This window comes from Ipomoea nil, unplaced genomic scaffold (assembly GCF_001879475.1).
Source record: "Ipomoea nil cultivar Tokyo-kokei standard unplaced genomic scaffold, Asagao_1.1 scaffold2144, whole genome shotgun sequence".
NCBI classification, from domain to species: Eukaryota; Viridiplantae; Streptophyta; class Magnoliopsida; order Solanales; family Convolvulaceae; genus Ipomoea; species Ipomoea nil.
Window position 1 is genome coordinate 2,285,445 of NW_017618572.1, and position 72,089 is coordinate 2,357,533.

Genomic DNA, 72,089 nt, shown 5'->3' on the forward strand with positions numbered 1-72,089 from the left:
CGTATATAGCTCTCTGAAGAATTGAGTAATATGATCCGAAATGTCCTCATCTGAGTCCAGCCAATCACCTTGACAGTTTTTTAACCTGGTGATTTTCGAATATGCCTTTCTGACAGTTGTGGCAGCATGATAAAAGCCTGTATTCCGGTCCCCGGTTGCTATCCAGTCTTCCCGTGACCTCTGAAACCAATAGAGTTCTTCTTGATTAAGGATTTCATCTAGCTCCTTATGCAGTTTGTTATTCAGCTTGATCAAGCCAGTCCTTGGGTGACTATCAAGAGCTCTTTGTGTTCCTTTGATTCTTGCTAGGACTCTTCTTTTCCTTTGGAATATATTCCCAAAAGAGCTGCGATTCCAACTTTGAAGCTTTGCTGCTAGTGCCTTTTTGGCTTGTTCAAGTGATTGGTCTGAGTTCCAATTATTCTTGATGAAGTTAGAGAACTCCGGGTGTGACGCCCAGGCTGCACTGTACTTAAACTCCTTCGGACCAAAATGCTTATGGCTTAGCATCGTGCTGATAAGGATGGGGGCATGATCAGAGTTGATTATGGGAAAATGGTATACCCTTGCATCCGGGAAGCGTAATCTCCATTCAAGGTTGCTCAGAGCACGGTCCAGCCTGGCTGCCCTAAAAGAGGTTGTACTAAGACCTCTGCGCCATGTAAATTGGGGTCCCTCATAGCCTAGATCAATTAATCCTTCCTCGAAAATCCATCTCCTAAACCCTGCACATCGTGTAGAAGATAGATTAGTACTAGAAACCTCATTAATAGAAAGGACAGAATTGTAGTCACCAACTGAGAGCCACGGTCCCTGCAAGTTAAGGCCTACTTGAGATAATTCCTCAAATAGGTATTGTCTGAGGGCGTGATCCGGGCTGCCATATACAAAGGAGAGATTCCAAGGTTGTGAATTTTCCTCTTTAATACTCAGTAAAATGAATTGAGGGTTGGTCTTATGGGTCGCTACTTGGAGGACATCTTTCCAAAGGACCCATATACCACCCGAGAAGCCAAGGGCTTCGACTCTAAGCCATTGGTCGAAACCAAGATCAAAGCAAATATCATTAGCTTGTTCTCCAGAAACTTTTGGTTCCAGGAAGCACAAAATGCTGGGTTTATGCTCATGCAAGAAAAGTTTGAGGGTACGGCGAAATGTTCTTGATGCCGCCCCATGGCAATTCCAAACTAAAACATTCATTAAAAACAAATGGGGGAAGAGGAACAAGCTAAATTGAGCGTAGGGGAACCCAAAGCCGAGCTATGCCGACTTTCTGACAGATTAGCAACATCCAAAGCCTCATTTGGCGTATCACAGTCAAAGAAATCAGCTCCCTCATCAGGAGCCATTTCGACATCAGGGCTTGGTGTGTGGTGATCAGAGTTTATTCCGAGGTCAATCTGACGGTGGTTGACAGTAGTTCTTGATATTGGTTGTCCTCTCACCGACCCCCTCACAAGTGTGTGCTCATCAACCGCTGCTGCCCTTCGAGGGATAGACGACCTTTCCCTTCTGTCCTGTTGGGAGGGTCCCGCCGTCCTAATTCCCGGTAACCGGTTGGTAGGAGAGAGGAGATTGTTAGGATCCTCACTTCTCTGCTCAACTGGTCTTGAAGATCCATTTGTCGGGTGCCTGGTAGGACCTCTGTCGACTGGGGAAGTAGTGTTCATAGTGGGACTTGGTGGATTCCTTCATCCTTGATGAATGTGAGAGCTAGGCTGCTTAGTCCTCGTTCTTTGTTGGGAGGTGGAGGAATGGGTTGGATTCTGGGCAGCGGCCGGCGGCTCATCCATAGGTGCTTTACCCAGGTTCCTCTGAGTTATGATCTCTTCTTCCAACACTTCCTCTCCCAAGTTGTCGTCTTCCATGTTACTCAGTGGACCAAATCTGGTCGCGTGATTGTGCTGGTTGGAATTATTTGGGTTAATAGGGGCTTGAGTTCTTTCCTTCGTGTACTGCCTCTGACTAGATCCTTGGTTGCCAAGTTTTTTTGTTGCTCGTCGATCTTTCCTTGTTACTAGCATCCAAGGACCAAATCTCTCTTTGAGGTGGTTTTTGGATGGTTGTTCCTGGTGTCTCTCGTCCGGTACCTGGGGTGGAACACTATCCTTACCATTGCATGCTTCTTCGCTCATAGAATCTGGAATGGGGTCAGGTCGTGTAGGCATATTCAGGCCACAAACTTCCGATTTATGTCCATACTTCCACATTTGAAACAGATGAGATGAATCCCTTCATACTCTATCGGATATTCCTCATCTTTGATTGTGAATTTCGCAAGAAGTTGCTTCGTGATATCGATTTCTACATAGATACGCGCGAACTTTCCTCGGGATGCTAGGCAAGTGGTATCGTCGATCTTGACCGTCTTCCCAATCTTATCCCCCAGTTTAATCAGTGTGTCCTCATCAAAATACTCAACTGGGATGTCAGGAAGTCGCACCCACACACAGGTCTAAAATTAGGCTTCCATTGCTGGACAACCAAGTAGTGATCCTGAATTACCCACGGGCCCTCGCATCTTGCGATGTCATAGTCTCTCTGGAGCTCAAATCTGGCCAAGAAATAGTCATGTTCAAGATCTATTAGTTCCATCTGCCCTTCAGGTTTCCATAGCGAGCAAAGCCGGCGGACTAAGAAGTTGTAGCCAATCAATCTACCCATGAGCTGGATGATAAGGGTTCTCCTCCAGGGTTTCCTAATTCTGAGTTTCTCCTCCTTTGATAGTCTGATTCTTGGGCATTCTGGGTCATCTTGTTCCTCTGAACCTTCATCATCCGAAGTGTCGTCCTCGCAGCCCTCAAGGTCATCCTTCTTGTAAGTTATGAACTTCCGTAGACTTAACTTGTAGCTAGCTGGTAAGGGTGGGGGTATGGGGGTCGATCGATTTCCTTCGGTCCCTGTATCCATAGATTCCGAGAATGCCTCTGTTGTTGAATTCACGTTCGTCGAGAATGGGTCCTCTGTTGCACTGTCCATCGGTGGTGAAGTCATCGGCGAATCCACCTGGTCTCGGGTTCTCTTGGACTTCTTAGATGATCTCTCGCGTAGAAGTGGTTCCTCCGGTGACCGATTGGTCGCCGCCAGTTCCGTCTCTTCAGAAGGTGTGTCCGTATTCATATCGCATTTCTTAAACATAGTATCTTTTACAATTTATTAAAATACTAAATTTTGATTATCAAATTTGAAAAATATCAAAAAATATTTATGTTATTGTATAATAATTCTAATAATAATAAACCTTTTTTATATAAATTTAACATTTATTTTTTAGAAAATAACTAATTAAAACGTAAATTAAATCAATTTATTTATTTCTTCACAACTGTACTCAATCATGATCCGATTTACAAAAATGCATGTAATAATTAATTTTTTGGACTTTTCATTATATATCTACAACGTAAGCAACCTTCACTGTTTCTTTTATTGAACATACATTATATTTTTCCAACTAATTAATTCAACGTTACATTAGTTATTTGAAACAAAGTTAAAACATTGTAAAGGGATTGCTTATAAATACATTGGTTGTATTAGGCCTAAGATTTTTGTCATGGCATTATTAACGGAGTGTTTATCGTTTCCTTCATCCATGTGCAATTTCATGCTACAAAAGATATTGTTGAGTTTGTCTCATATAGCAGGAATTAGGAATATGAGTTTTTATGAATAGAACTGAAGTGGTTTGACCCATAGTATAGGGATGGCTTATAAATACATTGGTTGAATCCCTGAGATGTTGTATCACCCTATCACTATCACTATGAATTAAAGAATATCCCTAAAGTGTTGTATCACTCTATCACAATTACTAATCACATTGCCTAACCACGTAAATCTTGCATTCTCTACATTTCTGTCATTATTATTGTTTCTTGATCTTGTTAATCTCAATACACATATTGTAGGCAAGACAATATAATTCATATGAAAGTGATAAATATCAATGTTGCAAAACACGTTAGGCGCCCCCTAGGCGGCAAGGGGGCGCCTAGGCGCCGATTTTTTTTTTTTCATTTTTTTAATTAAAAATAAAATTTAAAATTAAAAATTTTTAAAATTTAGTAATAAAACATAAGATTTCCATAATTATTTCTTAGAAACTATTTACGAAAATGTTTGTAAAAGTGTTCAAAAGATTGTTTAAACCATCTAAATACATAAAAAAACTAAAATTAATAGCTAAAGAAGCATTTGAAAAAAAATTGTCCAAATCGGACAACCGAGTCAAAAGTTATGCCTTCCCGAACTTTTCACAATTTAAAACGCAAAAAAAAAAAAAAATTATTTAAAGCACCGGTTCAGCCGGCTAGGCGGCCGTCTAGACCGCCTAGCCGGCCGGCCGCGGAGGAGGCCGATTCCAGCCTTCTTCGCGGCGGTGGCCGGGTGCCTAGCGCCTAGGCGCGATTTTTGCAACCTTGATAAATATCTAGTCTTATGAGGTAATCTATTGTAAAAAAAATAAAAATAAAAATAAAATAAAATAAAATAAAAACCAATACGTTACACATTAGAAAGTAAACATTTAAAATCTAGTGTCTAATTCGCAATAGGTTGGATTATATAAAGGGAAAATAGCACTTTTTTCCCCTGAGTTATATATTTATAGCATTTTTTCTCCCTAAATTATTGAAGTGGCTGTTTTTCCCCCTGAAATGTTAAATGGACATATTTACCCTTAAACTAAATATTTAATTTATTTTTTTCTCCAACAAATTATGACCATAATTTGATTCAAACCAAACAAACACTATAGCAACCAAACCGAAATATTCCAATTACAATTTAGAATCGAAATTCGATATTTAGAGTTTATTAAAATCGTGAACTGGAACGGACGGTTAATGTTCCGAACTGAAAAAATAAAATACATTTATTGTTGAATTTAGACTATTTTAAAATAAAGATGGTTCAAAATCACGAATCAGATCCGGAACCGCCGATTCACGGTTCAAGATTCAATTTTTTTGATACATAATTTAAATAAATTGACATTTAAATATTGGGTTCTAGATCTGAATTATAACCGGAAACTATTAATTCGATTGCTGTAGTATCCGGTTCAATTCAAACCGAACCGTGGTCATCCCTACGTATACGCAATAATTTGTTGGAGTAGTAAAATAAATAAAATGTTTACTTTAAGGGTATAAATGTCAATTTAATATATCAGGGGGAAAAAGTACCACTTTTAGAATAATTGAGGGGACTGATATGCTTACCTAAATAATTGAGGGGAGAAAATTGCTATAAGTATATAACTCTGGGGTAAAAAGTGACATTTTCCCTTATATAAATTTTTCTAACAAACAATTATCATGTTTCTAGTATTTAATTATAAAAATGTTTCTTCAACTTTTGCGATTTTATAATTATGTTCCAGACCTACCTTTTTATTTGAAAATAATTTGTCCTCTAAATATTAATTTTTTACTTTTCGTTTGATCGTTCTTTCAAAAGGTTGAATTCACAATCACAAAATTGTTATTCTTTATTTTCTTTTAAGATAGCTATGTAATTTTGGTTCATAGAATATGTTGAAAATGAAATAACATTCATGTGAATATAATAGATCTATTGTAAGGAAAATAACTATTCTTATGATTATGTTGATATTATTATGCTATTCCTTTAGGACAAGTGATTGTGTGCCCCAACACAGAGAGAAAAACGAAGGAAAAGTAAGACACGTACGTGTTTTGCGCATTTACTGGGTGAGTAAATATACTTTTTTTTCTTAATTTTTTTTTTAAATCTAACAAAACAATGAATGCATCCGATACCATCATCACAAGCCAACATACCAAAATCACCAAAATAATGGACCAAATTAATTAACTAATATTTCAATTACAAAAATTGTCTTCGTCATACACAAATCAAAGATCAAAGAAGAATGAGTAAAAGTGATGAGACAAGATCCCAGATGACAGTTTTTGCAAGGAGAGAAATGCAATCGTGAAGAGAGCAAACGAGATATTCACTTTTTGCATCACAAATGTTGTTATCATATGTTTCTCCGATTGCAGTCAAATATTTATACATATTTTTGTGTGGCTCATAAGAGAGAGAAAAACAAAAGAAAAGTAAGACATGTGCGCGATTCGCCATCTACTAGACGAGTAAATCTAGTTTTTTTTCTTGAACTTTTTAAAATCTAACAAACCAGTTAATGCATCTGATACCATCATCACTAGCCAACATACAAAAATCACCTAAATAATGGACCAATACATGCACAATAAGCGCCTACTTGATTTAATTTTATTTTTCTTTTTTTCTTAAAAAAAAATCCCCAATAAGTTACACATTAGAGAGTAAACATTTAAAATCTAGTTTCCAATTCACAATAGGTTGGATTATATAAATTTTTCTAACAAACAATTATCATGTTTCTATTATTTAATTATAAAAATGTTCCATCAACTTTTGCGATTTTATAATTATGTTCCAGGCTCCAGGCCTTTTTATTTGACATTATTTAGTCCACTAAATATTAATTTTTTCTTTTCTAACAAGAGTCAAATATATTACTTGAATTCTACCATGTTTCTAGTATTTAATTATAAAAAGAATTTTTCTCATTTTTGGTCCCACGACTATAGTGGCACTCATGGACGGAGCTACTGTGGACAAATTATGCTGTGCAATCGTGTGCACCACTGTTCTATGTTCATAATTACTAAACTATATGTTCATAATTATAAAGCCACATGTTCATAATTTTTGAACTTCATATTCATAATTGTTGAACTCTATATTCACAATTACAGAACTCTATGTTCATAATTTTTTATGTTCATATTCCCAATTGTTGAACTCTATATTCACAAATCACATAACTATATGTTCATAATTTGATAACTATACAGTTTAGAAATTATGAATCTATATTACGGAAATTATGAATCTACAGTACAGATATTATGAATCTGCAGTACTGTTGGTCCCGGTAGGGTCGAAAGGAGAGTCTAGAGGGGGGGGGGGGTGAATAGACTCAATTCGTTTTTCACCAATAACAACTCCTTTCGGGGTTATTATGCAGCGGATATGTAAGGTAAATTTTAAGTTTCTTTGCACTATTTGATCTTATGGGGAATTTTCAGTTAGGGCTAATGAAATGCGATGCACGAAAGTAAAATGCTGAAATGTAAAGAGACAGAGACAAGAGAGTTTTTATAGTGGTTCAGCCAACTATGCCTACTCCACTTTTCTTTCAAAACTCATGAAAGGTTTGCACTATCACTCCTAGTACAAATTACACCAAGATAGCTTCCTTGATCACTAAGCCGGACAGCTACTTGAAGGTTTTTCAACTCCTCGAGTTTACTCCGCCTCTATCAACTTCTTCTTCAGAGTTGTGGGTTGGGTTGAATAATATTTGAGTTTCTCCAACACGTTGAAGTCTTGATTGGCTGGTGGCTAGATGGTTAATCAGCGTGTACAAAGTTGCAAGACTTCTTCAAGGATGTGTGAATGAATTCAGATGCGTCTTCTTCAAATTTCACACCTTGAATTCGCTGGTTTTCAAAAGCTTGAGAGAGTGAACTTGTATAAGGAGCTTTCGAGAGAATGAATTCAATTGTTCTAAAAACAAGCACCTTCTAACATGGAGAAGATGGGTATTTATAGGTGAGAAGAAATCCATCCGTTGGAGGGAGATGGCATTTCAAACTTATGATCCAGTGGTTAATAACCGGAGAGCCTTGTGCATTTATTGCTTCATTAAATGCAGTTGTACTATAGAGACGTTGGAGATAAGCACTTTTGCTTATTTTGTCTTCTAGCTCTGAAAAGTAGTACTGTGGCATTTAATGCACCTTGATAAGTGTGCACTCAATCTTAGGAGAGTTTATTCCCAGGATGATGACAACATTCTTCTTGAGTTGAGAGAAGATGAGTTATCTTGACAGTCATAAAGGTCTCTTGATCAAAGGGCTTCTTTCGGCTTCTGCTTTCTGTAGTAGATGATCATCTCATCTTTCGTTGTCCAGTAGAGATGAGACTGTGCTTCATCGAACTGCTCTTCTTTCGTTGAGAGAGACCTAACTAAAAATAAACTTAACTCGGTTTCGTGTGTTTGTCTAGCTTAACACGAATTACATGATGAGTTAAGGTACCTTTCGTCTAGAACGTAGGTAACAAGACAAGTGACAAAAAGTTAGGGGTCTACTTCTAAATTATATTGGTATCATCAAAATCCTAATACATATGTTCCTAACAATTTCCCCCTTTTTGATGATGCCAAAATCTATACTCTCCTTATAAGGCCGATAATTATCCCATAAAGGATTTTTCATTTCAAAACAGCCAATCAGAAGAGTTTACATATGAATTCTAAAAGAATGTAAGACAGTACAAGTATTCAAAGCGGATAACTTAGATAAAGACAAGATAGATTGAGATAAAAGTGACTTTTATAGAGATCAAAAACACTTACAAAGAATTGTCACTGGTGTTGAGGAAAAGAAGCCTTTACATATCTAAAAGTTTCGCCTTCTGAATCTGAGCTTCTTCTCTTTCCTTGTCCTCTCTCTTTTTGTTTCTTGAGAATCCTCTTCATGTCGATGTCTCGGTTGATATGCTCTCTGTACTTTTGAATTGAGCTTTCTCTGACAATGTCTTCATATTCACCTTTGATGTTGCTGCTCACGTAATTGTTGTATGCTTCGAGGATGTTTTCTCCTTCAATTATGCCGAGATTCCACCATGTTATGAGTTCAAATGAGTGCATTCCTTCGGTGTAGCTCTTTCCAGATTCTTTGTGAATTTTGAAGGCAGCATTATATTTAACTCCAGTCTCAGCATTTTTCTTGACTTTCGTGACATCTCTTATTGCTTCTTTGATTCGTTCTCTTTCAACCAGCTCCTTTTCTCTAGCAAGTCTCGCTTCTTCTTGCTTGTTCCAGAGTTCACGATTTCCTTTCTTGATCTCTTCATTTCTTTGAGTCTGATGCACTTGCCGAAAGTAATTATCTCTTTTCTTCATCCACACAGCTATGGTGTACCCTTCAAATCGTTTTCCACTTCCTTCTTCATATGGTTGGTACGTGTGGAAATTTCCTACAGCATCCATGGTTATAGTATCCTTGCGCATCAGCCTTTGGCGAAAGTTCATTTTCTCTCTGCTCGTTTTCCCGGAAAATGAGAACTCAGAGGTGGATCCGAAGTATTGGCGAGGCTTGATGGAATGTTGTCTGAGTCTAGAAGAGTGTTGTTGACGAGATCTGGATCTTGAAGGTGATTGTAACACCCCGTGTTACGACCCCTAAACCCAAATTAATTAATTAATTACTCAGCCCAAAAAGGAAGTTAAAATCCACTAATTAGCTAAAAAGGGGTCCACCATAGTCCATGGACCCTTATCCCTAAAGCCAATCCATTAGTCCAATAGGAAATAGAACTAGCAAATCCATACCACTTAGACCCTAATTGGGACTCTTAGATATATATATATAGGGACATAAGAGGCACCTACAACTCACACCACAATAACTTTCACCACACAAGAATTCCCCAAGAATTCTCATAGGAGAAATCAAGAAAGAAGAAATCTTAAAGAAAGACCCTTCATAGCCAAGGAAATTAATTAAGGCAAGAGGTAACCCATGTCTCAACAAAATCTATTTTCTTTGCTATGATCTCCCTCTTTGGCTCCCTCTATATAAATCTGCCTTGATGATTTCTCTATGATATTTGTGATATAATCTTGATTGATTGATGTGATGATTTTATGAGTAATCTTGATGATCTTGATGTTAAAAAGAGGTTCTTGATATTTATGTGATAAATCTTGATAAATCTTGATGATTCTTGATGATGAAGATAAAATATGATTTTGACAATTTTGGTGGGATTAGAGCCCTAGGTTGGCTTGGGAATTTGTATTGTGATGTTCTTGTTATATAATTGGGTGGGAATTCACATGTTCGGGTGTTGTTCATGTTTAGAAGTCATAATAGGATAAGTTCTACTTAATTCTTGCTTTTGATCCATTAATTGTCTACGTGGTGTCGTTATTTGCGTTTGAAAGTGTCTAAGCATGGTTTCGGGTTCCATAAAGGATCCCGGGACGTATTTTTTGATAAAAGAGTCAGGGGGGGGGGTAGGTGGGGGTAGGGGTAACCGCCACCTACCCGCTGCCCGAAAATCACCGCCAGGCAGCGGGCAGCCGTCGGGCAGGCGTTCGCCCGCCGGCAACCCGCTGCCCGGACGATGATCTCCGGCGGGTGACCCTCCACCCACCGGCTACCCGCTGGTTTGTCACCCACCCCGGGTCTTTGGCTTCCCCGTTTGATGTTCCCCATTCCCCGTGGTGTCCCAACGGACCCCGTTTGTCGTGCTTGAGTCTAGTTTGATGTTTCGGGTACCATTCGTAGGATAAAAGAGTCTCAGGAATTGCATGCTAGTTGAATCGGTAACCCGTTGACCTAGGTGGAAGTCGTATGAACCCCTTAGGACTATTCTTAGTATGTGAATGATCACACGTATGCTTATTTATGTGTCTCCCCCTTCCCAATGTGCTATTATGTGTTATGTGATGCATGATTCCCCAATTTGGTTGCGATAAAATTGGCTATACGGGCAGTTGGATGGGTTGAGAACCATCCCAACTGTTAACCAGGCCGGTTGCGATCGGTCAGGTATATAAATATTATATAGGGCTGCGGTCCACTGATTGGTTACTTATGAGCTGCGGTCCATCCTCCTGGCTACGGTCAATGATTCACTTCTTGGGCTGCGGTCCACATGGGCCTGTGTGCTATGACCCACTGACCTGGACGCGCCAGGCGGTGTGTAGGGCCAATAAGTCCGAGGAAGGTTGTAGTCCACCGACCTGAGTAATCAGGCGGTGTGTAGGGCTACGGTTGGCTGCGATCCACCGAGTGATGGGCCAGCGGTGTGTAGGGTCGTAGTCTCCGAGGATCATCGCCCACCGACTGAGTCCCTCAGCAGTGTGTAGGGCCTGATTCGCTGCGGTCCACCGACTGTGCTCGTCAACGGTGTGTAGGATCGTAAGTTCCCCCTTGTAAAGTGGATCACGGTCCACCGACTGAGCGCGTCAGCGGTGTGTAGGACTGTGATCCGCCGCTGAGTTCGTTAGCGGTCTATAGGGTTTGTTGCAATCAACTCCCTTCATGCTGCGGTATGAGGTAGGGTGCTGCAGGGCCGTGTTAGTGCTATATGCACTAACCCTCATGTTCGGGGCATGCGATTGGTCTCGTGGCGCCATCACAGTGTGATTGTGTGTTACAAATGATGATTGGATGATGATATGATTGATTTGGAAGTAGTCTGTGACCTTAGTTGCGTATTCTTTATGATGATTGTTTCTACTTAACTGTTATCATTGATTATTGTGCTTGCCCCTATCTGCTGAGTCTATTCCTGGTTTTAAAAGCTAGAGTCTCTTAAGTATATATCTTCCTGCTTCAAAATGGTTTTCATATATATATATATATATATATATATATATATATATATATATATATATATATATATATATATATATCTATAATATATTTCAACGCGTTGGAGTGGGTTACCGGCATCATTCGCTGAACAGATATATTTGGCTTTCAGGCACAGATGATTAGCTCCCAGAGCGCGCTAGAAGAACTTGGATTAGATAGATAGTTTTCCTTTCGGCCTGCGTGCCATGATGACGTGTTGAGGATATTTAGTTAGTGTAGTCTGTGCATCTGAGTTCTCCAGCTTAGATGTCGCATAGCACCCCGCACTCATATGTTTAGTAATACCCTGTTTTGGGATTTAATGAGAATTTACCTTTATTATATAATTTTTAAAAGTTTCAAAATTTCGGGGTGTTACAGTGATGATCTCGTGTTTCTTCTCTCTTCGTGTCTTGTTGAGCTTCTTCTTTCTTCTTGTCTTTTTTGTTCTTCATTGCTTCTTCTGGGGGGAGATCTGTTTTTGTCTTCGTCCTTGTCATCATCCTTTCTGTCCTCTTCCCCCTTTTTGGCATCATCACATGGGGTGGCAGAAAATCTGGTCAGGCTTTGAACTGCAAGAAGAACATCCTTGAGGTACTCAAACATAGTGAGTTGATATTCAGCCATCTGAAACATGTTGTCATGCCCGAGATCTATTTTTGTACAAGCAAGATCCACTCGTTCTTTGAGACCGAAGTGAGCATGTTTAAGAGCATGTTGTTCCTTAGAAATTTTATCAAGGATAGCTCGTTGTTGACTGAGTCGTGTGCAAGCCTATCTTGAGTATCTGGATTTGATGTGTTGGGTTGTGGACGAGACATTGTTTCCATCATGCGGTCGACTTTGGCCGATAGATCTGCTATGTTCCGGCTATCTTTTTCTCTGTGATGCAGATATTGCTTATGAATGAGTTCAGCATTGAAGACTGTATTAAGCATTTGGTGCATGATGTGCTCAGGACTAAGGTAATCCATGCCAGGTGCCTGGTCATGCGCATGAGTTGATGCTTCCCGATTTTCATCACGTGGTGATGCATCCATGTTGTCATCACGAGCTGTATTTGCATGAGGCGGTAGCATGGCGAGAGGTAGCTCACGAGTTATGCCTTCTTTTGATGGGGATGAGCTAGAGGCAGGTGATTGTTCAGGTATAACTTCGGTGTTACGTATGATAGGAGAGTCACTATCATAATCCGAATTGCCATCATTACCAAGATTATTGCTATCAGCTTTTCCTTCATCATCATCATCATCTCCACCATCGTCATGAGAGTTATCCTGCTCATCACTTGATTTGTCATCTTCATCTTTGTCTTCATCATCTTCTTCATTTTCAGGACTTTCATCATTGTCTTTGTCTGAATCAGAGTTCGCCTCTCTGCTCTCGTTTTCAGATGTTCTTTCGTCGTCATGTTCAACCTCCTTTCCTTCGTCATCTTTAAGTCCGCTGACATTGCATGCTGGATCGTTCTGATGAGTTCGTTCTAGCTCTGTCTTGACTTTTGAGAGAAGGAGAGCATACCGAAATTCTTTCATCTCTTCGACGAAGGTTGGGTCCAATGGCGGCTTGTTGAGCTCAATGCAGATAGGTGCCTTTTCTTTCCCGAGAGTGCGATGGGTCACTTTGTAGGAGTACACGCGTTTCATAGTTTTAAGACGCGATGCTTCATAAATGTCTTGTGTGTCGATCCACTCTAAAGAAAACTCCTCTTCATCCTTCATTTCCTCAAACGTTTCAAGAAACGTTCGTAATTGAGAAGTGCGCCATTTCTGCCATTGCATTACCCTGTTGAAGTCGTTCTCAATAGATTCTCGAAGCAATTGATCCCTTGATGGGGGAATTGGGACAACTTCGGGTATTGATATAATTTATTGAGAGCTTTCGGGTATGACTGATTTGTGCAAGACTTCAGGCTTGGTTTGAGCTTCTTTCGGATTGGATTCAATCGGAGGAGTCACTTCTCTCGTCTCAGCTGGTTGACCAAGTTCTTGTGGGATACTTAAGTGACTCGAAAGATGTGGTGCAATTTCATCCTCTTCTACCCTGACAGGTTCTTGTGTCAGAATGGGAGCCATCTGCTCTGTTCGGTGGGAGGATTGGTTCAGCAACTGTTGTGATTTGATCAGCGATCACTTCTCTCGTCTCTTCTGGCATGCCAGGTTCTTGTGGGAGACTTAAGTAATCGTTCAGAACTTGAGTTGAGCTTCCTTGTCCATCACGGCAGGTTCTTGTGTCAAGCTCGTGTTGAGTTGCTCTGCCTGGATGGGTTCTTGTGGTAAGGAGGATTTTTTCGAGCTTTCTGTGCTCCTTGATCTCTTCTTTCTCTTCTTTGATTCCTTTCTTTTCATTTCTTCCCCCCTGAGAAGATGCAAACTTCTTCTTCAGTTTGGATGGTAATATTGACTCAGGAGGGGGAGCCAGTTTCGCCATGATCTCGTTTGCTTTGGCAATGGTAGGCCGAAAGTGGCTTTTTGATGCTTTCACAGGAGTAGAGTGTGCAGCCTCTTCTTCTTCAGAGGAATCAACAATTATGACAGGTTCAGTTGAAGACATTTGTGGAGTCTTTTGAGAGACTTCTTTCGTGACTGCTTCTGGTTGAGTTGATGTGGGGGTTTTCATCTGAAGGACTGGCTGAGCGGTATCAGTAACTTTCGGCGATGCTTTGGGTTGATCCGTGGATGGTTCTTTTGTTTTGGGTGCAGAAGAGCTTTTGTCCTTTCGTGATCTTTTGGCCTTAGGCATGTCATTATCACTTCCTTTAGATCGTTTGGACTTTCTCACTTTCTTCACTGAGTCCAACGGCAAGCCAAGCACTAAAGCTTTCTGTTTGTCATAGCCAGTGGGTTTTGACTTCATGTGACACACCTTTCGTCCTGGCGAGACTCCTGCTCGTAGAGGGATTTTCTTCATGGTGAGAAGATGACTGACTAAAAAGCCAAAACCTATCTTCTTAGTAATATCCCCTGGTGTAGAACGGCCAGGTGAAGAACGACCATTCGTGATGACGTGACGAAGTTGGTTAAAGACAACTTTCGACCAATCTACTTTGTATCCCCCAAGAAAAGCATGCAGCATCTTCAGTTTGTCCTTTGTAACATCGTCTGTTCCCGAGGTTTTGTGTTCTACTATCTTGTTGAAAATGTCAACTGTAAACTCGTAGTCCATTCGTAACCATTTCTTCTTTAGAGGCCAAGTAATCTCGGCACTTGTTGGTCCCTGCTTGTTCTTGATCGTCTCATAGAAGGCATTCTGCTCGTAGTAATAGAAAGCCACGGTTAGAGCCACGGCGGTGCGATTTACCTCGGACGTAATTTCCGATCCATCGGCAGAGACACTTGCGTTCAGGTAAAACTGAGTGACATCCACTGGAAACCAGTATGTATATAGATGAGTGACAAAAGTATACAAGCCACTGTCCTTAAGAAGATTGATCACTTTTTCTCTGAAGGTGCGGTCAAGAACGTATTACAGAAATCCATGAGCATCCCACACGCTTCCACCAACAATAAATGGTACTCTAGATTCGATGATGTTGATGTCGGATGTTGGAAAGCTTGGTACCACCATTGTGGAGGGTGCTTCCTGTTCAGCATCGGAAAATGGTATTTTGGCTGACTTTGCCATGACTTCAAAAATATGATTATGAGAAAACTGGGTTTCAAAGTCTGAGAGGTTTTTGAGGTTTTTGAGGTTTTTGAGATTTTTGAGAGATTCTCAAAACTTGGAGTGCTGAGGAAGTTTTGAAAAAGTGGGAGGGAAGGTGATGATTTAGGTTTTATATGAATGAATGCCATAGAGATTTTCTAATGGGCCAAGAAGTTTTTCTTGAAGATGAATGGGTTTGTCTTCTCTTTAATCGACCAATCAGGAAAACTGATACGGTGGGTATATCTGATAAGTCCAGTATCAGATCAATTTTGATCATTCCGCATTAAATAAGAGAGAGAAAGGTACTCAAGTACTAAACATCTCCATTAAATGCGCGTCGCATCCTCTGACATAGGAGCATGGGTTAGTGGACCGAAATTTGTGGCCACATGATTCCCATTATCAATGCAATCGAATGGTTAGGATGAAATTCCTCAATCTCAAGCAACCGCCAAGACGTGTAGTCTGGCTTAAATACATATCATGACCAACATACTTAACTCTCGGTTGAGATAGAGTTTTAAGAAGTCGAGATTTCTATTCATAGATGCATTAAAAACACAAAGGGGGCAGACAAGATACAGAGAGATGAGTTATTACACGAATGAACATGGATGAAATACCATAGATATCATCTATTGGTTTACACGAGATAAAGATACCCTTAAGATCTTTTCACCCTCTTTCTCAGCTGCTCCTCAAGTTCTTGGATCTGTTCCTCACAGAAGTCCTTCCACATTAAATAAGATGGATCATTTTTGAAAGAGCTCATCGTAGGAGATGATAGTCCAAGTGGAGGTGACACATTCTGGAGAAGAGTTGAGGGGAGCTTCTTGGCAACCAAACCATGAGAGCTTTCTCTATGTTCGGATGATAAATTGAGAGATTTGAACATCTCTTGGACTTCTTTCAGATCCTTTTTCGGCAAGGAGACAATGGAGGAAACTTTTTTCTTTCCTTTATCCATTGTGGGAGCTTGAGTAATTATAGAAGCATATGGTGTGCTTATTTATAGCCAGAATGGGTGTTCATACCGAGGTATGACACATTTTCATTTGAGAGACTAATCACTGTAAATTTGCCAAGTTCCAATGTTTAGAAAGATTCCTGACTGGAGACCATAGATATGACATTCCATGCTTGAAAAGATAAAGTAAATCAAATAAAGATCTACTTCTCTCGTGTTGTCATAGTGTTATCATTCGTATTGAGATAATAGGAAACAAATAAAGTTTCGTTATTACTTAATAAAAGATGTTTATTTCGGGTAGGCATAGTAAAACATCAGATCGGGGTACACTTAGGATAACAGAAATATTCATTTCTTTCCTTTTCCCTTGGCATCCTTGCTTGCCATTCCCTTCATTGACATCATTTTTCCCAATTCTTTGTGAAACCATTTCGCAGTTTTGACAGTCTTGGATCCAGAGGGAAGGTTTGTTGTGTTGTCTTCATCATCAGATTCAGATTCACTGGGATTAGTGCTCAGGTACATGAGATAATCATGATTAGCAAGCGGATTTTTCCAATCTTCAGCAGTGGGAAAGTCTCGTCCTCCTTCAATGGGTGGAGGAGCTTCATGAAGATCAGCGATTGGATTTTCTTCGTCTTCAGAGACAAGAGGGGCAGCGACCTTTTCAGGCTGATCATCATCAGAGGAGAGATCTAGAGGAGTATGCTCAATGTTTCCTGGATAGAGATCTCCTTGTTCCTCTCTCAGCTTTCGAGCTGCTTCTTTCTCCAATTTGGTCATGGATCGAGTGAAAGGCTTGTGAGATGCCATGATCTTGCTGGTTGTGAGATATAGAGATTGTGTGAATTCAGAGTGCATAAATCCATCCCTTTTATAGCATAAAATGAATGATTCTCCTCATTGAATGTAGTGAGCATTGAATGACCATTCAATAGCTTTTGCGTTATTTGTCGAGCCATTTATTTCGGCTTTGACTAAGTAAAGCATAGAAAAGATGCTAAGAATATATTCCATGGAGAACTGTGCACCTTTCGTTAGCCATAGCAACACAACAAAAGATTTATTTTATTTGTAATGACCGCTTTGAGGACAAAGAGTCATTAATCATACATGATAGGAAACCGAAAGATGATTTTAGGACATAGATAAATTATAGCAAGAAATTATTATTTCTTCTCTTTTCCCTTCTTCTTCTTGCTGGTTTCACCCTTGTGCTCCTTAGAGACCTTCTTTGTTGCAGATAGATTTGGATAGGATGATCCAACAGAGGATTTCATTTCTTCATCAGATTCACCTTCGATGTATCCTACAAGCTCGGTTTTGCAATCATAAGTTCGAAAGAAAGCTCGGAGATCCTTGTCCATGTTAGGATTATTCCAGACATCCAAGGGCATAAATCCCTTTTTAACTATAAGAGGGGTTGCTCATTAGGATCAAATGATCTGGCATCTTCATCGGATTTAATCTTGATGAGTTTATCATAGTCATCAAGATCTGAGTCAAAGGAGACATCCAGGGGAGCATGCAGGCTATTGCCAGGATAAGGGTCGCCTTGTTCTTCTCTAACAAGACGAGCTCTTTCTCTGATCCCCCTTGTTACATCCCTAGTGATTGGTGCCTTAGGAGCCATTGTTGAAGAGCTTGACTGATGTTGAAGTGGAGCAAATGGCCCCCTTTTATAGCCATATATGTGATATAGGTAATCAATGTGTGCACATTGATTTTAACCAGGTGCGAATTGCTAGGAATGATGGCATCGATTTCCGTGATTTTTGAAACTGATGTGAGTTTGTGCATTTATGAACATCAAATTCCGCACAGCTTTCAAATACAAGTTTGAAACTTTTGTGAGATGGTACATTAGCAATTAATTCATCTTTGACCAAAATAGCAACGTTCTGATATTTTAATATCATGGTCAAGATAATAATCATTGCTGACATCAAGAATAGTAGATTTTATTAAGCGAGACCAGAGGGCAGGTGACCATGCCTTACATACAAAACAAACATTAGTGATTCAAAGGAAACGATAAGGCATGTGAAGCTCCAGACGAGTTGACTCATCAGTCACATCAGGCAAGCTAGCCATCTTTGCATATTCGTCCAGTTCCTCTAAGGAGAGGGTGGGTTCAGGCGATTTGTTTGATGACTGAGAGTAAACATGAGTGAAATCTTAATAAGATTTTTCAATCTTTTGAGGAGCTTCAAGAATGGGATACCAACGAAAGGTGGGTGGATTGGATGAGTGCTTGTGTGCATTTTTCGTTATCCTTTCGTGTGCCAACTTTTTGGCTTGTTCCTGATGGAAGGCTCTCTTGGTCTGAGATTCTTTGACATTGTTGTCTAGAATTTCTTTGTCTTTCATGCTAGCTGAGCTTGGCATAGAGTATGTGACATTCACCCTTTCACCATCCTCTTCTAATTTTATAATTGTGGCATTGGTGAGTTTTCTTGCTTCCAAGAGATGGTGATCTCGCCGAATTGCTCGCTTTTCTGCTTCATCCATCTTCTCTTTGTTGTTGTCCCGATTCATACCTGCAAATAATACTTACTAAAGCACAAAAAATTTGAGTAGATTTCGTTGAAAAAGGCAATAATTTATAGGTGCAAGGGTTGCGTGTAGGTGTGTTCAAGAGATTTTGGATGGAAGTGCCAAATCTCTTTTTGGGAATCTTTCATAAACTTTGTGGCAGATCTTTTCATACGAGGCAAATATCGAATATTATCGTAAACAAAGAAACAAGAATCTTTATTCATGAGATTTGCAACATGATCACAGTTTAATGTCATGACTTAAGATGATCTTTTAGGTCTTTTTCTTCTTGCTGCTAGCTGTAGATTTGAGTGGGGAGGGCATTTTTGGAGGAGTGCTCGATGGTGAGTAGTCGAGACTATCACTCCTTTCTAGCACGCTATCCATAACAGCGTATACTATGGTATTGCCAACAGAGTGAAAAGATTCATGTGATTCGTGTTCCGTTGGATCACGAAGAAGATTTTGCAAGTATTGCGAATTTGCGATCACTTTGTTCATGGCACCCTCATTTTCTTCCTTTACGAGAGGATCATAAAATATTTCAGTTTCATCTCGTTCCTTATTTTCTGTGATTGTCGTCTTCTCTTCGTGTTCTGTACTCATACCTGTAAACACAAATCACTCAAACGAAATTTATTAGAATAAGTAGTTAGTGTGAGCTCTTTGAACCACATGTTTGTCCTTTTATAGCCTGAAAGTATGTGCTCTTGCGTGTTATAGTAGATAATATGCTTCCTTTTTTATTTCCCGAGATCTGCTTTATGGAATCATTTCAGGAATCTCTAAATCATGATCTTATTAACACGCCAACATCCAAGAGATCTTATTAACATGTCAATTCAATCATTCCAATTTCGTGGCGAAGTGTGGCAAATCTATTTTCACATAATGGTTTAGTGAGAATATCTGTCAATTGATCCTCAGTATTAATATACTCAAGAGATATGTTCTTTCTTTCAACATGATCACGAATAAAGTGATACTTGATATCAATATGCTTTGTGCGAGAGTGTAATACAGGATTGTGCGTAATTGCAATTGCACTTGTGTTGTCACACTTTATTTGCACTTCTCGAGCTGTTACACCATAATCTTTTAATTGGTGAGTCATCCATAAGATTTGTGCACAACAACTGCAAGCCGCAATGTATTCGGCTTCAGCGGTACTGGTTGCAATAGAATTTTGCTTCTTACTAAACCAAGATACGAGTCTTCCCCCTAGGAACTGGCAGGTTCCTGAGGTGCTCTTGCGATCAATTCTACACCCAGCAAAATCAGCATCTGAATAGCCAACAAGATCAAAAGAGTTTCCTTTTGGGTACCAAAGTCCAACACTTTGGGTTCCCTTAAGGTATCTTAAAATCTTCTTAGCAGCACTTAGGTGAATTTCTTTCGGTTTGGATTGAAACCGTGCACATACACCAACGGCAAAAGAGATATCGGGCCTACTGTTGTGAGGTAGAGAAGAGATCCGATGATTCCACGAAAGTTCTTTAGATCAACATCTTTCCCTTCATTATCAACATCCATTCTTAATGATGTACTCGTGGGAATTTTGACTGAGGACTTTCCATCAATTCCGAATTTGCGAATCAAGTCCTTTGTGTATTTTTCTTGGTTAATGAATATCCCTTCCAGACATTGTTTAACTTGCAAGCCAAGAAAGTAGTTCAATTCTCCCATCATGCTCATTTCGAATTTACCTTGCATAAGGTTTGAGAATTTCTCACATAAATCTGGATTTGTACTTCCAAAAATGATGTCATCAACATAGATTTGAACTAGCAAAACATGATCATCATCTTTTATCCGAAAGAGCGGTTTATCAACAGTTCCTTTCATGAAACCACAATTGATAAGGAAATATGAAAGCGTATCATACCAAGCTCATGGAGCTTGTTTTAATCCATATAAGGCCTTTTTGAGATGATAGGCTTTTTCTTGTCCGCAATCAATGGCGAAACCAAGTGGTTGTTCAACATACACTTCTTCTTCAAGAAGTCCATTTAAGAACGCACTTTTGTCATCCATCTGGTAGACTTTCAAATCTTTATATGCCGCATAGGCAAGAAACATTCGTATCGCTTCAAGCCTGGCTACAGGGGCGAAGGTTTCATCAAAATCAATATCTTCTTCTTGACAGTAGCCTTTAGCAACAAGACGAGCTTTGTTCCTAACAATGAGACCATCTTCACTCATTTTGTTCCTGAATACCCATTTGGTTCCAATGACATTTTGATGTGTAGGTCTCCGAACTAGTTCCCATACATTGTTTCATTCAAATTGGTGAAGTTCCTCTTGCGTGGCTATAACCCAATCTGGGTCGCTTAGTGTTTCTTCAATAGATTTTGGTTCCATTTGTGATAGAAAACAGGCCATCATATTTTCATGCAAGGAAGCTCTCGTTCTTAATCCTTCTTGTACATCTCCAATGACTTGATCAGGAAAATGGTCTCTCAGCCATCTTAGATCTGGTTCAAAAGCTGGTTGTTGCTGCTGATCATTCATTTCAGGAATATAGGGTAGGTCAATGTATATCATAGGTTCTGAGGTAAGTTGAACATTCGTGTTAGTGACTCGTGTTTCTTCAACAGTTTGAGCACTGGATTCGGAGTTCGTAGACTTCGGTTGATATTTTGTGTAAGAAGGAAGATGATCTTCGAAGTCAGAATCTTCGTCATCAATGATTACATTTTCTCGAAGGTTGACCCTTGACCATTCGTTTTATCCATCTCAATAGGGATTTTCTCGGATTTTTCATCAAATTTAACATGTATTGATTCTTCTATGACCATTGTTCTTTTATTGAGAACTCTGTATGCTTTGCTAACCGAAGAATATCCCATAAATAATCCTTCATCAGCTCTTTCGTCAAAATCTCTTAGATGAGTCTTCCCGTTGTTATGAATAAAGCACCTGTAACCAAAGATATGAAAGTAGCTAATGACAGGTTTCTTACCTTTCCATAATTCATATGGAGTGAGATTGTGAGCTTTGTTGATCAGGGATCGATTTTGTGTGTAGCAAGCTATATTGATGGCTTCGGCCCAAAAACGCTTAGGCAATCCCGAATGTGCAATCATTGTTCGTACTGCTTCTTTCAAGGTTCTGTTTCTTCTTTCGGCAACACCATTTTGTTGTGGTGTTCTTGCTGCTGAAAGTTGGTGAAATATGCCATTTTGTCCACAGAAATCCTTGATGACTTTGCTAACAAATTCAGTTCCCTGATCTGATCTAATCCTTATGATGTTGATTTCCATCTCTGTTTGGAGTTGTCTTAGAAGATTGGGCAGAACAATTTCTGTTTCGTTCTTCTTCTTCAGGAACAATGCCCATGTATACTTCGTGTGATCATCTACTACGACCAGTGTGTATTTTCGTCCACTAAGGCTTGCGGGGTCAACTGGTCCGAATAGGTCCATATGTAGCAAACTCAATGGTCAAGAGTTTACGTTTGACTTTTTGGACTTGAAGGATGATTTTATTTGCTTTCCTTTTTGACATGCTTCACAGATCTTGTCTTTAACGTATGTTGCTTTTGGTAGACCTTCTACTAGATCTTTCTTTGCAAGCTTGTTGATGGTCTTTATGTTCAAGTGACTCATCTTGTTGTCCATTCCCAACATAGATCTGCATTGATTTTAGCTACAAGACAAACGTTAGCATTAAATGAGTTCCAAATGATAACGTACATATTTTTCTTTTGTTTCACTGAGAGAACAATTTCGCCATCTCTCGTGCTGACGATATTGCATTTGTCTTTGGAGAATTCGACGTTATATCCTTTGTCGCAAAACTGACTTGTGCTTAGCAGATTGAATTTCAATCCTTCTACGTATGAGACATTTTGAATTGTTATGCCATTTCTGATGACATCTCCTGTCCCACAAGTTTTTCCACTTGTTTCTCCTCCAAATATCACTTTTGGGCCATCAATTTCCTTAAAGTTGCTCAAAATCGTTTTGTCGCCAGTCATATGTCTTGAGCATCCACTGTCCACATACCATATGACTTGTTTTTCCTGCAAGAAAGATTATGCATTTTTAGGTACCCCTTCCGTTACGGGTCCTTCGGGGTTAGATGTCAACTTTGAGATCCAAGCAAACCTAGAGTAACCTCTACTCATTCTCGGTCCCTTGTACCCGTTAAAGACACGATAATCATAAAAGATTTTTGAAAAGGTTTTGTTCCTATATCGTTCTTGAAAATAATCAGCAGGAGGATTATGATACTGCTTGGAATAATTGGTTTGTTTATGCAGATGTATTTTGTCAAATTGCGCTTTTGGCAGAGGTTCGGGATAATAAAACCAATCTTCCTTGGTTGGTCCACTCCATCCATTGCCTGTCCTCGGTCTTCTGAATGACCTCTCGGCATGTCGGATATGTCCATCTCCTTGTGGAGGATTCTTTCGTGCAAAATTAGGACGATTTTGCCTCTGATTAACATTTGATTTTGTCCTTGATTGATCATTTCTGGTAGGGTGACCTTTCTTTTGATATAGATTGACTCTATTTCTGTTTGGTCCATTCGATTTGGCATTTTTGTGCCTAGGATTGCCTTTCAAGGAATTTTCATTTCTAGGTTCCACAATTCATTGTACAGCCGTTCCCTTAGGTTAGCTTGTTGATTGTGGTATTTCACCATTGTTAACCTTGGTCACTGGCTAAGACATTTGAGTGGGACCTTGAACAAAAGCATATGTAAAACTTTCACGGGTGTAAACATTTGTGGGTTTGTTTAAGTGACATGTGAAGAGGAGCCGAGGTCATAACCAATTCCGGTTCTTTCCCCAGGCGGTTTTGAACCATTTACCATTCGGTCCATCAGTTTGGACGAATTATTAAATGATTCAAGAACCTCACGCAAATGTTGCTCCCGCTTTTCTCTTTCTATGCACTGCTCTTTGAGAGATAGAACTTGCTTTTCGAGCTGATCCTTTACAATGGCTAGCTTTACGTTCTCTATTCGAACTCGCCTTAGCTCATTGTGGCTGATCAATAGTCGAGAGTTCTCTTCTTTCAATTCTAAGTATGTGCTATTTATGATAGCAAATCTCCTCATCATATCACTGACAGATCCATTGGAGTTTTGATCATTTGATGAGTTCATTTCTAATGAAAGAAAGGAAGAGGATTGAGAGTCTACCTCTTCATCTTGTGCCATAAGACACACTTCACTTGATTCTTCTTCCTCGCTGAATAGACACAACAGTCCCTTTTCTTCTTCAGCACTGTCATCATCCGAGCTTGAGCTTGAGGAACTGCTTTCGGATTCATTGTTTTCGGTCGCTTCATTTACGACCATTGTTTTTCTCCTTCTTTCGTTTCTGGAGTTCGATGATTCTGGTTTGTCATTCCTTTTGATGGATTCGCCAGTTTCTTTTGTCGTGCCAGAGTCCTGATGTTTGCTAACCATTGGATGTGGGTAATTTGCCTTAAAATGTCCAGGCTTTCGACAATTGTAGCACAGCATTTGGGAATCCACTGTTTCTTGTCTTGGTGGAAGCTGAGATCTTTCATGTTGACTTCGGCTTGATGATCTTTGAAAGTCTTGGAAGTTGTTTTTCCGTATGAATCTTTTCATTTTCCTAACAAACATGGCATATTGCTCGTCAGATAAAAAATTTGAAGAGTTAGAGGTTGACCTATTTGACGTCGAGGGTTGTTGGTTGGCCACCAAAGCCACGTTTCTGATCTCGGTTTCTTCCAACTCCTTTTGTTCGTGCTCGAACTCATAAGCTTTCAGATCACTAAAGATTTTTCTTGTGCTCGTGGTTTTCATATCGCGATGATCTCTCATTGCGGTGACTTTCATGTCCCATGATTTCGGGAGACCTCGAAGAATCTTCAAATTCTTCTCTTTTTCAGTGAGCTCTTTTCCGAGGTCTGAAAGATCACCTAGAAACTTTGTGAACCTGAGCTCCATGTCAGTGATAGCTTCGTTAGGCATCATCTTGAAGTCTTCAAACTTTTTCATGGCAACAGTGAGTTTGTTGTCCTTTTCTTGCTCATCTCCTTCTCCCAAGTTCATAAGAACGTTCCAGATTTTCATTGCTGTTGTGCATTTGCGAACTCTCAGAAACATGGAATCGTCCAGAGATTTGTAGAGGATATCTCGAGCAACGTTGTCCAAGTTAGCTCGCGCTTTCTCATCAGAGTTGAGTTGAGCCTTTGGTTTCGGTATCATGGGTTCTGCACCAGCTCCTTGTGCAGCAGCATTGGTGTTCACCATCATCACTGTGATGGGTCCTGTGCATATGACATCCCACATTTCATCATGGATCGCCGAGAAATGTGCCTGCATCCTTACTTTCCAATCATCAAATTTTGATAGACTAAAGGTAAGAGGCCTAGATCGGTTAGCATGATCCTTTTCCATTTTCCTTTTAGAAAATATGTGCAAAGACGAGAAAAATGAGATTTTAACCTTTTTGTAAAAAGGGATCTACCGGGCAGTAAAGGCAAAGCTTTTACCGTTCAAGGTAACTGCTCTGATACCACTTGTTGGTCCCGGTAGGGTCGAAAGGAGAGTCTAGAGGGGGGGGGGGGGGTGAATAGACTCAATTCGTTTTTCACCAATAACAACTCCTTTCGGGGTTATTATGCAGCGGATATGTAAGGTAAATTTTAAGTTTCTTTGCACTGTTTGATCTCATGGGGAACTTTCGGTTAGGGCTAATGAAATGCGATGCACGAAAGTAAAATGCTGAAATGTAAAGAGATAGAGACAAGAGAGTTTTTATAGTGGTTCGGCCAACTGTGCCTACTCCACTCTTCTTTCACAACTCGTGAAAGGTTTGCACTATCACTCCTAGTACAAATTACACCAAGATAGCTTCCTTGATCACTAAGCCGGACAACTACTTGAAGGTTTTTCAACTCCCCAAGTTTACTCCGCCTCTATCAAATTTTTCTTCAGAGTTGAGGGTTGGATTGAATAATCTTTGAGTTTCTCCAACACGTTGAAGTCTTGACTGGCTGGTGGCTAGATGGATAATCAGCGTGTACAAAGTTGCAAGACTTCTTCAAGGATGTATGAATGAATTCAGATGCGTCTTCTTCAAATTTCACACCTTGGATCACTGGATTTCCAAAGCTTGAGAGAGTGAACTTGTATAAGGAGCTTTCGAGAGAATGAATTCAATTGTTCTAAAAACTAGCACCTTCTAACATGGAGAAGATGGGTATTTATAGGTGAGAAGAAATCCATCCGTTGGAGGGAGATGGCATTTCAAACCTATGATCCAGTGGTTAATAACCAGAGAGCCTTGTGCATTTATTGCTTCATTAAATGCAGTTGTACTATAGAGACGTTGGAGATAAGCACTTTTGCTTATTTTGTCTTCCAGCTCTGAAAAGTAGTACTGTGGCATTTAATGCACCTTGAAAAGTGTGCTCTCAATCTTAGGAGAGTTTATTCCTAGGATGATCTTCAGATGAGACATTTGACAACATTCTTCTTAAGTTGAGAGAAGATGAGTTGTCTTGACAGTCATAAAGGTCTCTTGATCAGAGGGTTTCTTTCGGCTTCTGCTTTCTGTCGTAGAAGATCATCTCATCTTTCGTTGTCCAGTAGAGATGAGACTGTGCTTCATCGAACTGCTCTTCTTTCGTTGAGAGAGACCTAACTAAAAATAAACTTAACTCGGTTTTGTGTGTTTGTCTAGCTTAACACGAATTACATGATGAGTTAAGGTACCTTTCGTCTAGAACGAAGGTAACAAGACAAGTGACAAAAAGTTAGGGGTCTACTTCTAAGTTATATTGGTATCATCAAAATCCTAATACATATGTTCCTAACAAGTATAGAAATTATGAATCTACTGTATTTAAATTATGAATCTACGGTTTAGAAATTATGAATCTACAGTATAGATTTTATGAATCTACAGTATAGAAATTATGAATCTATAGTATAGAAATATTGAATCTACAGTATAGAAACTATGAATCTATAGTATAGAAATTATGAATTTGGAACCATGTGCACCTTGCATGGTGCACACGGTTGCACAGCATAAGTGCATAACATTCCGCTACTATGGGGGCAGTCAAAGTAGCTGCCCCCACACCCCCACCAATTTATGCAAGGAGCGAAATGCAATCGTCGAGAGAGCAAACGAGATATCCACTCTTTGCGTCGCAAATGTTGTTATCATATGTTTCTCCTTTTCCAGTCAAATATTTGTACATGTTTTTTGTGGGGCCCGTTAGAGATTGAAAAACGAACGAAAAGTAAGACATGTGCGCGTTTTTGCGCATCTACGGGGCTAGTAAATAAAGTTTTTTTTTTAAAAAAATTTATTTTAAATCTAACAAAATAATAAATGCATCTGATACCATCATCACTAGCCAACATACAAAAATCACCAAATTAATTAACTTATTTCCCAATTACAAAATTTTTCTTGATCATATACAAATCAAAAATCAAAGAAGAATGAGTGAAAGTAAGGAGACAAGATCCTAGATGGCCAATTTTTGCAATGAGCGAAATGCAATCGTGAAGAGAACAAACGAGATATCCACTGTTTGCCCGCAAATGTTGTTATCATATGTTTCTCCATTTGCAGTCAAATGGTTGTACACGTATTTGTAGGCCCTATCAGAGAGAAACACGAAGGATAAGTAAGACACGTGCGCATTTCGTGCATCTACTCGAAGAGTAAATCTAGTGTTTTTTGTCTTGATTTTTTTTTTAAATCTAACAAAACAATGAGTGATTTCGATACAATCATCACTACCCAACATTCCAAAATCACCAAAATTAGGGACCAAATTAATTAACTAATTTCCCAATTACAAAAAATTTCTTGAACATACACAAATCAAAGATCAAAGAAGAAAGACGGGTGAGGAGACAAGATCCCAGATGACCAATTTTTGCAAGGAGCGAAATGCAATCATGAAGAGAGAAAACGAGATATCCACTCTTTGCGTGGCAAATGTTGTTATCATATATTTATCCATTTTCAATCAAATATTTGTACACGTTTTTGTGGGCCCTATTAGAGAGAGAAAAACGAAGGAAAAATACGACAGATGCGCGTTTCACGCATCTACTATATTGAGCCAGTACGTAAATCTAGTTTTTTTCTTGAACTTCTTTTTAAATCTAACAAAACAATTAAGGCATCCGATATCATCATCACTAGACCACATATCAAATTCACCAAAATAATGGACCAAATTAATTAACTAATTTTGCAATTACAAAAATATTCTTGATTATACACAAATCAAAGATCAAAGAATAATGAGTACAAAAAAAAAAAAAAAAAAAAAAAAAAATAGATCAAAGAAAAATGAGTGAAAGTGATGAGACAAGATCCCAGATGACAGTTTTTGCAAGGAGTGAAATGCAATCATGAAGAGAGCAAGCAAGATATTCACTTTTTGCGTCACAAATGTTGTTATAGTATGTTTCTCCGATTGCAGTCAAATATTTGTAGATATTTTTGTTGGGCCCGTTAGAGAGAGAAAAACGAAACAAAAGTAAGACATTTGCTCGTTTCACCAACTACTTGACGAGTAAATCTAGTTTTTCTCTTAAACTTTTTAAAATCTAACAAAACAGTTAATGCATCTGATACCATCATCACTAGCCAACATACAAAAATCACCTAAATAATGGACCAATACATGCACAATAAGCGCCTACTTGATTTTATTTTATTTTTCTTTTTTAAAAAAATCCCCAATAAGTTACACATTAGAGAGTAAACATTTAAAATCTAGTATCCAATTCACAACAGGTTAGATTATATAAATTTTTCTAACAAACAATTATCATGTTTCTAGTATTTAATTATAAAAATGTTCCATCAATTTTTGCAATTTTATAATTATGTTCCATGCCTTTTTATTTGACATTATTTAGTCCTCAAAATATTAATTTTTTTTTTCTTTTCTAAGAAGCGTCAAATATATTACTAGAATTCTACCATGTTTCTAGTATTTAATTATAAAAAGAATTTTTCATATTTTTGGTCCCATGACTATAGTGACACTCATGGACGGAGGAGCTACTATGGGAAAATTATACTGTGTAACCGTGTGCACCATGCATGGTGCTGAGTGCACAGTGTTCTATGTTCATAATTATTAAACTATATGTTCATAATTAACGGGCATTGCCTTATTCTGGCATTCAATATGGAAGTAACGGGCAAGCAGCAAATGTTCTGAAATCATTGCCACCTGCATTGGCAGCGTTCATCTCAAATTTGCCACCTGTTGAGGGCCCATCTCCAGATGCTGATTTTGTCATATCTCTGTGCCTGCAAACCAACATTCCTTCAGCACACTCAGGATCTGTTCCATCTACGAGCGATCGCTCGGATTCAAGCAAATTCAAAACAAGACACAGACTAGCTGGAAAGAGGAAAAATATGGATGATGACACGACGACTGTGCAGAGGCAGCCTCCACCTAGAGATCTTTTCAAGATTCGACAACTATAAGTCTCGGGTTTCCAGTTCACACACACGATCGGTATCATATGGGACTGCAATTTCTGGAGACCTCTCTGGCAGCGGCAGGAGTGGCAGCACCACTTGATAGCAATTACCAACTCATACATCTTCCATTTTCATGTATTATTACTTAGGCTCCCTTTTGTATCATTACCATTTACTTTTCTTCTTGTGTTATGTATGTTGCCCCCTATTCTGGGTCCTGAGACGGTAGGAAAAGCTCCTTTCAGAACTAATTATGTAACAATCCATACTATATATAAAAACAAAATTTTTCATTTTAATTTCCCGCCCAAAAGACTCCTGTACTATTAAAGGTTTGCGTAATATTGTAAAAATATGATAATACGATTTTTGTAAAGCGGTGACGAAAGGTATAACTTGGACAAATCTTTTCATTTTCTAAGTAGACCAGATCCATTCGTTCGTATAGCATTCGATCGTAGACACTTCTAGAAACCGTCTAACAGATGGACAAATTGTAAATTTTGAAAGAACTTATTGTCAACCTCTTTCAGATATGAATCTATCTAATTCAGTTGATAGCAATTAGCAAGTCATACATCTTCCACCCTGTACATTAAATATTTTCATATATTATTACTTAGGCTCCCTTTGTATCGTTACGTACCATTTACTTTTCTTCTGATCTTGTGTTATGTTGCCCCCTATTCTGGGTTCTGAGACAGTAGGAAAAGCTTGACCTTTTCTGAACTAATTCTGTATCAATCTGTACCCTTTGTCTCTGCTTAATTAAGAATATTCTTTACAGAAAAAAAAAAAGTCAATATATACTTAGAAATGGAAAATGGTTACCAAATTCTAAGAATATATAATTAAGCCATGAGAATAACGGAAACAAATTCTGCGTAATAAATGAAAAATTCCATTGGAACTCTGTGTAATTTTATATGGAAATAATAATTTATTATTTACACAAATAATAATAATTCGAATATTGATTTTACACCAATAATCCATACTATATATATAAAACAAAATTTTTCATTTTAATTTCCCGCCCAAAAGACTCCTGTACTATTAAGGTTTGCGTAATATTCTAAAAATATGGTAATACAATTTTCTAAGTACTTATGATTCGACCATCCACTTAGATAGGTAACCAAGATGCTATCGCACTGCATGGTAGTTGACAATACAATTATAGATTAAAATTACTAATAATAATAATAATAATAATAATAATAATAATAATAATAATAATAATAATAATAATATATACTATATATAAAAACAAAATCATCAATTTAACTTCCCGCCCAAAATCATCAAATTTTAATATATTGTTTTCTACATTCCTATTCATATAATACTTCTATATTAAAATTCGTATTCTAATATTCTAAAATAGTGTAATACAATTCCTAAAAGAAAATATATTTTTTTCCTACTTTTCGTACTATAATTATACATTAGAATTCTTATTCTAATATTGTAAAATAGTGTAATACAATTCGTAATAGAATATATTCTTTCCTACTTTTATATTCGTACTACAATTGTATACTAAAATTCCTATTTGTAATACAATAGGACAATATTGTATCGTTATTTCGCCCCCACTCAAATAATTTTCTGGCCCAAAGAAGAATGAGTGAAAGTGAGGAGACAAGATCCCAGATGGAAAATTTTTGCAAAGAGCAATGTAATCGTGAAAAGAGCAAACGAGTTATCCACTCTTTGCGCCACAAATGTTGTTATCATATGTTTCTCCATTTGCGGTCAAATGTTTGTACACGTTTTTGTGGGTCCTATTAGATTGAGAAAAACAAATGAAAAGTAAGACATGTGCGCGTTTCGCGCATCTACTGGGCGAGTAAATATAATTTTTTTTCTTGTATTTTGTTAAATCTAACCGAACAACTAATGCATTTGATACCATCATCACTAGCTAACATAGCAAAATCACCAAAATAATGGACAAAATTAATTAACTAATTTCCCAATTACAAAAAATGTCTTGATCATACACAAATCAAAGATAAAAAAAATGATTGAAATTGAGGAGACAAGATCCCTAATGCCCGCCAATTTATGCAAGGAGCGAAATGCAATCGGGGAGAGAGCAAACGAGATTTCACTCTTTGGCTCGCAGATGTTGTTATCATATGTTTCTCTTTTCCTAGTCAAATATTAGTACACATTTTTTGTGGGGCCCGTTAGAGATAGAAAATCAAAGGAAAAGTAAGACATGTGCGTGTTTCGCGCATCTACGGGACTAGTTAATACATTTTTATTCGTGAATTTATTTTAAATCTAACAAAACAATAAATGCATCCGATATCATCATCACTAGCCGACATACAAAAATCACCAAATTAATTAACTTATTTCCCAATTGCAAAAATTTTCAAGGAAACAAAAAGTAAGGACACAAGATCCCAGATTCCAATTTTTTCAAGGAGCGAAATGCAATCGTGAAGGGAATAAACAAGATATCCACTCTTTGCCCGCAAATGTTGTTATCATATATTTCTCCATTTGCAATCAAATGTTTGTACACCTTTTTGTAGGCCCTATCAGAGAGTGAAAAACGAAGGAAAAGTAAGACACGTGTGCATTTCGTGCATCTACTCGAAAAGTAAATCTAATTTTTTTTTTTTTGAATTTTTTTAAATCTAACAAAACAATGAATGCTTCCCATACAATCATCACTAGTCAACTTACCAAAATCACCAAAATAATGGACCAAATTAATTAACTAATTTCCCAATTACAAAAAATTTCTTGATCATACACAAATCAAAGATCAAAGAAGGACTGGTGAGGAGCCAAGATCCCAGATGGCCAATTTTTGCAAAGAGCGAAATGCAATCGTGAAGAGAGAAAACGAGATATCCACTCTTTGCGTGGAAAATGTTGTTATCATATGTTTATCCATTTACGATTAAATATTTGTACACGTTTTTGTGGGTCCCATTAGAGAGAGAAAAACGAAGGAAAAGTACGACAGGTTCGCGTTTCATGCATCTACTATACTGGGCGAGTACGAAAGTCCACTTTTTTTTTTTTTTGAACTTCTTTTTAAATCTAATAAAACAATGACTGCATCCGATATCATCATCACTAGACGACATACCAAATTCACCAAAATAATGGACCAAATTAAATAATAAATTTTGCAACTACAAAAATATTCTTGATTATACACAAATCAAAGATCAAAGAAAAATGAGTGTAAGTGATGAGACAAGATTCCAGATGATAATTTTTGCAAGGAGCAAAATGCAATCGTGAAGAGAGCAAACGAGATATTCACTTTTTGCGTCACAAATATTGTTATCATATGTTTCTCCATTTGCAGTCAAATATTTGTACATATTTTTGTGGGGCCCGTTAGAGAGACAAAAACAAAAGAAAAGTAAGACATGTGCGCATTTCGCCATCTATTGGACGAGTAAATATAGTTTTCTTCTTAAACATTTTAAAATCTAACAAATTAAAACAGTTAATGCATCTGATACCATCATCACTAGCCAACATACAAAAATCACCTAAATAATGGACCAATACATGCACAATAAGCGCCTACTTGATTTAATTTTTTTTTTTAAAAAAACCCAATAAGTTACACCTTAGAGAGTAAACATTTAAAATCTAGGCTCCAATTCACAACAGGTTGGATTATATAAATTTTTCTAACAAACAATTATCATGTTTCTAGTATTTAATATAAAAATGTTCCATCAACTTTTGCGATTTTATAATTATGTTCCAAGCCTTTTTATTTGACATTATTTAGTCCTCTAAATATTAATTTTTTTCTTGAATATAGTATGAATTAATTAGGAATATTAATATAATGACTTGATTAGGAATATTAATATAATAAATTAATTATGACAATACCTTAAATAAATAAATACTCCGTACAATTTTCTTTTGAAAAATCTTACAAATTTATAATTCTCATATTTTTCACCTCTAAATACAATGAGTTGATGACTAAAAAAATTAAAGTCTTCATTTTACATTGCATCCCTCTTTTCCTTGCAGGTGACTCTCTCATTCCCTTCTTGGAGAAATATAAAAACAATGTAGGAGTTGTACTTTAATTTTTGTGTGTGTGTAAGTTACGTGCAACATGTGTGCATGCACGATACACATATTGTATTTGTACTCATACATTAAAAGATATATAATACAGTGTGCATATATATGTATAATATTATATTTCGAATAATTATAATTAAAAAGAAAGTATTTTTTTGAAAACTAAAAAAAAAATACGGAGTATTTAATTAGCGTTGGTACCGGCCGAAATCTTGGTCGCGTGCCATTGTTGCTTCCACTTTCACGCTCCATTCTTGAGTTCCAATAAGAATAAAATAATTGAAAACTGTCACCAAAAATTTTAATTGAAAATATTTGCTTTCAAAAAAAAAAAAAAAAAAAAAAAAAAAAACTGTGATTGTATTTATAGGGTAAATTTTAATAAAGATCCTCTAACTATCGTGATTATTCAAATTTAGTCATTTTTTATTTTTAATTTTGTCAAATGTAATCTTTGATTATTAAAGTATTTTCACCAATGGTCTATCCGTTACATTAGCCTTATTTTTCTGTTGAGTTAAGAGGTATATTCGTCTTTTCATAGTTTCAATATCTTCTTCCTTTACACCCCTCCCCCCTCTCCAGCTCAGTTGGTCACAAGGGTAAAGTTTGATAACAATGATTCGAGATTAAGTCTCATCATCAGTGCCAGTGTGGGAGCAACTTCTCAAAGTGAGGGGTCCTTGTGCGCAGTAAGCAAATGTCTAGCCTCTGTATTTAGCTGAGTTACCATGATTTACGTTGGGGATTCAACCTTTTGGAAACAATTAACCCCCCATTAAATTAAAGTCAAAACCCTTAACAAAACACCTCCGAATATATAATTAAAAATTATTGTAATCATAACATAAAAAACTTATAATATAATTCAGTCTATACGACATTATAGAAAATTTCAGAAGAAAGTCTTATATCGAAATGAAGATTTGGAACCTAAAAAGAAAATATTGAAGAGAATGATATTTCAACTGTAGTCAAAGACAATTATTCTGAGCCCCTGCAAATTGGACACAGTTGGGCTGCTTCAAGTGCTTGCACCATAGACTCTACAAGCTGCAAATTAAATATAGAATTACTAATTAGAGTTAGTAATTAACAGCATAACATTGAAATATTAAATAAAATAAAATAAAAAAGAATAAAAAAAGTCCATCGCACGCACCACGCACGTACGAAAATTAATTTACAAGACTAAAACACTAATTATATTAAAATTTTAAATTTCAATTATCTTTTACAATTTATTAAAATACTAAATTTTGATTATCAAATTTGAAAAATATCAAAAAATATTTAAAATGTTATTGTATAATAATTATAATAATAATAATTTTTTTTATAAATATTAACATTTATTTTTTAAAAAATAACTAATTAAAACGTAAATTAAATCAATTTATTTATTATATTACTCTAATATATATGATAATGTCTATATATTATTTTTATCAATATACTATTAACTATTTATTATTCTTAACTTAATCATTGTAAACTATTTCTAAGCTTTTAATAATAATAACAACAACAACAACAACAACAACGATGATGAACATTTTATTTTTATATTATTATTATAACAATTATATTATTATACACAAAATAGATCAGAACTCGTGTATATTTGGGATGATTAAATTGAAATATTAAAATTTATTCTTCATTGTTAACTTTTATCAACATATATTAAATTATTTTTTATATCAATATATTATTTTTCTTACGAAAATTCTTAATACAAATAAAATTCTTTATAGGCTTCATTTTATAACGGTATTTAATCATATTTTAAGTGTAATACTTTATAAACTACGTGTATTAAATTAAACAAAATTGATATATATGGAGTAAATTGAACAAAATATTATAGTACATAGACTTCACGCATATTGTGACCTAGATTTTTAAATTAGATATCCCACAAATATGATTTATTTTTATAAATACAATAACATTTATATACCAATTTTTTATTCCAAAAGACTCTTTAAATTTTATTCCAAGCAAAAATGAAAATACATCACTGAAATAATACATTAAATATATTATCTACTATATATATATATATATATATATATATATATACACACACACACACACACACACACACACACACACACACACACACACACACACACACACACACACACACACACTACAAGAAATTTTACATTTAGTGACAATAGAAGTTGTCACTGAAACTATCAATTTTGGTCACTATTGAAATTAGTGACCAATTTTTGAAGTCGTCACCTGTCGTCACTATTATAGTAGTGATGACTTTTGAAAAGTTATCACAATTACTCAGTACTTTTGTGACAATATTTACTTACACTAAAAGTAGTATTTGAGTTATAACGATAGTTGTCACAATAAATGTATAATTTGAGACCAAATATTTTATTACAAAAAATTGATCTAGTAACAACTAAAATCGTTGCAATTAATTATTTTATTGTGACAACACTTTAGTCACAATAGTTGCACTTATTTGTGAGAATTGTTCTTGACGCAAAAATGATTATCTGTGACTACTTGGTCACAATTCTTTTTTCAGATAATACTAGCCTAATGCACAAAATATAAAATTATTTATTTCAAAATCTTGTCATAATTAAATGTTTTAATTTAATTATTATTTGAAATAAAATAATTCCTCAACAAATGTTACTCGTAGAATACCACTCGACATGCTCATCAGAAAAGAATAGACATTACTCATTGGCACTACATGTCATCGTGACACTTCATGTCACATGTTCCAACCTTATGCCATGTTCCAACCTTATGCCTACCCCCGACCTTATTACAGTTCCAACCATTACCTCCGAGAACTCCTGTACTTCTGAGTCCAACCTTATGCCTCCGGGAACCGTCGTTCCCCACCTACAACCACCAAATCAACAACCACCGATCTCGCCGCAATACACGAGGGTACCGATCATTTCAATCACACAACCACCAATTACATGAGCCTGAAGCCTAGTTTACAACTCCAATATCATTTCATGGCCACCACGAGGACCACATCTGTACCTTGGTGATTAATGTCTCATACCATTAACCGTGCAATCAAGGTACAGCCAACGCACACGCTTTCATAACAGGAATCAATCAATGGATCACAACAAAGATATGAAACCATACTCAACAAGGAAGGATTACAATCCGACTCCAACGATGATCAACACGAGTTGTCATCCACAAATAGGGAAGAACAAACTACACACACTAGCATTTCAACATCAAACTAGCATGCTTATCAAACGGGTAAACCAAACATAGTTTCGAAGAACATGCAAGATTCATCATGGTTCAACGAATCACAAAGTTGAATACTTAGCACGATTCAAGACACCAAATCCTACAAGGATTCCTAACATACCGTTCTAGACATACGAAACACCAAGAAGACACTCAATTAACCCAACAAAACAACATCGGGAGGTCAAAACATCAATTACCGAGTCAAAAGAATCACGGGGAACAAATCCCCAACAACCAACCACATTGTACCCCACGGGTGGGGCCACGGGTGGACCTCTACCCGTGGTACCACCCGCAGGTACCACACCCACAAACCACATGTACCCCGCGGGTGGTGCACTACCTGCCGTTCCGCCAGCGGGTACACTGTTGTACCAAAAATAATCTCTTCGGGGATTTTCAACAACAAGTCCAAAACACCCAAAATCTCACAAAATACAACAATATGACTTGAACCCAAGAAATAGCCAAGCAATGGCATATAAGAACCCTAATAACGAGCTCTAGATATGCATTCTCACAAGACAATGCATCAAATCTCACATTTCATAGCAAAAATCACAAGTAGAAGTCAAGAAATCATCATATAGGTTAATAGGTAATTAAGAAAATAGATTTTGTAAAGCATGGGTTACCTCTTGTTGCCTAAACCTTCACTTTTCACACCCTTAAAGATTCTCCTAAAGCTCTCCTTCAACTTCAACTTCAAGAACACACCAAATGACAACAAAGATTCTATCTTTTAGAAAAGACACCTAAAAAGGTACTAAAACACTAAGGAATCAATGATCTTACCCTCCCTTATGCTCAATGTTAAGAAAGTTTGAATCTTGGAGACCAACTTGAAGAATCTAGGATTGCCCAAAACTTGGTTTGAAGAAGAAGCTAACAATTTTCTAGAGAGAATGTGGAGCTTTTATGTGTAGGGTGTTAGGGAAATGAAATGAAGGATGACTCTAGGTTAGCTTGGGGCACAAACATAAGGTGAAAAGTCTTCTTTGCCCTTACTAAAGTGAGAAGTGTAAGGGGACAAGGGAACAATTCATAAAGCATGGAGTACAACCCATTGACTTGGATTGACTAGTCAATTTCTAGTCCCCCGACTATTGAATTTTCAGGATTTTAAGAATAAATTATCAATTAAGCTAGGATTAATTATCTAATTAATCCTTAAATAGAATTTGGATTTACGGGGTGTCACAAATTTCCTTTTTTTTTTTTTAGAATTTCAAAAATGAAGAGATGGGAAGAAGAGGGGATTTTTTTTTTTTTTCTTTTGCTAGTAGAAACGGCCAAGGTAGGAAAAAAGAAGGAAGATAATATATATATTGATCATCATCCAACCCTAGTCAAGTTAGTAATTAATGATTTTTTAGTTAATTACCTAAAGATTTCGCTCATATAAAAGCATACAATATATATCTATTAAGATAATTACAACCAATATATATATATATATATATATATATATATATATATATATATATATATATATATATATATATATATATAGATTAGCGCTCAAATGCGGCAGTGGCTTTAGGTGCGGCTGTGCGGCTATATCAGCATCGTCCATTTTGCTTAATCTAACGGCAGCGGCTAATTTATGATGATTTAAAGATTTAAGCGCGTCCTGATAAGTGGGGGGTGTTATGGTAATTGCAGTGGTCATTTATATCGGTAGCTTGTCAGAATACACCAACAGTGTTAACAAAAGACACCAATAGTGTTAGGAAAAAGCACCACAATGAAATGCACAAATACACCAAAAAACACACAACACACCCAAAAAATACACCATATAACTCACCACCCCAATGGTGTATTTCTGAACACTGTGTGATGCTTTTATTCATACCTAATGGTGCGTTCTGGTGATGCGTATCTAATTTGTGCATATTTTTTTTGTGTGCATTTTCTTACATGGATGGTGTATATTTGTATAACTATTAGTGCACCTGCACTGACCGCATGGGAAGGCGCGGGCGCACCTGAACTTGACACCAACACGAATCTTCAAATACACCACAGTAAGGTTAATAATGCACCAATAACGAACATAAAACACACAACACTATGATTTGATATATTCAGGTGCCCAATGACGACTTTAACCTTTCAGTTCGCATAGTGTGAGAACGTGCGCGAAAATACCGAAAAAGCCTGGATGAATGTGATTCGTTGGATTTATCTAATCTAATGGCCCACAATTAACCGCACCGCCGCACCTAAGTGCACTGCCGCACTTGAACCTTCCTCTATATATATATATATATATATATATATATATATATATATATATATATATATATATATACTATACTATACTATATTTAAGTGTATATATATATATATATATATATATATATATATATATATATATATATATATATACTATACTATATTTAAGTGTATATATATATGTGTGTGTCTGTGGCGTATAGTATATATATATATATATAAGGTAGGATAATATTATATATATATATATATATATATATATATATATATATATATATATATATATATTACTTACATACAAATAATATATGTACTACACATATAATACATAAGTATATAAAATGTACACATATAATTATATGACCCAAAATAATATGTACACAATTTATATTAAAATAATTATTTTGTATTTCAAAATATTACCCACATATTTATAATCAAACATTATAATTATACATATTTTATTCTATATTTATTTATAACAATAATAATAGGATAAGGATAATGTGATAATTTTAATTTTTTTAAGGCTGGATTAGAAAAGAAATGAATGATCAATCGGAAAAATAAGAATTTAGAAGGGATAAAAAAAAAAACCAGATATCACCTTTACCATTCAAGGTTCTAATTTGGAAGATATATAATAATGACATTATGGTATTGGATATGCCTGATTTGGATGCTGCAACTGTTGAAGTAAGCTCATCAAATGTTCATATCATGAGTATCGAAGAAAATGAAATTGATAGTGATGGAGATGTTTTTATTAATGATAATGATGAGATTCCAACATCTGAAGATGAGGAAGGTGGTGATGATGATGATTGGGTAGTAATGAATTTGTATTTATAACTTATGAATTCTTTACTTCTTATATTTTGAGTTTGAAGTTTTCAAAAAAAAAAACATATTTTGAGTTTGAATGGTTAATTTTAATAAATCTTTTTGAAATATATTGCTACTAAACATATACATGTTTATTTTTCAAAAAAAAAAAATTTATATGAAAAATTAGTAAAATAAGTAATAGTGAACGCATCTGTCACATAAGAACGTTTAAAAATGAGTGATTATAAAATTTATTTTCACAATTACATTCATTTAACATAATATCCAACTATTTAACTATAGTGACGACGTCATTCTAACAATTAATTACTCGTCACAATTATAATAAATTAGTGACAAAAAAAGAAATCAACACAATTATTGTCACAATTTAGTAATTTTTGTTACGGAATTATATATAGAGCGTCACAAATATTTGTAACAATTTCATCACAAACAATATTAGTGACAACAATATTTCTTCTCACAATTGTTTCTCATTTCTAAAGGTACAAATCAATTGTATTTTTATTGACGAAAAACGTTGTCATAAATATTATCAACAAGAGTGACCAACAACTATTTGTCACAAAAAGTACAAAAATTTGTGTCAACATTGTTTTTTGTCACAATTACATTCATTCCCGCCATAACTATAATGCCGCCAAAATAAACATACATTTAGTGACAACAAATAGTGACAACGCATGTTACGATACAATTATTCTAGTAACAGTGACAACTTATTCGTAACAAATACGTACTCGTCACAATTACCATATAATCTGTGACCAAAAAAAAATTATCACAATTACACCACACAATAGTGTCGAATTATTTTTTTGGTCACAAAAAGAGTATTATTTGTGACTAAATTATGAAGTGTCACAAAAAAATTGTCACTAATTGTCTTTATTCTTGTAGTGATATATATATATATATATATATATATATATATATATATATATATATATATATATATATATATATATATATATATATATATATATATATACATATACATATATATACACTAATAAGAGCCCATTTACGCCTGTAAAAGTAAAATCCTCCTATTTCATTTTCCCGCTCAAACTTTTGTAGTCAAATTAATTAAATATTTTATATTTTATTGGTCAAATAATTAATAAAGCTTATTTGGTAAGCAAATGAAAAATAGAAATTTAGTAATATCAATATTATGAATTAATTAGGAATATTAATATAATGAATAGATTAGGAATAAGAATAATTGGCTAAAAATGAATCTGATATTACTAATTGACTTAAAATATAAAAGGATCACTAATTGACTAATATTCTACTATTAGTCACCCATCGTGATGGACTGAATGTATTAGCTCTAGACGATGATGGACAAGATTGTGTTGCTACTACCAATGTCATCTATAAAGAAGTTTTAATAATGTGTAAATACAATCGGTGATATTATATATATTTTTTAAATGACAAATTTTTTTATATATCTAGACAAAAATATATCTTGCAATTAAGATAACAATTCATTCATATAACTGAGTTGCTAGAAAATGAGCACATTTGCCTAATTTATTAAAAAAAAAAATATTAACCAATGATAAATAAAATCTCCAAAGTTACAGCACCGCATGTGTACATCTACACATTAGCTATTAATTTGAGCAATTATTTGCTTAAATTCAAGCAATGATAACATACATTAAAACACACAAACGATCCAAACCATATATTCAATTTCACTATATAATATTTGATGTTCTAATTTAAATAAGAGTGAATTCCATTTTTGGTCCTACTGTTATAGGGGCGTTTCCAATTTCAGTCCACTTTAATTTTTTTTGCCACTTTACAACCACTGTTATTGAATGTGTTCCACTTTTAGTCCACCGTTAATATTTTCGTCAAGAGGCCGTATAATCAAAGGGTATTTTGGTCTTTTTATGTTTGTCTCTTCTCTTTTAATCCATGCGCTTCGTCCTCCTCCTCCGATATTCGAAGATGGCTCTTCGAACAACGAGAATGGGAAGCCAAAGCTACATCGCTTCGTTCGTTCCAACATGGGCCGGCGAGGTTTCTTAGGTTTTAGGTTTAATGTTCTCATTTCTTTGGTCAAACATAGTCTTGGATGAGAAGAAATGTCAAAATACACCTAGATTACACGGCCTCTTGATGGAAATACTAACGGTGGGACTAAAAGTGGAACACATTCAATAATAGTGGTTATAAAGTGGCAAAAAAAATTAAGGTGGACTAAAATTGGAAACGCCCCTATAACAGTAGGACCAAAAATGGAATTCACTCTTTAAATAATTATATATCGATTCAAATATTCAATCCATTCCGTGCATCGCACGGGCGAAAATACTAGTCTTATTAATAACACTTTTCCTTATCTTCACTTGTTTATTTTATTTATTTCATTCCTTCCCAAGTTAAATTAAATATTTTCACATTTTAACCCGACTCAAATATATTTTTGGCTTCTACTCTAACTATCGTGTATTCTATCTGGCTGTTTGATATTTTGTAATTGACATTTGTATCGTTATTTCGCCCCCACTCATATAATTTTTTGGCTCCGTCCTATCAGGATATATTGATCCACGACTTTCAAACCATGCTGTTGTTGTCAATCTAGCTTAGCTTGATGAAAGAAATAAAAGATAGATCTCAGGAAGTTCCGATCCCCACTTTTTGAAGAACATATATATAAAGTCAGAAGATGGAATATCCATAGGGAAGGTCAATTAAGAACGTGCACCGTAACCACATTTGAATCTATCATATCGAATCAAGATTTGTTGCCAGTACGTACAGTGGTTGATCTCAATTCGAGCAGCTTATATTACACACCAACATACATTTTATTCTCAAATTGAAAGACCAGGCCGGGGCCATCTTCAATATGTGCTTCTTTCAAGTTAAAGATCAAAAATTGGAAAAGATTTTCACGTACCTCAGCGATTCCAACTCCATATATGCTATCCCAGCCGCCATAACGTTACTTTGTAAGTGCGTATTCACTTCCACTGCCAGAAGAAGTGATCGAACCCGGCCTGATGTGATGATGACAAGGAAATTAAATTAAGGAGCCTAGATCAGAGTATATGATCGACTTGATATTCATCTATTTTATTTTCTAAACATACAGTTATTATTAATATAATAATCATAATCATATTCACGTACACTAGAACTAATTAATATTATATATATTCCTATTACTTATCTGATTAGGATTAGGAGTATTTGCATCCCTATATATTTAATAGCCCAGCAGCACCCCTGCATCTTTAACAATTCATCCCTGCAACATCATATTGAATCGTGTATATATATATATCTTTAGCAACGTAACAATAATCCCTACATACCTGCGCCATTAAATTTCTCTATCTATCTATAATATATATATATATGGCTTCTCATATATATACTGCAGCTTTATCATGTTTGCTTCTGCTGCTCCTCCTTCTCGCAATGCCAAGCGCAGCAGCTGTCCCCTACATTTTACGACAAACGCATGCCCTAACACTCTAAACATCATTCGCATTACCGTAACGCAAGCCGTGTCCCGTGAGCGGCCAACTTGATCCTCTTCCCCAGAGATCTCAGATGGAGGAACCCTGTCGCATGGCCGCTTCCTTGATTCGCCTCCATTTCCACGACTGCTTTGTTTAGGGTTGCAACGCTTCCATCTTAATTGCTCGACGAGTCACCAACCATTGAGAGCGAAAAAACGGCGTTGCCAAACCTGGCCTCTGTCAGGGGTTACAACGTGATAGAGGCTGCTAAGGGCGAGCTAGAGAAAGCTTGTTCCGGTATTGTATCTTGTGCTGATGTATTGTCTGTGGCTGCACGTGATGCCACTGCTGCTGTGGGAGGTCGGTCTTGGACAGTGAAGCTGGGAAGAAGAGATTCAACCACAGCACCATCGATCTCCCCAGCCCTTTTGCAAATCTTGATACACTTATATCCAGCTTCGCTACCAAAGGGCTTAATACAAGAGACATGGTTGCCTTGTCTGGTGCACACACTCTCGGCCAAGCTCAATGCTTCCTATTTCGCGATAGAATTTATGCCAACCGTACTGACATTGATGCCGGTTTTGCTAGCACTAGAAGACGCGGATGTCCTAAAGTCACCGAAATTGGAAATTTGGCACCGCTTGATTTAGTGACCCCAAACTCCTTTGATAACAACTATTACAAGAACCTGTTGCAAAAGAAAGATCTACTTCAATCGGATCAAGTTCTATTTAGTGGTGGAGTAACTGACAATATTGTTTCAGAATACGCCAGGAACCCTCAGGCATTCCAAGCAGATTTTGCATTAGTCATGATTAAAAGGTCTCAAATTCAGCCGCTCACAAGTCAAAATGGGATCATTAGGAAGGTCTGCAGTGCTTTGAACTAGCTTCAATTCATTTCTTCAATTTAAAATTAGTATTTCCTCTCCATCAATTTAATTCATTGTATTTCTTTTCTTCATAACTGTACTCAATCATGATCCGATTTACAAAAATGCATGTAATAATTAATTTTTTGTACTTTTCATTATATATCTACAACGTAAGCAACCTTCACTGTTTCTTTTATTGAACATACATTATATTTTTCCAACTAAATGAAAGTTACGTTAGTTTTTTTTTTTTTTTTTTTTTGAATGCTTACTAGCTCTATTACATTGTAGTATCTGTTCATATACTTTCTCAACCTACTGAAACACAAAGAGCTAATAACGCCTCCACTGAGGCTTGAACTCACAACCTTCCTAATGGAAGTCCAACCCGGGTACCATTGGACCACATAGTCCTGGTAAAGTTACGTTAGTTATTTGCAACAAAGTTAAAACATTGTAAAGGTATTGCCTATAAATACATTGGCTGTATTTGGCCTAAGATTTCTGTAAGGAGTGTTTATCGTTTCCTAAATTCCTGTGCAATTTAATGCTACAAAAGATATTGTTGAGTTTGTCTCATATAGCAGGGATTAGGAATATGAGTTTTTATGAATAGAACTGAAGTGGTTTGACCCATTGTATAGGGACGGCTTATAAATATATTGGCTGTATTCCTAAGATTTTGACATGTTGTATCACCCTATCACCATCACTATGAATTAAAGAATATCCCTAAGGTGTTGTATCACTCTATCACCATTACTAAGCACATTGTCTAACCACGTAAATCTTGTATTCCCTACCTTTCTGTCATTATTATTGTTTCTTGATCTTGTTCATCTCAATACACATATTGTAGGCAAGACAATATAATTCATATGAAAGTGATAAATATCTAGTCTTATGAGGTAATCTATTGTAAAAAAAAAAATAAAATAAAATAAAATAAAAAATAAAAAACCAATACGTTACACATTAGAGAGTAAACATTTAAAATCCAGTCTCTAATTCGCAATAGGTTGGATTATATAAATTTTTCTAACAAACAATTATCATGTTTCTAGTATTTAATTATAAAAATGTTCCTTCAACTTTTGTGATTTTATAGTTATGTTCAGGCCTATCTTTTTATTTGACAATAATTTGTTCTCTAAATATTAATTTTTTAATTTTCATTTGATCCTTCCCCCAAAATGTTGAATTCACAACCACAAAATTGTTATTCTTCATTTTCTATTAAGATAGCTATGTAATTATGGTTCATATAATATGTTGAAAATGAAATAACATTCATGTGAATATAATAGATCTATTGTAAGGAAAATAACTATTCTTAGGATTATGTTGGTACCATTATGCTATTCCTTTAGGACAAGTTTTTGTGTGCCCATGAGAGAGAGAAAAATGAAGGAAAAGTAAGACACGTACGTATTTTGTGCATTTACTGTGTGAGTAAGTAAATCTAGTTTTTTTTTTCTTGAATTTTTTTAAATCTAACAAAACAATGAATGTATCCGATACCATCATCACAAGCCGACATACCAAAATCACCAAAATAATGGACCAAATTAATTAACTAATTTTTCAATTACAAAAATTTTCTTCATCATGTGAGTGAAAGTGATGAGACAAGATCCCAGATGGAAAATTTTTGCAAAGAGCAAAATGCAATCGTGAAGAGAGCAAAGAAGTTATCCTCTCTTTGCGCCACAAATGTTGTTATCATATGTTTCTCCATTTGCAGTCAAATGTTTTTACACGTTTTTGTGGGTCCCATTAGATCGAGAAAAACAAATAAAAAGTAAGACACGTGCGCGTTTCACGCATCTAGTGGGCGAGTAAATATAATTTTTTTACTTGTATTTTGTTAAATCTAAAAGAACAATTAATGCATCTGATACCATCATCACTAGCTAACACACCAAAATCATCAAAATAATGGACCAAATTAATTAACTAATTTTTCAATTGCAAAAATTTTCTTGATCATACACAAATCAAAGATAAAAGGAAAATGACTGAAATTGAGGAGGCAAGATCCCTAATGCCCGCCAATTTATGCAAGGAGTGAAATGCAATCGTTGAGAGAGCAAACGAGATATCCACTCTTTGCGTCGCAAATGTTGTTATCATATGTTTCTCCTTTTCGAGTCAAATATTTGTGCACATTTTTTGTGGGGCCCGTTAGAGATAGAAAAACGAAGGAAAAGTAAGACATGTGCGCGTTTTCGCGAATCTACGTGGCTAGTAAATACAGTTTTTTTTTTTTTGAATTTATTTTAAATCTAACAAAATAATAAATGCATCCGATAGCATCATCACTAGCCGACATACAAAAATCACCAAATTAATTAACTTATTTCCCAATTACAAAAATTTTCTTGATCATATACAAACCAAAGATCAAAGAAGAATGAGTGAAAGTAAGGAGACAAGATCCCAGATGACCAATTTTTGCAAGGAGCGAAATGCAATCGTGAAGAGAACAAACGAGATATCCACTCTTTGCCCGCAAATGTTGTTATCATATGTTTCTCCATTTGCAGTCAAATGCTTGTACACGTATTTGTAGGCCCTATTAGAGAGAGAAACATGAAGGATAAGTAAGACACGTGCGCATTTTGTGCATCTACTTAAAGAGTAAATCTAGTGTTTTTTTTTCTTGATTTTTTTTTTTTTATAAATCTAACAAAACAATGAATGCTTCCGATACCATCATCACTAGCCAACATTCCAAAATCACCAAAATTAGGGACCAAATTAATTAACTAATTTCTCAATTACAAAAAATTTCTTGATCATACACAAATCAAAGATCAAAGAAGAAAGACGGGTGAGGAGACAAGATCCCAGATGGCTAATTTTTGCAAGGAGCGAAATGCAATCGTAAAGAGAGAAAACGAGATATCCACTCTTTGCGTGGCAAAAGTTGTTATCATATGTTTATCCATTTCGATCAAATATTTGTACACGTTTTTGTGGGCCCCATTAGAGAGAGAAAAACGAAGGAAAAGTACGACAGATGCGCGTTTCACGCATCTACTATATTGGGCGAGTACGTAAATCTATTTTTTTCTTGAACTTCTTTTTAAATCTAACAAAACAATGAAGGCATCCGATATCATCATCACTAGACGACATACCAAATTCACCAAAATAAAGGACCAAAATAATTAACTAATTTTGCAATTACAGAAATATTCTTGATTATACACAAATCAAAGATAAAAGAAAAATGAGTACCAAAAAAAAAAAATCAAAGAATAATGAGTGAAAGTGAAGAGACAAGATCTCAGATGACAGTTTTTGCAAGGAGCAAAATGCAATCGTGAAGAGAGCAAACGAGATATTCACTTTTTGCGCCACAAATGTTGTTATCATATGTTTCTCCATTTGCGGTCAAATGTTTGTACACGTTTTTGTGGGTCCCATTAGATTGAGAAAAACGAATGGAAAGTAAGACATGTGTTGGAAACCAAAACAATGTCGACCAAAATATACAGGCTTGAAAATAAATAGAAAGAAGAAACTTGAAAATGTCTGTGGCGTGTTAATAAAACACATCCTTAAAAGCGATTTTCTGGTGACGGTGTAGTCAGAATTTTCGGCACGCTTTCGACTGGCAACACAAACCTGCTACCCTTAACTTACACCAGTTATTGCGTAGGTGAAACTGACTTTGCTCAGACCAAGACAAAAGGAATAAGAGAGAAAGGCTATGTAGAAATTGTGTTCCTTTTTCACTATGTTGGATGATGCTTATATAGTGTATAAAATAAAGAGCAAGCTCCATTTTCATCCATGAATTAGCGCAGTAGGGATGTGATGCTAAGAGTGTTACACGTGCCCATGACCTCCCTCATACGTTGGCAACGTGAACCAACTAATCCAAAATAGTAGGCGCATGAAAGAATGACTATTCTGAATGTATTTTTAACAACATGTGCTCATTTCGTCATCTACTGGATGAGTAAATCTAGTTTTTCTCTTGAACCTTTTTAAAAATCACCTAAATAATGGACCAATATATGCACAATAAGTGCCTACTTGATTTAATTTTTTTTTTCTTTAAAAAAAAACCCCATAAGTTACACATTAGAGAATAAACATTTAAAATCTAGTCTCCAATTCACAACAACTTGGATTATATAAATTTTTCTAACAAAAACAATTATCATGTTTCTAGAATTTAATTATAAAAATGTTCCATCAACTTTTGCGATTTTATAATTATGTTCCGGGCCTTTTTATTTGACACTATTTAGTCCTCTAAATATTAACTTTTTTCTTTTCTAACAAGCGTCAAATATATTGCTAGAATTCTACCATGTTTCTAGTATTTAATTATAAAAAGAATTTTTCGCATTTTTGTCTCACGACTATAGTGGCACTCATGGACGGAGCTACTATGGGGAAACTATGCCGTGCAACCGTGTGCTCCATGCATGATTCCGGGTGCACACTGTTTTATGTTCATAATTACTGAACTATATGTTCATAATTATAAAGCTATATATTCATAATTTTTGAACTTCATATTCATAATTATTGAACTCTATATTCACAATTAAAGAACTGTATGTTCATATTCCCAATTGTTGAACTCTATATTCACAAATCACAGAACTATATGTTCATAATTTGATAACTATACAGTTTAGAAATCATGAATCTATAGTATAGAAATTATAAATCTACAGTACGTATATTATGAATCTGCAGTATAGAAATTATGAATCTACTGTATAGAAATTATAAATCTGCTGTATTTAAATTATGAATCTACGGTTTAGAAATTATGAATCTACAGTATAGATTTTATGAATCTACAGTATAGAAATTATGAATCTATAGTATAGAAATATTGAATCTATAGTATAGATCGAAATTATATATGAATCTATAGTATAGAAATTATGAATTTGGAACCGTGTGCACCTTGCATGGTGCACACGGTTGCACGGCATAACATTCCGCTACTATGGAGGCAGTCAAGGTAGCTGCCCCCACGCTCGCATGGGTAGCTCAACTGGTCATAGAGGTGAAACTTTGGAAGAATGACCAGGGATCGAGTCTCACCAGCGGCAGTGTGAGAGCAACCTCTCAAAGTGAGGGGGGCTCCTTGTGCGCGGTGAGCACCGGTCTAGCCTCTGTGATTAATGTTCAGTTGACTTGTGCGCGGTGAGCACCGGTCTAGCCTCTGTGATTAATGTTCAGTTGAGTCACCATGATTTACAACCTCCCACCGCTTTGTTGGGCCGGGGTGTGGGGGGCCCTTAGGGTTGGGGTTCAGCCTTTGGAAGAAGGTAGCTGCCCCCACACCCCCACCCAACCTCTTTTGGCAAATTATTTCATGGACCATGGTCCACATAGTGTTGTATGGACCATAAAAGAAAGCACATTTTTAATAAACTCAAAGTACATTATTTGTGTATTGAATGTACATTATATAAAATAATGTACTTTTAGTATTCAAATAATGTACTTTCTCTGAATACAAATTACGTTTTTAATATACATAAAGTACATTATTTGTGAACTAAATCTACATTATTTTATATTATACAAAATATGGTCCGCACAATAATGATTGACCTCTTTATATATATGTATGTATGTATATATACAACACTTTATGTTTAAAATATTAATAGTTTGAATAGTTTAGTTTGTTTAACTCCAAATTTTATATTTAATAAAGTGTGTGGTCATAGGTTCAAATCTTATTAATAACACTTTTCCTTATCTTCATTTGTTTATTTTATTTAGTTCATTCCTTCCCAAGATAAATTAAATATTTTCACTTCAACCCTACTAAAGTATATTTTTGACTCCTATTCTAACTATCGTGCAATCTATCTGGCTGTTTGATATTTTGTAATTGACATTTATATCGTTATTTCGCCCACACTCAAATAATTTTATGGCTCCGTCCCTGGTGGCATTATCAGGATATATTGATCCACGACTTTCAAACCATGCATGCAATCTCAGTGTGTGCACGACTATTGTTAGACACTAGAATTGCTTCTATAACCACCACAAAGTTAGTTGTAATGGAGTGTACAATTGCAGGCCATCATCGATGCTGCTTCGTATGTCCCACCACCTCCATCAGAAGAGCAAGTGAAAAGAATTGCAAAGTTGTAAGAGTTCACTTGCCCTGTCTTCGTCATTACTGTTTCTTCCATGGGATTGCAAAATTTTAGCTTTGTCAACTTTCCTAAGACTGCATTGCACTAGAGTTATGACTATAGCCCGACAATTGACCCCCTCTTTCTTTCCTTACCTTCCATTACAACTCAAAGAGCTCTGGGGAGCGTATAAATGCCTTGACAGCAAGAAGGCTCTTTCCCAGAAGAAGGGTATGAGAAGAAGCAGGGATAGTTGGGATTGAATATTGATTGATTTCACAGGTTTATGAATTAGGCGCAAAAGTTCTTTCCAAACACAGGTATGAATATGGAACTTCATCATCGATCACTTTCTGTGATCTCTATGTTCATAACATTGATAAAATGCACTGAGAAACTCATGCTTTAAGCTCTACAGGTATTTCAGGCAATCATCACTTGTCTCTAAAGGGGAAGTAGAAGTCACCATTTTCCCAACACAAAACAGTTTTGTCGTAGTGAAACGATTGAACAAGGCGGAGTCGAGGCAAGGGGAGAACGAGTTCTGGATGGAGATCAAGATGCTTTCTCATCTCCGGGTTCACCGTCGCAGGAAAGAGATAACTAGTTCAATGGGACGAAGCTTTGGTGGCAAACCTAACTAATAATTGTCATGAATGGACAGAAATACTCCCAATCTTAACACCCAGTTAACGTAAAACCTAACGGAGGACCAATTTAGGGTAATTTTTAAAAGTCAAGGGACCACATTGGGTGTAATTGAAAGTCGAAATGCAAAATTGAGAATGAGACATAGTCAAGGGACCAAAATAGGTAAAAACTCTTATTTTAAGTACCATGGTCCACATAGTGTTGTATAGACTATAAAAGAAAGTACATTTTTAGTAAACTTAAAGTACATTATTTATGTATTGAATGTACATTATATAAAATAATGTACTTTTAGTATTCAAATAATGTACTTTCTCTGAATACAAAGTATATTTTTAATATACTAAAAGTACATTATTTGTGAACTAAATGTACATTATTTTATAGTATACAAAATATTGTCTGCACAGCTTGTGTGGACCATGGTCCATACAATAATGAATGACCTCTTTATATATATATATATATATATATATATATATATATATATATATATATATATGTATGTATGTATGTATGTATGTATGTATGTATGTATGTATGTATGTATGTATGTATGTATGTATGTATGTACAAAACTTTATGTTTAAAATATTAATAGTTTGAATAGTTTAGTTTGTTAAACTCTAAATTTAATATTTAATAAAGTGTATGGTCATAGGTTTAAATCTTATTAATAACACTTTTCCTTATCTTCATTTGTTTATTTTATTTAGTTCATTCCTTCCCAAGATAAATTAAATATTTTCACATTTCAGCCCTACTCAAGTATATTTTTTACTCCTACTCTAACTATCGTGTAATCTATCTGGCTGTTTGATATTTTGTAATTGACATTTGTATCGTTATTTCGCCCCCACTCAAATAATTTCTTGGCTCCGTCCCTGGTGGCACTATCAGGATATATTGATCCACGACTTTCAAACCATGCATGTAATCTCAGTGCGTGCACGAGTATTGTTTTTTTTTTTCTTTGCGAAAATGGTCATTCCGGCCCATTTTCCGTAAATTTTTGACCGGAGTAAGAACCATTTCGAATCAAAGGTCAAAGAAGAATGAGTGAAAGTGAAGAGACAAGATCCGAGATGACCAATTTTCAATCATTATTGTGTGGACCATGGTCCACACAAGTTGTCTGGACCATATTTTGTCTACTGTAAAATAATGTACATTCAGTACAAAAATAATGTATGTTGTATTAAGGGGATGTACATTATTTTTGTTCTGAGTGTACATTATATTGTATAATGTACATTCAGTACAAAAATAATGTACATTTAGTATATTAAAAATGTACTTTTTGTTATGATCCACATAACATTGTGTGGACCATGGTAATGCAAGTGCAAAAACCAAATACTACAAGGTAGGTCCATATATACTAAAAACTTCCCAATTTCGACCAAATATCTATTAAAATTATACTATAATCATAATTACATGTCAAACAGAACTACATTTAAATGCAAATTAAACAGAATACAACCACATAATTAATTGTAGCTTTAATTTTCAAGAAACTCTAATTAAAGTTGGTAGTTGTTGTCAATAATCTAGCTTAGCTTAATGAAAGAAATTAAAGATAGATCCCAGGAAGTTCCGATCCCCACTTTTTCAAGAACATATATATAAAGTCAGAAGATGGAATATCCATAGGGAAGGTCAATTGAGAACGTGTACCGTAACCACATTTGAATCTATCATATGAAATCAAGATTTGTTGCCAGTACGTATAGTGGTTGATCTAGATCAATTCGAGCAGCTTATATTACACACCAACAGCTTATATTATTCTGGAATTGAAAGACCAGGCCGGGACCATCTTCAATATGTGCTTCTTTCGAGTTAAAGATGGAAAATTGGAAAGGATTTTCACGTACCTCAGCGATTCCAACTCCATATATGACATCCCAGCCGCCATAACGTTACTGTGTATTCACTTCCACTACCAGAAGAAGTGATCGAACCCGGCTACAGGGAAATTAAATTAAGGAGCCTAGATCATAGTATATTCATCAATTTTATTTTCTAAACATACAGTTATTATTAATATAATAATCATAATCTTAGAATTAATTAATATTATATATATTAGGATTAGGAGTATTTGCATCCCTATATATTTAATAGGGCGCTACATCTTTAACAAATCATCATATCCCTGCAACATATCGAATCGAATCTATATATATATAAATCTTTAGCAACGTAACAATAATCCCTACATACCTGCGCCATTATATTAAATTTCTCTATCTATCTATAATATATACATATGGATTCTCATATATATACAAACTCTGCCAACTTTCCAGATATACAAAATCAAAGCACCTTGCCTTATTCTGGCATTCAATTTAACAGTAACGGGCAAGCAGCAAATGCGGTGGGTGATGTTCTGAAATCATTGCCACCTGCATTGGCAGCGTTCATCTCAAATTTGTCACCTGTTGAGGGCCCATCTCCAGATGCTGATTTTGTCATATCTCTGTGCCTGCAAACCAACATTCCTTCACTTACAGCCAAACCACACTCAGGATCTGTTCCATCTACGAGCGATAGCTCGGATTCAAGCAAATTCAAAACAAGGCACAGACTAGCTGGAAAGAGGAAAAATATGGATGATGACACAACAACTGTGCAGAGGCAGCCTCCACCTAGAGATCTTTTCAAGATTCGACAACTACTTAAGTTGAGTTCACACACACGGTATCATATGGGACTGCAATTTCTGGAGACCTCTCTGGCAGCGGCATGAGTGGCAGCACCAGTTGATAGCAATTACCAACTCATACATTAAATATTTTCATGTATTATTACTTAGGCTCCCTTTGTATCATTACCATTTACTTTTCTTCTTGTGTTATGGAAAATGGTTACCAAATTCTAAGAATATATAGTTAAACCATTATAATTGTGAGAATAATGGAAACAAATTCTGCTTAATAAATGAAAAAATTCATTGGGAACTCTGTGTAATTTTATAAGGAAATAATAATTTAATAATTATTATTTACACAAATAATAATAATTTGAATATTGATTTCACACCAATAATTCAAACTATATATAAAAACAAATTTTTCCATTTTAATTTCCCGCCCAAAAGACTCCACCGGATTTCAAACCTTTGACCATCCATTTAGATAGGTAACCTGCAGGATGTTATCGCACTACATGGTAGTTGGTAATACAATTATAGATTAAAATTACTAATAATAATAATAATAATAATAATAATAATAATAATAATAATAATAATAATAATAATAATCTATACTATATATAAAAACAAAATCCTCAACTTAACTTTCCGCCCAAAATCCTCAAATTTTAATATATTGTTTTCTACTTTCCTATTCATACAATAATTCTATATTAAAATTCATATTCTAATATTCTAAAATAGTGTACTACAATTCCTAAGCACCGGATGCGTACATCTACACATTGGCTATTAATTATATTGGACAATTATACATAAGAAAATACAATCGATCTAGCTCAATTTTTCAATTGCATTATATGATATATAATTTATATAATAGAATATATTCTTTCCTACTTTTCGTACTATAATTATACATTAGAATTCATATTCTAATATTGTAAAATAGTGTAATACAATTCGTAATAGAATGTATTCTTTCCTAATTTTCTATTCGTACTACAATTGTATATTAAAATTCATATTTGTAATACAATAGGACAATATTGTATTGTTATTGGCAATTTATATCCTACACCACGGCGCGCGTTGCACTATGCGCCCAGATGCAAAACGGCGTCGTTTTAATTTTTTTTTTTTTTTTTTTTGAAATTTCCCGCCCCAGTGAATGGCAGTAGTTTTTCCTTTAAAAAAAACCCGCTGTTCAATAATGTACATAATGTTATACTAGAATACACATAATTGTATACATGAATGTACATAATTATATAACAAAATATACATACTCTTTTTAAAAGATAATACACATAATCTAACATAATACATAATAAACATAAACTTTTAACATAATACACACAAATTTTCTGATTCGGATGTACATAATTGTATAAAAAGAATGTACATAATTCTATAAAAAATGTACATAACTGTATGAACCAATACACATAACTGTATGAACAAATACACATAACTTTGTGAACAAATACATATAATCCCAGCAACTTCCTACCGCGCCTCCCAAAACGACGTCGTTTTGGGAGGCGCGCGGTGCACAGTGCTATGTGCGCCGTGGTGTAGGGTATAACGATTGTTGTTATTTCGCCCCAACTCAAATAATTTTCTGGCCCAAAGAAAAATGAGTGAAAGTGAGGAGACAAGATCCCAGATGGAAAATTTTTGCAAAGAGCGAAATGCAATCGTGAAAAGAGCAAACAAGTTATCCACTCTTTGGGCCATAAATGTTGTTATCATATGTTTCTCCATTTGCGGTCAAATGTTTGTACACGTTTTTGTGGGTCCCATTAGATTGAGAAAAACAAATGAAAAGTAAGATACGTGCGCGTTTCGCGCATCTACTGGGAAAGTAAATATAATTTTTTTTTTTGTATTTTGTTAAATCTAATAGAACAACTAATGCATTTGATACCATCATCACTAGCTAACATACCAAAATCACCAAAATAATGAAAAAAATTAATTAACTAATTTCCCAATTACAAAAAATTTCTTGATCATACACAAATCAAAGATTAAAAAAAAAATGATCGAAATTGAGGAGACAAGATCCCTAATGCCCGCCAATTTATGCAAGGAGCGAAATGCAATCGTGGAGAGAGCAAACGAGATTTCACTCTTTGGCTCGCAAATGTTGTTATCATATGTTTCTCTTTTCCTAGTCAAATATTAGTACACGTTTTTTGTGGGGCCCGTTAGAGATAGAAAAACAAAGGAAAAGTAAGACATGTGCGTGTTTCGCGCATCTACGGGGCTAGTTAGTACATTTTTTTCGTGAATTTATTTTAAATCTTACAAAACAATAAATGCATCCGATACCATCATCACTAGCCGACATACAAAAATCACCAAATTAATTAACTTATTTCCCAATTGCAAAAATTTTCAAGGAAACAAAAAGTAAGGAGACAAGATCCCAGATTCCAATTTTTTCAAGGAGCGAAATGCAATCGTGAAGGGAATAAACGAGATATCCACTCTTTGCCCGCAAATGTTGTTATCATATGTTTCTCCATTTGCAATCAAATGCTTGTACACCTTTTTGTAGGCCCTATCAGAGAGTGAAAAACGAAAGAAAAGTAAGACACGTGCGCATTTCGTGCATCTACTCGAAAAGTAAATCTAATTTTTTTTTCTTGAATCTTTTTAAATCTAACAAAACAATAAATGCTTCCAATACAATCATCACTAGCCAACTTACCAAAATCACCAAAATAATGGACCAAATTAATTAACTAATTTTCCAATTACAAAAAATTTCTTGATCATACTAATTTTCCAATTACAAAAAATTTCTTGATCATACACAAATCAAAGATCAAAGAAGGACTGGTGAGGAGCCAAGATCCCAGATGGCCAATTTTTGCAAGGAGTGAAATGCAATCGTGAAGAGAGAAAACGAGATATCTACTCTTTGCGTGGCAAATGTTGTTATCATATGTTTATCCATTTGCGAATAAATATTTGTACACGTTTTTGTGGGCCCCATTAGAGAGAGAAAAACGAAGGAAAAGTACGACAGGTTTGCATTTCATGCATCTACTATATTGGGCGAGTACGTAAGTCCAGTTTTTTTTTTTTTTTTGAACTTCTTTTTAAATCTAACAAAACAATGACTGCATCCGATATCATCATCACTAGACGGCGACATACCAAATTCACCAAAATAATGGACCAAATTAAATAATAAATTTTGCAATTACAAAAATATTCTTGATTATACACAAATCAAAGATCAAAGAAAAATGAGTGTAAGTGATGAGACAAGATTCCAGATGACAATTTTTGCAAGGAGCAAAATGCAATCGTGAAGAGAGCAAACGAGATATTCACTTTTTGTGTCACAAATATTGTTATCATATGTTTCTCCATTTGCAGTCAAATATTTGTACATATTTTTGTGGGGCCCGTTAGAGAGAGAAAAACGAAAGAAAAGTAAGACGTGCGCATTTCGCCATCTACTGGACAAGTAAATATAGTTTTCTTCTTAAACTTTTTAAAATCTAACAAATTAAAACAGTTAATGCATCTGATACCATCATCACTAGCCAACATACAAAAATCACATAAATAATGGACCAATACATGCACAATAAGCGCCTACTTGATTTAATTTTATTTTTCTTTTTTAAAATCCCCAATAAGTTACACATTAGAGAGTAAACATTTAAAATCTAGTCTCCAATTCACAATAGGTTGGATTATATAAATTTTTCTAACAAACAATTATCATGTTTCTAGTATTCAATTATAAAAATGTTCCATCAACTTTTGCGATTTTATAATTATGTTCCAAGCCTTTTTATTTGACATTATTTAGTCCTCTAAATATTAATTTTTTTTCTTGAATATAGTATGAATTAATTAGGAATATTAATATAATGACTTGATTAGGAATATTAATATAATAAATTAATTATGGCAATACCTTAAATAAATAAATACAATTTTCTTTTGAAAAATCTTACAAATTTATAATTCTCATATTTTTCACCTATAAATACAATGAGTTGATGACTACAAAAATTAAAGTCTTCATTTTACATTGCATCCATCTTTTCCTTGCAGGTGACTCTCTCATTCCCTTCTTGGAGAAATATAAAAACAATGTAGGAGTTGTACTTTAATTTTTGTGTGTGTGTAAGTTACGTGCAACATGTGTGCATGCACGATACACATATTGTATTTGTACTCATACATTAAAAGATATATAATACAGTGTGTATATATATGTATAATATTATATTTCGAATTATTATAATTAAAAAGAAAGTATTTTTTTTTGAAAACTAAAAAAAAAATACGGAGTATTTAATTAGCGTTGGTACCGGCCGAAATCTTGGTGGCGTGCCATTGTTGCTTCCACTTTCACGCTCCATTCTTGAGTTCCAATAAGAATAAAATAATTGAAAACTGTCACAAAAAATTTTAATTGAAAATATTTACTTTCAAAAAAAAAAAAAAAAAAACTGCGATTGTATTTAGAAAGTGTAAATTTTAAAAAAGATCCTCTGACCATCATGATTATTCAAATTTAGTCATTTTTTATTTTTAATTTTGTCAAATGTAATCCTTGATTATTAAAGTATTTCCACCAATGGTCTATCCGTTACATTAGCCTTATTTTTCTGTTGAGTTAAGAGGTATATTTGTCTTTTCATAGCGTCAATATCTTCTTCCTTTACCCTCCCCCCCCGTTGTGAATAATATTTTTTAGGCAGCTCAGTTGGTCACAAGGGTAAAGTTTGATAACAATAATTCGAGATTAAGTCTCATCATCAGTGCCAGTGTGGGATCAACCTCTCAAAGTGAGGGGGTCTTTGTGCACAGTACGCAAATGTCTAGTCTTTGTATTCAGCTGAGTTACCATGATTTACGTTGGATTCAACCTTTTGGGAACAATTAAACCCCCCAATAAATTAAACTCAAAACCCTTAACAAAACACCTCCGAATATATAATAAAAAATTATTGTAATCATAACATTAAAAACTTATAATATAAATTCAGTCTAAACGACATTATAGAAAATTTCATAAGAAAGTCTTATATCGAAATGAAGGTTTGGAACCTAAAAAGAAAATATTGAAGAGAATGATATTTCAACTGTAGTCAAAGACAATTATTCTGAGCCCCTGCAAATTGGACACAGTTGGGCTGCTTCAAGTGCTTGCACCATAGACTCTACAAGCTGCATATTAAATATAGAATTACTAATTAGAGTTAGTAATTAACAGCATAACATTGAAATCTTAAATAAATAAATAAAAAATTAAAAAAAATTAAAAAAAAAAAGTCCATCGCACGCACCACGCACGTAAGAAAATTAATTTACAAGACTAAAACACTAATTATATTAAAATTTTAAATTTCAATTATCTTTTACAATTTATTAAAATACTAAATTTTGATTATCAAATTTGAAAAATATAAAAAAATATTTATGTTATTGTATAATAATTATAATAATAATAAACCTTTTTCAAGGAAGTTCCGATCCCCACTTTTTCAAGAACATATATATATATAGTCGATCAGAAGATGAAATATCCATATGGAAGGTCAATTAAGAACGTGCACCGTACCCACATTTGAATCTATCATATCGAATCAAGATTTGTTGCCAGTACATACAGTGGTTGATCTCAATTCGAGCAGCTTATATTACACACCAACATACAGTTATTATTAATATAATCATAATCATATTCACGTACACTATAGAATTAATTAATATTATATATATTCCTATTCCTCATCTGATTAGGATTAGGAGTATTTGCATCCATCTCTATGTATTTAATAGCCCAGCAGCGCCCCTACATCTTCTGATCGACTATAACGCAAGCCGTGTCCCGTGAGCGTCGCATGGCCGCTTCCTTGATTCGTCTCCATTTCCACGACTACTTTGTTTATGGTTGCGATGCTTCCATCTTACTCGACGAGTCACCAACCATTGAGAGCGAAAAGACGGCGTTGTCAAACCTTACCTCTGTCAGGGGTTACGACGTGATAGAGGCTGCCAAGCGTGAGCTAGAGAAAGCTTGTCCCGGTATTGTATATTGTGCTGATGTATTGTCTGTGGCTGCACGTGATGCCACTGCTGCTGTGGAAGGTCCGTCTTGGACAGTGAAGCTGGGAAGAAGAGATTCAACCACAGCTAGTCGTACCATCGATCTCCCCAGCCCTTTTGCAAATCTGGATACACTTATATCCAGCTTCGCTACCAAAGGCCTTAATACAAGAGACATGTTTGCCTTGTCTGGTGCACACACTCTCGGCCAAGCTCAATGCTTCATATTTCGCGATAGAATTTACTCCAATCGTACTGACATTGATGCTGGTTTTGCTAGCACTAGAAGACGCCGATGTCCTAAAGACACCGGAAATGGAAATTTGGCACCGCTTGATTTAGTGACCCCAAACTCCTTTGATAACAACTATTACAAGAACCTGTTGCAAAATAAAGGTCTACTTCAATCGAATCAAGTTCTATTTAGCGGTGGAGTAACTGACAATATTGTTTCAGAGTACGCCAGGAACCCTCAGGCATTCCAAGCAGATTTCGCATTAGCCATGATTAAAATGTCTGAAATTCAGCCGCTTACAGGTCAAAATGGATCATTAGGAAGGTCTGCAGTGCTTTGAACTAGCTTCAATTCATTTCTTCAATTTAAAATTAATATTTCCTCTCAATCAATTTAATACATTGTATTTCTTTTCTTCATAATTGTACTCAATCATGATCCGATTTACAAAAATGCATGTAATAATTAATTTTTTGGACTTTTCATTATATATCTACAACGTAAGCAACCTTCACTGTTTCTTTTATTTAACATACATTATATTTTTCCAACTAATTAATTCAAGGTTACGTTAGTTATTTGCAACAAAGTTAAAACATTGTAAAGGGATTGCCTATAAATACATTGGTTGTATTAGGCCTAAGATTTCTGTCATGGAATTATTAACAGAGTGTTTATCGTTTCCTTCATCCCTGTGCAATTTCATGCTACAAAAGATATTGTTGAGTTTGTCTCATATAGCAGGGATTAGGAATATGAGTTTTTATGAATAGAACTGAAGTGGTTTGACCCATAGTATACGGATGGCTTATAAATACATTGATTGTATCCCTAAGATGTGTTATCACCCTATCACCATCATTATGAATTAAAGAATATCCCTAAGGTGTTGTATCACTCTATCACAATTACTAATCACATTGCATAACCACGTAAATCTTGCATTCTCTACATTTCTGTCATTATTATTGTTTCTTGATCTTGTTAATCTCAATACACATATTGTAGGCAAGACAATATAATTCATATGAAAGTGATAAATATCTAGTCTTATGAGGTAATCTATTGTAAAGAAAAAAAAAAAACACCAATACTTTACACATTAGAGAGTAAACATTTAAAATCTAGTCTCTAATTCGCAATAGGTTGGATTATATAAATTTTTCTAATAAACAATTATCCTGTTTCTAGTATTTAATTATAAAAATGTTCCTTCAACTTTTGCGATTTTATAATTATGTTCCAGACCTACCTTTTTATTTGACAATAATTTGCATGTCCTCTAAATATTAATTTTTTACTTTTCGTTTGATCGTTCTTCCAAAAGGTTGATTGGAAAAGATTTTCGTTAATTGTTACGTGACATCAGGATTACAGAATATATCTAACTCTAACTAATCCTAACAAATAGATAAACTAAGTCAAGCTATCTAAGCCACACAATATAAAACTGTACAAGAGAAATAATAATAATAATAATAATAACACCTTATTCTAACACACCCCCTCAAGTACAAGGTTGGAGGGCAACAACATTGAGCTTGTCACGCATGGCAGCAAACCGTGGTGCAGGTTACGGTTTCGTGAAGATATCTGCAAGCTGATCTGTCGTACATACAAACATAATTTTGACAAGGAAATTACTGGAAACGACCTTGTCACGAACAAAATGGTAGTCTATCTCCACGTGTTTAGTACGAGCATGGAACACCGGATTGGCACATAGATATGTGGCCCCAAGATTGTCACACCAGAGCGTCGCAGGATTCCCCGAGTGTAACCCAAGCTCTCGTAGTAATGAAACGACCCAAGTAACCTTTGGGGAGACATCTGCTAAAGCCTTGTACTCAGCCTCAGTGGAGGACCTAGCCACAGTGCGCTGCTTCTTCGAGAGCCAGGAGATTAAATTGTCACCTAAATAGACCGCAAACCCACTCGTGCTTTTCCTATCCACAGGGCAACCAGCCCAGTCAGAGTCTGAATACGCGTGAATATCGGATGATGCAGACGGAGAAATCCGTAAACCATAACTCAGAGTCCCTTTGACATACCGCATGACTCATTTCACCAAACCCCAATGCTCATTAGTGGGTGAGTGCATGAACTGGCAAAGACGGTTGGCTGCATAACTCAAATCCGGCCTCGTAATGATTAAGTACTGCAAAGCTCCTACAATGCCCCGATACTGAGTGGGATTATCATAGAGCTGTGCGGAAGGTACAGTGGCCTTTGTGATGGCTGCTGGTGTAGTAAGAGGTTTGCAGTCGGTCATGCCTGAACGGCCCAATAGATCAGTCATATAGCGTCGCTGTGACAGAAACATGCCACTAGAGGAAGACACAGTCTCGATACCCAAGAAGAAACCCGGTGAGCCTAGGTCCCGAATCTTGAAAGTAGAAGCAAGACGCTGTAAGATAGTGTCTATTAGTGTACTGTCGTTGCCCATCATAATTATATCATCGACATAGACTAGTAGATATACACGAGAAATGCCTGAAGTATAATAGAATAAGGATACATATGTCTTCGATGACTTAAACCCTGCGGATAATAAAAAGTCGTGAAGCCGCTTAAACCAGGCACTTGGAGCCTGTTTGAGACCATACAAAGACCGCTGTAAATGACAAACATGTCCCGGTGTAGACGGGTCCTCATACCCCGGTGGTTGCTTCATGTATACAGTTTCTGCTAAATGACCGTTTAGAAAAGCGTTGTGTACGTCCAGTTGCTGGAGAGTCCACTTGTTGGTTACGGCTAGAGAAAACAAGAGTCGTACCGTGGTTGGTTTAACAACCGGACTGAACGTATCGAAGAAATCTTCACCTGCCACCTGATTGAACCCTTTGGCTACCAGTCGAGCCTTGTACCGTTCTATTGACCCATCTGCAGTGCGCTTCGTTCGGAATACCCACTTACACCCGATGATATTCATGTGTGGCTCCGGAGGGATCAGACGTCAGGTTTGATTATGTAATAAGGCATTAAACTCTTGATCCACGGCTTCTCGCCAGTGGGGGTGCCCCACAGCTTGGGAGTAACAAGTGGGATCAGCAACTGCTGTCAAGGCATGAAAGGGCTCAGACGTGCCTTTGGCCATGTGACGAAGGCGCATAACATGATCACGCCCTTGCGGTTGTGCACGCCGTTTGCGAGGCCTTACCGGAGCGGTCTGTGTAATTGCCAACTGAGGAGGAGCCCTCGCTAGTGCTAAAGGCTCACTTTCAGAGAACACAGTATTAGATGGGATTGTGTGGTTACTACTTGATGCCGGTAGACATAAGGGTGCTACCGCCCAAGGTACCGCCGGAGGTTAGACACTTGTGTATAGTCTCCTGTTACTGCAAAAGGAAAACTAGCCTCGTCAAAACGCACATGGCGACAAATATAGGTTTTCCCGGTCGCCAAGTCGACATATCTGTATCCCCTAAAGGAGGGTGGATAACCTAGGAAGACGCAAGGAATAGAGCGGTACTCAATTTTGTGTCGATTATATGGATGGAGATGTGGGTAGCACCGACACCCAAAAACACGTAAGAAATTATACGGTGGTGGGACTTTGAATAAATGAGTGTAGGGACTTTCATAATTAATTGCTGATGACGGTAAGTAGTTGATTAAGCATGTTGCTGTTTCAAAAGCGTAGTCCCAATATTGTTGCAGGACTTTGCCTTCAGCAAGTAATGTGAGGCCTGTTTCAACTACATGCCTGTTACGGTGTTCAACTTTGCCATTTTGTTCATGTGTATAGGCAGATGATTGGCGATGACTTATACCTAAGGTTTGAAAAATTGTGTGGAGTTTGCGGTATTCACCCCCTAGATCGGACTGAATAGACTTGATAGAGCGCGAAAACTGCCGCTCTACCAAAACACGAAACGACTCAAATACTTTATATATATCTGATTTCACCCTTAATGGGTAAAACCAGCAGAATCTGGAATAGTAGTCTACAAATAAGCAAAAGTAACGATTACCACTACTAGATAGTTCAGGGGAAGGACCCCAAATATCGGTAAAAAATAAATCAAGTACATTTTCACTAGAATGAGAAATATTATCTAGCTTGAATCGAGACGACTTGCCCAGGTGACACGATGCACACAATTCAGGAGTGGTATTTTTATTGACCGTGACAGGACAACTTTTCAGGATTTTATTTAACACTTGACTGTGCAGGTGTCCAAGCCTGTTATGCCAAATGGTGGGTGTGGCACGGGAACTGACGAACGCATATTGTGACCGTAACAATGGAAACTTGTACAACCCGCCAGAAGTAGATCCCTTAAGTAGAACCGCCTTGGTTGTGGAATCCTTCACAAAAAAAAAAAAAAAAAGAATCCTTATGAAATTCAAAAAACACTTTGTTGTCATTAGTAAATTTATGAACGGACAACAAAGGGACAGACAAACGCGGGACATGTAACACATCATTTAAATGGAGATTTTTAGTTTTGGATGGAATAGACGTGTGATCGACTCTCGAGATAGCCAAACCTGCCCCATTGCCGACACGAAGCACGTCCGGCCCACCATACTCCTCGGAATTTCACATCATTGACGCATCCGGAGTTGCATGCGCAGTAGCCCCGGTGTCGGGATACCACCCATCTGGAGTATGCGATGCCGATGACGACGGTGCCTCTCCGGACACGGCTACGTGAGCCTGAGCAGGTGGCTGCGTAGAATATCGCTTATAGCAATACACGGCCGTGTGACCGTGTGACGTGCGAATTTGACACCGTGGACTCCCACGGCCACCACGACCGCCTCCGCGATTCTGATTCCGTCCGCCACTGTCGCTAGAAGACCGACCGCCGCCCCTGTTGTGATTCCGGCCGCCACTGGAATTATGAGACCCGCGACCCTGGCCGGCATACATGGCAGTATGCACCACACCACCATCCAACGATGGATAATCGTCCACCAAAATAAACTCATGTGCCTGCATATAATCAGACAAATGAGACAAGGTCACTGGATTTCCGGTAGCAGTGAGCGCGGTGGCGACGGTCTTGAGCTCCGGACGAAGGCCGCGAATAATGTAAAGATTTTGTTCCATCAACGTCAGCGGCCGGCCGGCCTGGATCAGCGACTCCACTAGGACGTCGGCACGGCTAAGGTAATCTCCGGTGGTTGAATTGCCCTGCCTGAGCATCTGGAATTGCGACAGCAGGTTTAAGCATCTCGCCTCGCTTGATGATCCTAGCGCGCCGGTAATGGATGACCATATCTCGGCCGAGGTGTTCCTCCCGAGTGCAAGATGTAGCGTCTCATCCGCCATAGACGAGACCAGGAGGGAGATGATGGTCTGGTCCTGCTTCACCCAGGCTTTGAAAGCCGGGTTCGGGGTGTCGGATTGCACAGCCGCGCTGGACGATGCGTCGTCATTTACCGGTGTTTTGGCGATCAACTCCGGCGGGCAGGGTAGGCTGCCATCAACGAATCCAAGAAGCTCCTGGCCACGGAGGAAGGAGACGATCTGCATACGTCAGAAAAGGTAGTTTTTCAACGTGAGCTTCATTGTAACGTAGTGGTGAGCGCCGGCGAGCGAGCCACCGGCTACTGGAGCTTGACCATCAAACGCCGTACGATCGGATCCGGCGGACGACATGGCTGTTTAGAGTGCGGGAAGGGAGGGGGAATAATTGTGGTGGAGGTTTGAGAGAGATCGAAAAGCCTAGTCTGATACCAGATTGGAAAAGGTTTTCGTTAATTGTTACGTGACATCAGGATTACAGAATATATCTAACTCTAACTAATCCTAACAAATAGATAAACTAAGTCAAGCTATCTAAGCCACACAATATAAAACTGTACAAGAGAAATAATAATAATAATAACACCTTATTCTAACAAGGTTGAATTCACAATCACAAATTGTTATTCATCATTTTCTATTAAGATAGCTATGTAATTTTGGTTCATAGAATATGTTGAAAATGAAATAACATTCATGTGAATATAATAGATCTATTGTAAGGAAAATAACTATTCTTATGATTATGTTGATATTATTATGCTATTCCTTAAGGACAAGTGTTTGTGTGCCCAAACACAAAGAGAAAAACGAAGGAAAAGTAAGACACGTACGTGTTTTGCGCATTTACTGGGTGAGGAAATCTAGTTTTTTTTTTCTTATTTTTTTTAAATCTAACAAAACAATGAATGTATCCGATACCATCATCACAAGCCGAACATACCAAATTCACCAAAATAATGGACCAAATTAATTAACTAATATTTCAATTACAAAATTGTCTTCATCATACACAAATCAAAGATCAAAGAAGAATGAGTGAAAGTGATGAGACAAGATCCCAGATGACAGTTTTTGCAAGGAGAGAAATTCAATCGTGAAGAGAGCAAACGAGATATTCACTTTTTGCATCACAAATGTTGTTATCATATGTTTCTCCGATTGCAGTCAAATATTTGTACATACATATTTTTGTGTGGCTCGTAAGAGAGAGAAAAACGAAAGAAAAGTAAGACATGTGCGCGTTTCGCCATCTACTGGACGAGTAAATCTAGTTTTTTTTCTTGAACTTTTTAAAATCTAACAAAACAGTTAATGCATCTGATACCATCCTAGCCAACATACAAAAATCACCTAAATAATGGACCAATACACGCACAATAAGCGCCTACTTGATTTAATTTTATTTTTCTTTTTTAAAATCCCCAATAAGTTACACATTAGAGAGTAAACATTTAAAATCTAGTCTCCAATTCACAATAGGTTGGATTATATAAATTTTTCTAACAAACAATTATCATGTTTCTAGTATTTAATTATAAAAATGTTCCATCAACTTTTGCGATTTTATAATTATGTTCCAGGCTCCAGGCCTTTTTATTTGACATTATTTAGTCCTCTAAATATTAATTTTTTTCTTTTCTAACAAGAGTCAAATATATTACTTGAATTCTACCATGTTTCTAGTATTTAATTATAAAAAGAATTTTCACATTTTTGGTCCCACGACTATAGTGGCACTCATGGACGGAGCTACTATAGACAAATTATGTTGTGCAATCGTGTGCACCATGCAAGGTGCATGGTGCACACTATTCTATGTTCATAATTACTAAACTATATGTTCATAATTATAAAGCAATATGTTCATAATTTTTGAACTTCATATTCATAATTATTGAACTCAATATTCACAATTACAGAACTTTATGTTCATAATTTTCGATGTTCATATTCCCAATTGTTGAACTCTATATTCACAAATCACATAACTATATGTTCATAATTTGTTAACTATACAGTTTAGAAATTATGAATCTATATTACGAAAATTATGAATCTACAGTATAGATATTATGAATCTACAGTATAGAAATTATGAATCTACTGTATTTAAATTATGAATCTACGGTTTAGAAATTATGAATCTACAGTATAGATTTTATGAATCTCCAATATAGAAATTATGAATCTATAGTATAGAAATATTGAATCTATAGTATAGAAACTATGAATCTATAGTATAGAAATTATGAATTTGGAACCGTGTGCACCTTGCATGGTGCACACGGTTGCACGGCATAAGTGCATAACATTTCGCTACTATGGGGAAGTCAAGGTAGCTGCCCCCACACCCCCACCAATTTATGCAAGGAGCGAAATGCAATCGTCGAGAGAGCAAACGAGATATCCACTATTTGCGTCGCAAATGTTGTTATCATATGTTGCTCCTTTTCCAGTCAAATATTTGTACACGTTAGAGATAGAAAAACGAAGGAAAAGTAAAACATGTGCGCGTTTTTGCGCATCTACGGGGCTAGTAAATAAAGTTTTTTTTTGAATTTATTTTAAATCTAACAAAATAATAAATGCATCCGATACCATCATCACTAGCCAACATACAAAAATCACCAAATTAATTAACTTATTTCCCAATTACAAAAATTTTCTTGACCATATACAAATCAAAGATCAAAGAAAAATAAGTGAAAGTAAGGAGACAAGATCCCAGATGGACAATTTTTGCAAGGAGCGAAATGCAATCGTGAAGAGAACAAACGAGATATCCACTCTTTGCCCGCAAATGTTGTTATCATATGTTTTTCCATTTGCAGTCAAATGCTTGTACACGTATTTGTAGGCCCTATCAGAGAGAGAAACATGAAGGATAAGTAAGACACGTGCGCATTTCGTGCATCTACTCGAAGAGTAAATCTAACAAAACAATGAATGTTTCCGATACCATCATCACTACCCAACTGTTAAGGAAAGAAATCACAGAAATCACATGTTAAGGAAAGAAATCACAAGTGTTGAATATTAGGAAAGTTGTCTTACTTTCCTATTCTCATATAATTTAGTATCTAGTTTAGTATATATAGAGGTCTATAGAAGTATAGAATATACATGAAGAGAGACAATCTATTGTACTCTTTCAATATAATATATTCTCTTGTTCTTTGGTTCTCACATATCTTGCTTCCGCCTAACTGGCGGGTGGTGGATATTCTCCACCCGCCAGGTCTCTCAAATTCTGAATCTTAACATGGTATCAGAGCCTACTTTCCTAGGCTGTTTTTTCTTCAAATATTAAAACCCTAATATTTTATCTGGCTCTATTGCCATTTGCTATTTTATCTGGCTCTACTGCCATTTGCTATTTTACCTGGCTCTACTGCCATTTGCTATTTTACCTGGCTCTACTGCCATTTGCTATTTTATTTGGCTCTACTGTCATTTGCTATTTTATCTGGCTCTATTGCCATTTGCTATTTTACCTGGCTCTACTGCCATTTGCTATTTTATCTGGCTTTACTGCCATTTGCTATTTTATCCGTTACATTAGCCTTATTTTTCTGTTGAGTTAAGAGGTATATTTATCTTTTCATAGCGTCAATATCTTCTTCCTTTACCATCCCCCCCCCCCCTCCCCACCCCCCCAATTGTGAATAATATTTTTTAGGCAGCTCAGTTGGTCACAAGGATAAAGTTTGATAACAATAATTCGATATTAAGTCTCACCATCAGTGCCAGTGTGGGAGCAACCCCTCAAAGTGAGGGGGTCTTTGTGCACAGTAAGCAAATGTCTAGTCTCTGTATTCAACTGAGTTACCATGATTTACGTTGGATTCAACCTTTTGGGAACAATTAAATCCCCCAATAAATTAAACTCAAAACCCTTAACAAAACACCTCCGAATATATAATCAAAAAGTATTGTAATCATAACATTAAAAACTTATAATATAAATTTAGTCTATACGACATTATAGAAAATTTCATAAGAAAGTCTTATATCGAAATGAAGGTTTGGAACCTGAAAAGAAACTATTGAAGAGAATGATATTTCAACTGTAGTCAAAGACAATTATTCTGAGCCCCTGCAAATTGGACACAGTTGGGCTGCTTCAAGTGCTTGCACCATAGACTCTACAAGCTGCATATTAAATATAGAATTACTAATTAGAGTTAGTAATTAACAGCATAACATTGAAATCTTAAATAAATAAAATAAAAAAATAAAAAATAAATAAATAAATAAAAAAAGTCCATCGCACGCACCATGCACGTACGAAAATTAATTTACAAGACTAAAACACTAATTATATTAAAATTTTAAATTTCAATTATCTTTTACAATTTATTAAAATACTAAATTTTGATTATCAAATTTGAAAAATATAAAAAAATATTTATTTTATTGTATAATAATTATAATAATAATAAACCTTTTTCAAAGAAGTTCCGATCTCCACTTTTTCAAGAACATATATATATATATATATATATATATATATATATATATATATATATATATATATAGTCGATCAGAAGATGAAATATCCATAGGGAAGGTCAATTAAGAACGTGCACCGTACCCACATTTGAATCTATCATATCGAATCAAGATTTGTTGCCAGTACGTACAGTGGTTGATCTCAATTCGAGCAGCTTATATTACACACCAACATACAGTTATTATTAATATAAACATAATCATATTCACGTAACAATAATCCCTACATACCTGCGCCATTAAATTTCTCTATCTGTCTATAATATATACATATGGCTTCTCATATATATACCACAGCTTTATCATGTTTGCTTCTGCTGCTCTCCTCCTTCTCGCAATGCCAAGCGCAGCAGCTGTCCCCTACATTTTACGACAACACATGCCCTAACGCTCTAAACATCATTCGCATTGCCGTAACGCAAGCCGTGTCCCGTGAGCGTCGCATGGCCGCTTCCTTGATTGTCTCCATTTCCACGACTGCTTTGTTTAGGGTTGAGACGCTTCCATCTTACTCCACGAGTCACCAACCAGAGCGAAAAGACGGCGTTGCCAAACCTTGCCTCTGTCAGGGGTTACGACATGATAGAGGCAAGCGCGAGCTAGAGAAAGCTTGTCCCGGTATTGTATCTTGTGCTGATGTATTGTCCGTGGCTGCACGTGATGCCACTGCTGCTGTGGGAGGTCCGTCTTGGACAGTGAAGCTGGGAAGAAGAGATTCAACCACAGCTAGTCGTACCATCGATCTCCCCAGCCCTGTTGCAAATCTGGATACACTTATATCCAGCTTCGCTACCAAAGGCCTTAATACAAGAGACATGTTTGCCTTGTCTGGTGCACACACTCTCAGCCAAGCTCAATGCTTCCTATTTCGTGATAGAATTTACGCCAACCGTACTGACATTGATGCCAGTTTTGCTAGCACTAGAAGACGCCGATGTCCTAAAGACACCGGAAATGGAAATTTGGCACCTCTTGATTTAGTGACCCCAAACTCCTTTAATAACAACTATTACAAGAACCTGTTGAAAAAGAAAGGTCTACTTCAATCGAATCAAGTTCTATTTAGCAGTGGAGTAACTGACAATATTGTTTCACGCCAGGAACCCTAAGGCATTCCTAGCAGATTTCACATCAGCCATGATTAAAATGTCTGAAATTCAGCCGCTCACAGATCAAAATGGGATCATTAGGAAGGTCTGCAGTGCTTTGAAATAGCTTCAATTCATTTCTTCAATTTAAAATTAGTATTTCCTCTCCATCAATTTAATTCATTGTATTTCTTTTCTTCATAACTGTACTCATCATGATCCGATTTACAAAAATGCATGTAATAATTAATTTTTTGTACTTTTCATTATATATCTACAACGTAAGCAACCTTCACTGTTTCTTTTATTGAACATACATTATATTTTTCCAACTAATTGAAGGTTACGTTAGTTATTTTCAACAAAGCATTGTAAAGGGATTGCCTATAAATACATTGGTTGTATTAGGCCTAAGATTTCTGTCATGGAATTATTAACAGAGTGTTTATCGTTTCCTTCATGCATCCGTGTGCAATTTCATGCTACAAAAATATTGTTGAGTTTGTCTCATATAGCAGGGATTACGAATATGAGTTTTTATGAATAGAAGTGAAGTGGTTTGACCCATTGTATAGGGATGACTTATAAATACATTGGTTGTATCTCTAAAATGTTGTATCACCCCATCACCATCACTATGAATTAAAGAATATCCCTAAGGTGTTGTATCACCCCATTACCATTACTAAGCACATTGCCTAACCACATAAATCTTGCATTCTCTATCTTTCTATCATTATTATTGTTTCTTGTTCTTGTTAATCTCAATACACATATTGTAGGCAAGACAATATAATTCATATGAAAGTGATAAATATCTAGTCTTATGAGGTAATCTATTGTAAAAACAAAAAAAAACAAAAAAACAAAAAAAAAACAAAAAACAAAAAAAAAAACAAAAAACCAATACCTTATACATTAGAGAGTAAACATTCAAAATCTAGTCTCTAATTCACAATAGGTTGGATTATATAAACTTTTCTAACAAACAATTATCATGTTTCTAGTATTTAATTATAAAAATGTTCCTTCAACTTTTGCGATTTTATAATTATGTTCCAGGTCTACTTTTTTAATTGACATTAATTTGTCCTCTAAATATTAATTTTTTACTTTTCGTTTGTTCGTTCTCCCAAAAGGTTGAATTGACAACTACAAAATTGTTATTCTTCATTTTCTATTAAGATAGCTATGTAATTTTGATTCACAGAATATGTTGAAAATGAAATAACATTCATGTGAATATAATAGATCTATTGTTAGGAAAATAACTATTCATAGGATTATCTTGATATTATTATGCTATTCCTTTAGGACAAGTTTTTGTGTGCCCCATCAGAGAGAGAAAAACGAACACGGCTGAAAATTATGGAATTTTCGACCACCTGAAAATGATGTTAAATCAAGTCGAAAGCCTGGTTCCGACCACTTTTGGTGTCCGGAAAAACCTTTATAGCTATTTTCGACCACTTTTTGCTTTCAACTTGATTTAAGATCACTTTTAGATGGTCGGAAATTCCATAATTTCCAGTAGTGGAAGGAAAAGTAAGA

General features: G+C 35.8%; 4 protein-coding genes and 1 pseudogene across 4 annotated transcripts in view; 3 read left to right on the forward strand and 2 right to left on the reverse strand.

Annotated features, from left to right (window-relative positions):
• LOC109148625 overlaps positions 1 to 1,670 on the reverse strand; it is a 3,112-nt gene extending 1,442 nt beyond the window's left edge. The window contains exons 1-2 of the mRNA XM_019296360.1: positions 1,271 to 1,670; positions 1 to 1,187 (exon numbers count right to left, since the gene is read on the reverse strand). The exon at positions 1 to 1,187 is cut by the window's left edge and continues 17 nt beyond it. Of these exons, the coding sequence (XP_019151905.1) occupies positions 1 to 1,187; positions 1,271 to 1,670 (1,587 nt within the window). The remainder of the gene's footprint in view (positions 1,188 to 1,270) is intronic.
• Positions 1,671 to 23,355: 21,685 nt separating this feature from the next.
• Positions 23,356 to 24,996, reverse strand: LOC109148626. The gene has a single exon (XM_019296361.1). The coding sequence runs from the start codon at positions 24,994 to 24,996 to the stop codon at positions 23,356 to 23,358; it is 1,641 nt and encodes a 546-aa protein (XP_019151906.1).
• Positions 24,997 to 39,328: 14,332 nt separating this feature from the next.
• On the forward strand, positions 39,329 to 43,981 carry LOC109148627 (annotated as a pseudogene).
• A 15,257-nt stretch (positions 43,982 to 59,238) lies between these two features.
• Positions 59,239 to 60,018, forward strand: LOC109148628 (lignin-forming anionic peroxidase-like). The gene has a single exon (XM_019296362.1). It carries the CDS (start codon positions 59,239 to 59,241, stop codon positions 60,016 to 60,018), a length of 780 nt encoding a protein of 259 aa, XP_019151907.1.
• A 9,704-nt stretch (positions 60,019 to 69,722) lies between these two features.
• Positions 69,723 to 70,559, forward strand: LOC109148630 (lignin-forming anionic peroxidase-like). Its single transcript, XM_019296363.1, has one exon. The coding sequence runs from the start codon at positions 69,723 to 69,725 to the stop codon at positions 70,557 to 70,559; it is 837 nt and encodes a 278-aa protein (XP_019151908.1).
• Positions 70,560 to 72,089: the final 1,530 nt, after the last annotated feature.

Bases quoted from the DNA above. Each gene is read 5' to 3' on its own strand.
- LOC109148626 (XM_019296361.1), bottom strand. From the start codon at position 24,996: ATGGAAAAGGATCATGCTAACCGATCTAGGCCTCTTACCTTTAGTCTA.
- LOC109148628 (XM_019296362.1), top strand. From the start codon at position 59,239: ATGGCCGCTTCCTTGATTCGTCTCCATTTCCACGACTACTTTGTTTAT.
- LOC109148630 (XM_019296363.1), top strand. From the start codon at position 69,723: ATGGCTTCTCATATATATACCACAGCTTTATCATGTTTGCTTCTGCTG.